This window comes from Barbatula barbatula, assembly GCF_947034865.1.
Source record: "Barbatula barbatula genome assembly, chromosome: 13".
In the NCBI taxonomy this organism is placed as follows: Eukaryota; Metazoa; Chordata; class Actinopteri; order Cypriniformes; family Nemacheilidae; genus Barbatula; species Barbatula barbatula.
The window spans coordinates 14,358,849-14,430,937 of NC_136776.1; the positions used below are offsets into that span (position 1 = coordinate 14,358,849).

The 72,089-nt window shown below is 38.9% G+C and overlaps 1 protein-coding gene across 9 annotated transcripts; it reads left to right on the forward strand.

Annotated features, from left to right (window-relative positions):
* The first annotated feature begins 8,969 nt into the window (after positions 1 to 8,969).
* On the forward strand, positions 8,970 to 38,927 carry abi3bpb (ABI family, member 3 (NESH) binding protein b). Of its 9 annotated transcripts, XM_079471479.1 has the most exons (22): positions 17,747 to 17,988; positions 23,151 to 23,330; positions 24,803 to 24,871; positions 25,136 to 25,268; positions 26,258 to 26,439; positions 26,533 to 26,585; positions 27,095 to 27,131; positions 27,264 to 27,335; positions 27,547 to 27,621; positions 29,189 to 29,386; positions 30,466 to 30,639; positions 31,386 to 31,451; positions 33,879 to 33,947; positions 34,119 to 34,232; positions 34,326 to 34,415; positions 34,503 to 34,712; positions 34,820 to 34,925; positions 35,491 to 35,570; positions 36,484 to 36,513; positions 37,087 to 37,245; positions 37,335 to 37,457; positions 37,609 to 38,923. In XM_079471479.1, the coding sequence occupies exons 1-22, from the start codon at positions 17,898 to 17,900 to the stop codon at positions 37,722 to 37,724; spliced, it is 2,427 nt and encodes an 808-aa protein (XP_079327605.1). In that variant the 5' UTR covers positions 17,747 to 17,897; the 3' UTR covers positions 37,725 to 38,923. The 9 variants fall into 9 exon arrangements, with proteins under 9 accessions (XP_079327607.1, XP_079327611.1, XP_079327612.1 ...); XM_079471481.1 differs by lacking the exons at positions 17,747 to 17,988; positions 31,386 to 31,451 and adding an exon at positions 8,970 to 9,053; XM_079471480.1 differs by lacking the exon at positions 31,386 to 31,451 and having other exon boundaries at positions 17,777 to 17,988.
* Positions 38,928 to 72,089: the final 33,162 nt, after the last annotated feature.

Genomic DNA, 72,089 nt, shown 5'->3' on the forward strand with positions numbered 1-72,089 from the left:
AGAGAACAACCTCCTCCCTGAGCAAATGTCTATTTCCATAGTGATAAACTTTCCATCACACTGTGTATGGAAATATAGTTTCAAAGAAAGCTTCAGCTGGATTGTATCAAAAGTGTGAAAACTTGATCTCATTCAAAAAGGAAACACGACTGCAGTTGCGGTTTCTAGCACGATTCCAATTTGTTTCAATTTTTTTATCACGCCTTTGTTTTGGTTTAGTTTCCTGATAAGAGGCAGCGCTCAGCAATCCTTCTATTGATGCGGAATATGACTGGAAAATTCTGTCCTGACTCATTTCTTTCTCTCAGACTTGACCATGTTTGGCCATCGGCTCTTGGTCAATCTATTACTTGTTAACAACTATAACTGAAACTTCTTTGTATTAATGAGCAGTGAATAATAATGAATAAAGGCTGTCTAAACAACAAGAGTTGCTGTGGTGTAAACAGTATGACAGGGTTAAGTGCGCCGATGGTGGCTGCCAAGGTTGTGAGCACGAAGAAAACGTTTCTGTGTGTATTAGCTGGAAGGCACACCAAAAGTGTTCTGCGTTTCCAGTGATGTAAGTTTGTCATGCACTTGGGATTCGTGTATATGGCTGAATCAGAAATCAGAAAACATGAATGATTTTCATGATGTTTGGTCGAGGCATACTACTAAAATACATGGACAGTATTTATTTATGCTTTGCTGTCCAGTAGATACAAAGCTGTCTGATCGAAATATGAATTATTTTAAGTCATGGTGCAAGGAATACTGTTTACGGGTCCAAGCCTCCACTCATTTCAAGTGAGGTGACTATTTAAACACTTTTATTTCATAGCACACATTTAAGAAAAACTCTTAAACTCTAAACACATGCTGTACACTACAGTCTCACAGAATCTCTGACATCAGTATTTTAATAAATTGTAAAAATTAACCGCTGCCCGGACAACTGGGATTTTGTTATCAAGATAAAGGTTAGGTTTTAGTGTTTTGATAGTTTTACAGCAAACCATCAGTGTATATCAGCTATTTTTGTTGTTGTTTGCCTATAGCATTTGATAGAGTGTTTGGACAAGGAAATGGGCATAAAAAAATCATAAATAATGAAGAAAATATATTTCATAAATACATGTAACAAATAAAATAAAATAGAAAACATAGTTTTTCTCTCCACTGGTCCTCTGTTTAGCTTGTGATGAACTTAAATATGTTAGAGATGGATGGATGGATGGATGGATGGTAGGTGGGCAGGTGGATAGATAGATAGGAATGAATGAATGAATATATAAAATAAATAAATAATAAATAATAAATAAACAATACATAAATAAGTAGAATTAATAAGGAACCAAAATTGTTGTCCATGAAAATAGGCACCCAAGAGTTTTGCTTTCTTCATAACATAAATGTTCAATTAGAAGCAACTTTGTCGCTATTCCTCTGAAACTTGTTTTTCTCTCCACTGGTCCTCTGTTTAGCCTGTGACGAACTTTGGCTCTATAAGGTCTCCACTGCAGCATCCAAAACATCCTACTTTAATTTCTCTTTCTCTTGAATGACGCACGTGAGCCCCAAATACGTGAACTTCAAACCCCTGTGGAAAGAGACATTTCAGAGTTCTCGTCTTCTTTCCAATTTCTTCTCCTGCAGTCTCACTTTCCTAACCATCCCACCTCTTTCCACGTGAGAAGACGTGTTTACGAACTGTTGTGACACTCACAGCTTTCTTGAATGACAGCCATGAACCCTCTGTGAAAAAGCTCGACACCTCACTGTGCAGAAAGCAAAGGGAAGAAAACATTGGACAAACTACGGACATCGAGGGCCGGGGGAGCAGATCTGTTATCTTTTTTCCTCAATAGATCAGCCAAAGCGCTACTAGCATCAAATTTAATCGGAGCCCATGAAGCGTTCAAGTATTCACTAACTACTGGCCAAACTGTGCTGACTTTTTAATGGTTCACATTTTGAGGAAATTCCTTTTTAAGGTTACGATCGCAGCGAGTGACTTTGTGCAGATAACATTTATACCTGGACGGGCGCCTGTGGAAAAGACAGTTTGCCGTGGCGACGAGGGCCTGCAAAAGCAATGTTCGCTCGACATGCTGTGAGGGCCACATGTTTGTTCTATGTTTCTTGGCCATTAGCCTCTCGTGAATTGGATGGTAGACGAAAGTTTAACGTCCGCCCAAACATTTTACCAAGATTTTGGCCTGGCAGCTTTATGAGGGCTATTTATCCATATCTGCCACATTCGCACCGATATATTGTTGCCGTTGTAAATGTCATAACCGAAATAACAGCTTTGTTCGGATGAGCCGTTCAGATGTTAAGGAGAAATTCACTTTGTTTTGTTAAATTATGTTATATGTTGCCGTTATGAGGTCACGCGTTCGTCCTTACATAAGATGACATTATCAACTGATTGATGCTCGAATTAAAACCAGATTATTCCCACAGTTCCAAGTAACAAGATAGTCAGGTGCTTCCGGACTCTCAGACGTCTGTGAAACGAGAAGCTCTTTTTGGAGAGGCCTTGGTACGGCGACCGGAGAGCTCTGGGGGGGCGATGTCTTATGTAACGTCGGATCCGGGACTGTGAATCAATGTTAACCTCATGGTGGGATGAGGAATGAGATACTTTTCACCCAGCGAAAGGTCCATCTGAGGTTGGTGAGAGACTTGAAAACACACGGGGAAGTCCGAAGGGATGGCTGGTAATATTTGTGGTATCCCAGCATGCTTTAGCTGTGAACTCACTTTGTACAGTATGTTGTTTGGCTTCAATGTTCCGTCACACCATTTGGAGGAAAGTTTGGGTTCGATACAAAAGTGAAACCAGTCTTTTGTACATTTTTCGAAAGATTGCCAGTACACACCAAAACAATAATCGTAACGCACAACATAAGTAAACTGTGATAAATAACCAACATTCAAATCAAAAATACTTTCCGTGGTCATCACATTACTGTCAAGTTTAATTTGCAATGAACTTTTTTATTATATGCCTCCACTTACACAACTGACCACTCTGGTCTACTGTACGTCTCAGAGACTGGAGATAGTATTTCATACACATCTGTTTAGGAGACGAAACACCATGGCAAGTCCAAAAAGAACTGAATTACATCATTGCGTAACAGCCTTTGATCGGCTCTGCGTTAGTGGGTCCTGGCCAATCTGGGTGGCTATAATGGCTCCTGCACTATAAACGTGAAGTCAGAGCTGCCAGGTTTCTGGAGCGCTACCCACTGACTATTACACCCAACAGAGTTGCAGCCCATTGGCCAGTCGATGATGGTAAGGTAAAAATGCAGACAGGATTTCTACTTTAGATGCCCAAGAAAATCTATCTATCAAGACTATACAAGTCAACCATTACACACCAGCCATGAGCCGCATGCTTTCTCGCAAGACTGATGTTTGTGGATTTCATCACTTTAGAGAGCTTGGATGCCAGGTCTATACTGACTGATACCCTTATAAATCAAATGTGAACATATCTCCAGAGAGACAGGTTTCTTGGCACTGATCTGCTGCTGGTGTTTTTTACGTTTTGGCTTTAAAGTAAACATAAAATCTAAATTGAGCTGTAGTTCATCCAAACATTCTAGTTCTTTGAAAGTCTGCCATTATATTTATTATTCGTGGTATGTTGAACAAGTATTAGTTTATTCCTTCTGTCAGAAAAGAAAAACAAACAAAAGAATGTTGTGTTGCTCTTATTATATTTAATAATGGTGAATGAATTAATCAAGTCACATAATTTAGATAAAATGTATTGTGATCAGGGATTCATGGTTGACTTTAACAAAGAGGGATCATAAGACTGATCTGTTGTACAGAGAACCTTTTACTGTGAGACCAGACCTTAAAGGTTCAGTGTATGAAACTTAGCGGCATCTAGTTGTGAGGTTGCGAATTGCGGCTCACTCCTCCGCTCACCCCTCCCTTTTGAAGCGCTACGGTTGCTGACACAGAACTATGATGTCGTCACGTTTTTGTGAAAAGCGCTTTGTAGAGCAGTTTGTCCGTTAAGGGCTACTGTAGAAACAACATGGTGAATTCCATGTAAGAGGACCTGCGGCGTATGTAGATAGAAATAGCTCATTTTGAATCTAGTAAAAACATCACACTTCATTATGTAAGGTCTTTATACACCTCTGAAGACATAGTTATGTGTATTATATTGCATTTCTGTCATTGGATTTTTAAGTAAGGCTTTCTGCTGCAGAACAACGAAAACTCAATGCTGCAATCCATAACCTTTGATACTAAGCAAATAGGAAGAGTGCTGTTCGGAACAAAACAAATCTAAACACGTCCACCTCTGCTGTCCTTCTCTCTGGTATCAATGAATGTTCTCAGAAGGAATGTTCTTCTATTTGATACCACCATATTCCCACTCGATCAAGTTTTTATTGGCATTTGCAATTTATAATGTTATGCTTTGTGGTTTCACATTTTGTCAGAAGGTTGTAATACGGTTTTGTCAGATTTCCATTCAAGAGGCTTACTGGTCTCACGTTAAGGATACAGCTGTCAATGGAGGAATTGTGGAACAATATAAATAAAGATTGTTTTGTGATGTCCAATTGTGTAAACAGAAGCATCTCATGTTCTAGAAAGCGTACACCTCACGTGAATATTATGATCACTTTAGCGTAGCCGTAGCAGTAACGTTCTACCCTAATCCCACATCAGGTTTTGCAAACGCAAACACCATTGAAATGTCAAAATAAGGCTTCATTATTTATTTCTTCATGCTGAAACAAGACAGTAAGTTCCAGATTTTTAAATGCTGCTGTGTCAGAAAAACAGATGTCAGATTGTGATTTGTTCAATCCTGTCATCCTGTTGCTGAAGATATATGGTTTTGATGACATGAGTAAAAACGTTCCTGTTCCTGGGGCGTTGTTAACAGTTTTACAGACTAAAGTAAGTAGTAATATGGACAGTTGATTTGTGATGTTTACGAACATAAACCCAGACAGAAATGTATAAAAGTGGGCTTGTGATATTGTTTTAGGAGAACATTTTATAAATATTGTTTCTTTTTATTATATAGATTTCTAAAGCAGTTCTCAGTTTTGGGGCACAACACAGAGGCACATGGGCACACCGCTTCTGTATAATAAACTGCGAATAAACTCTCGCTCGTGTTAAAATCATGAAACGCGCACCGTTCTCGTGATTTGGCAGATTAATCGTTGTTTCATTATTTGTGCAATGCCGCTCCAAATTCTTCTAAAGGCTGAGCTTCAGTTTAATATTCGAAGCGCAACTATGTGACATGCATAGAAAATAATGAATGCATCTTTAATGACACCTTCAACTCTATAAGACAGACATCAATTTTCAAAGGTTGGACATCCCTTTGCCTGCCATTAGCTTGAAGTCTTATATTTGTTGTTCTCCCTTTGGTTGGTTTCTCATCTGAAATCTGTGCATGCATATGGTCTGCAGACCGAATTCATCTATCTAACATAATGTGAGACGTTACAAGGGGGAGTAAAAGACTGCGTTGATTCCAAAGATCACATACAGTATGAGATAAACACCTTTTGTAGCTTGAACCTAAACATTGGGCCTCCTCAAAAGTTTGCCAATAGCTACATATGTCAAACAGACAGCCCCACTGTGGCTACCATTCTGTGTTACAGCAGAAGATTTAAAGTAAAAAGACCCTGGATGGAGCAGGTGCTGAACTTGGCTGTTTTCGTAGTGACAGTCTTTGGAAACTTTCTTGGATTGGCAGGTCTGTGGTGTGGAACAGCAGTAATAAGAGTGAAAAACAAGACCCTTCTCTACATCCTAAACATCCACAACCTGGAGGAAACTGGATTTGTGTTAGGATTCTGTCAGCAGGGAACTCCAACATCCTTACTTGGTACCATAACTAAATCTTCACCTAGCGAAGGGTTATGCTTCATATACGGAAACAATTTTATTGCTGTTAGATGCGTTGCTGGTACAAATAAGTAATAAAATCATTTTTATACAAATTACAGCACAGCAGAAAAAGGACATTAGGGCTTAGTATACTTTTACAATGAATGATTATAAAGTCACATGGTTTCCAGATGCTTTTTGATTTTAAAATAATTTGAACAGTCGAGTCAATAGACCAATTTCCAGATACATGCAACTCAAGCAGGTCAACTTTTTTTAACAAACAATTATGTTATTTGCCTCAATTATTTTTACATTTTTATTTTTCCAAAACGTATGTTGTTAGCTCAGTTTTCATGTCTTGTATGTCTTTGTTATCATTCACAAAACTGTTGGCAGAGATTCACCACTCATGTGAGACCGCCAGACTGAATCTACGGCACCATTTTTTCAGACTCACTAAATTCCCCTGAACACAATTTTTACCTCATTTTTTTATAATTATGTATTTAAATTAAAATATACATTTTTAAATAAAGTATCTCTCTATAGCCTGATGCCACACTTATGCTTCGTTCCAGACAACTGGGATTTCAGATATTATGTTATTATATATCTGACCTCAATGCATTCCAGACAATTAAGAGTCACCAAAAATATTAAAGAGCATCAAAACGATATTCATTATTAGAATTTGTGGCGAGAACTTCCAGCACAAACATTGTTTAATATCATTTTGTGTTGTGAAAATAATTTTTATATTGTCACATACAATATAAAATGCACTTATAAATGCACTAGCACTGATCTCACTCGAAGCATCTTGGAGCGTCACATCAAATGACTCGTCTTGCTGACTTAAGGGTTGATCGATCTGCCCCGAGTTCAGAAGTCAGATTATCGACTTGCGTCTACTTCCAGAAATGATGTTGGGAATACCCGAATGCAGCAATACACTGTTTTCCTTTCCACTCCACATCACATCGCGCCTACACTTCTCCAGAAAGCAAAAACAAGAAAGAGCCATGATATTATAAAACTCGTGCGGTATAAATACGTGGGGAATCTCAGAACCACACACTAAACAATCTCCTGATGAACAGTGCCCACTTATTGACGTAAACTTATGTAACATTCTGGGCACATTGTAAGGAAATCTATGATAGCTGAGCATATTCCAAGCCCTGATCACCATCTGCAAGTCAGCCTTCGGGAGCTGAGGGCCCGGACATAGGAAAAAACACATAATAGTGGTGAACCATCATTTCCTCAAAGGCACTCCAAGATAGCACAAGAGTTTTTTATCTAATGGGTTGATTTATGAGAGTGGAGTGATTTGCTTCTGTTTTCAAGGAGAGCCGTTTTCCAAAAATGACATCATCGTTTATTCCCTCTCATGTTGTTCCAAGTCCACGGGACTTTTTTCTGTAGAACACAAGTAAATTATGAATGCTCGTGCTGTAATAATGAAAGTGTTCACAGTGAAAGCAAAACTGACCATCTCACAAAACCACACATATAATTTTTTTAATCAATCAATTTGTTGAATCGGGTCTTGTAACTTGGTCACAATTAAGTTCAGCCAAGTTACGGTTCTTCTACTAACCCAAAATAATACTGGCTAGACATACTTTTAACCTGCTTGCTAATGTAATTTACTTGTTATTTATTTAGCTTGTTATCATAAATAATCTACAGGGACTTTGCAGGTGTGTACCAGATGTAAAGTTTAGACCACAAAAACATGCATGCTCAGTAATGTTTTTTAATGTTGTTGCTTCGAAACCTTCTACCATCTTTATTGGTAGAGTATTGGGTGCGATATTATTCTATAAGTATTCAAGATTAACATGAGATATGCGGAACCTGTCTGAGTTAGGGCCGCTTTAAAAATGCAAAAAAACGGGATATCAGGGAATTATTTTTCTTATATATAAACAATCATAGAATGACAAAACTATCACAGGAAATAAAGCAAACATTGACTTCATTGTAGCTGTTCTTAATATTTTATGATTCTTTCCTGTGGTAATATTTTCATCCTGAGCTGTGTTATAAACTTTAAACGTCATTACACTAAAACAAGGTTGCAGCATAGAAAATTCCGGAATTGAGAAATAAGTATGGGAGGAAAGACGCGTCTTTGTAATGCAAAACTATCATATGGCAGAAGACTAAGAGTTCTTCCATTTTAAAGATTTACATCATCAGTTTTCTTTCATGGAATGACATTTTTAATAAAGAAACTCAAACAACATGACAGTAAAGGAAACAGCCGGAGTTTCATTTTAGGTGAACTTTTCTCAACAACACACAGAATTTCCAGGCAAATAAAGTTATAAATATTTTGGCACTTTACACAACACTAAAATAAATCGGCTGTTGTTAATTGCACACAGAATCCTGTCATGCACTATGACACTGTACTCCAAGCACTGATATACAGGTGAGTGTCAACATACATGAGCCGAACAGCTAGACACATCTGTAGAGAGTGTTTTGAAACGACAATAGCATTAAACCAGTCTTCTTAGGCTTTTCCTCAAAACCACTCCAAGTTGACATGATTATTTCAAACGTCAACTAGAATAATGACAGTAAAGAGATTAAAAAATACATATTTTTTCGGAGACAGACCCTAGGGGAATATTACTGTGACCATTTACTCAACCTCATGTTGTTCCAACTTTAATGTTCAAGACAAAGGGGATTTTTAGAAAAATCACACTACACTTAAAGATGCCATAAAGCACTACAGTAAATATGGCCTCTAGTTCACCAGCATGTTAGCCTTAAGGCCATCTACATTTATGCATCTGGCAGATTATTTTATCGAAAGCAACTTACAGTGCACAGGTATACATTTTGTCAGTATATTCATTTTGGTATGCTAGAGTATTACTTAATGTTGACATAAATAAACAAAACAGATTTACAGGCTTTCATATGTGCAAAATATACGGAAATATTGATGACTGATCTTGCACAACTTTTTGTTTAAAATGCCCTCTAATGAAAATGTCATGGAGTGAAGGGACACATTCTATTGGCTACATTAAAAATAGGAGCTTATGCCCCGCCCCCACTTCCTGTTTCAACAGGAACTACCTTGACCCAAGGCAACCATGCTTCTCAAGGGAATTTGCAATGGCTTTGAAAATGATGTGCACCGGGTAAGTCAACCCGTTTTTTTGACTCATGTACCCTTGACAGCAAAGTTTATTCATTGCCTTTTCATTAATACATGTTTCATAGAAAAGCGATCACATTCGATCATAACTTGAAGCAAACAGTACTGCCAGTTTTCTCATGTGACCACATGTGCGTAGATAGTTGTTTGAGATGTATCTTGTGTGGAAATGTTAACTTTGAGAGCAGTTTGTCCTTGGCCCACTCTTTATTCATGCTATCAAAAGTAACTTATTATAAGAACTGCCCATTATAACATTTCATGTTTGTTTAGAAGTTAAACGGTACTTCAACTGAAAAATGTGGTGAATTGGTTACAACCAATTGTTGAATATACATGGAAACATGGAAACAACAGGCCACTGGGATAAGATTTTGTTCTGAGGGGCTGGTTAGCAAACGCTTAGTGGAATATAGTGTTGTTACCGCTGGCTTTAAATGAATCCAATAACGTTCGAAAGATGTGGATTCTACATTTTCTTGTCTGATCCAACACAAAAGAATTAGCATCTAAAAATATTTCAACCTCCGCCAGATTATAATAGCATTACGGCAATGCCTTTGCAATCTACTGTTAGATTGTCATATGGTAAAGAAAAGCCAGGAAGATTTTTGGATGTGCTTGAAGCCTAGATGTATCGTTTGATCATGATGGGAGATCAAAAAACTGCTTGGATTACATGTGTTTGGAAATGGATGAAAGTCTTGGAGAGCTTGCTTAAAGAGGGATTATTTGAGAAGAAATCTGTGTTGTGCACGGCCCATTTGTTTACTAGTCCTGCCTGACGAATTTGAAGAAATGTGTGTTTGGGAAAAATAATCGTAAACTTTTTCACAACAAAACATTTTTGAAATTGTCGTAGGCAGTAAAACCACAAAAATCCTATTCTGGCATGCTGAGGGAGATTTTTTTTCAACACTTTTATTGTTCACATCTTTATTGACTTCAAGCCAGTTTAATGAGCTTTTAAAAACGTTCCCAATTATGAATAGTAGCGTCTTGTCTTTTTCTTGCTGGTTGTTTCCCTTTCTCTGGCCCATCATATTGAGAAATAACTTCACGACTAAACAGTTTTTATGGAGGGTCAAGGGTGATAGTCAAGGTCAATCTAAAGAAACTCTTAAACCTTTAACAGAGAGAAGTTAAAGAGACAGTTTCCTATTAAAGAGGAAAATTGCTGCAGTGGCTTTGCCGATAGAACATGTTTATGGCTCTCAAAGATAGCTAATGTTTCCAGGAGATGAGGAGGTTTTGGCTGGGGATCACAGATATGAAATCTCCGGGTTGTTTTTTGTCCAATATACAGTGTGAGAAGCAGAGACATTGCTAGACATCTTTTACTGAGGTATTGTAACATGACAAAACTATCGATAATATTATTTTTACTCCATCACTATTGACCCCTGGATGGACATCAGAATTTGTTTGGTGACATGGTTAGGGAGGTAAGACTTCAAAAATAAACTGTACATCCCCAGTCAGTCAGGTCTCAGACATTAAAGTCTCAGGAAACCCTTTGTCCAGTCTGTAAAAACATTGATGCTTAGAAATACATTTGTGTTCTGAACTGTTCTGTACTTTCAGAAATGCAATTAACATTTAATTCGCTAGCTCAAGTTTAGGAAATTACATAAAAAGTTGGCAGCAACTATGGTTGAGGTAAAGTTTAATGTAGTACAGTGGAACCAACTTTGTTTGGATTTGGCTGTGAAACCAGAGAGTATCGTTTTTTTCTGATAAAATATGCTCTTTGTATCAGTTTGAGCCATAAAATGACTAATTTCTTGAAATATCGTAATCGTAAATTCGTGAAAATAAGAAATTATCGATTTTTATCATTGTGTTATGTATAATGTATGCAGATGTGGAAGAAAAATGCATCTCTGCTTTCATTATTTCCATACAGTGCATGCAACCATGTGAATAAAGTTCATGTTGAGTATGTTATAGATACTTCATATTTTTTTAAATGCATGTTTACCTTCCCCAGTATTGTTGCACTGTAGGAATAGTGCTTTAAGCAAAGGAAGTTTGTATGGTGCATTGTCTTGCACACTTCTTGCATCCAGCAGGCTTTCTGATCCATCTCCAAGTGACCCGACCACATCTGGACAGTTCTAAACACAGATGCAAATAAGGTCCAAAATATTTGTGGTGGGATCCACATTTCAAGGCATGCGAATATTACATTTGCTTTGTGACCGTCACTTGTCAATCATCCATTAAGCTAAAAAATGGTTCAAACTTTGCACGTTATGTGGGTGGAAAAGTGCACGTCTGCAAGGTTTTCTGTGTGCTCGATCTCAATATTATATGTAATCCATAGGCGTAATATGCAATGTAACTTTAATGTATAATATATCATGTGAATCAAGGATCCTGTCATGAAGGGTGTGGCTTAGTGATCAGAAGGGGTGGCAACCAAATTGCTGGTGAAATCATCAAGCCCACATGCTACGAAACTATCTTTCCAAAACATTATTTGATGGCCTGATGACTGCATTTTTAAATGCGTCTGTATAGTGTAGCAAGCATCTGGTGTTGTGCGTATTGCACGAGTGTCTGAATGTGGTGTGTTGCAGATTCAAGGCCTCTGATTAAATAAAAAGAAGCAAATTAATGCTGTGGTACTCTAGTTTGTAGCATAACCAATCTCAGCCTTCCATCAAAGTCTATCGAGCAAAGATTCACCACAAGAAAACCCAATATGTGTTTTGACTCCAGGCATTCACAAACGAGTTAACAGAAACAGATTTTACCAAATGGTTCGACGGTGTCCCATATGGGTAACATCTGCAAGTGTTTTTGAAGCGCACAAGATCTGCTGACCTAAAAGAGACGAAGTCTTATAAAGAATTGAGGTGTAGTGCTTGACCTCTGTTTTGTTAGTCTTTTGTTCTTTCGTTTTTTCACTGCTCTGTACAGTTCATTTTTTATTGCTACTTTTACAATTTCTTAAAGTTAATTTAGGAAAACAGATTTTTTTCAGACATTTAACTTCAAGTTGGCACTACATGAATAATTTGTGTGCCTTGACATAAAATTGTGGATTTCCATTTCCCAGCATGTCACTTGTTCACTAATCACTTGTTAGTGTTTAAAGCAGCACTTAAGAACTTTTGCTCATAGGTTCACCCATGTGGTTGATAAGTAATTGTCTGTTACCATTGTTCTAAATAATGTTGCTGTATAAGCTTCCCCGTGGGCAGCGCAATGCAAATCAATTTGTTTACTAAGCTGATGGAACCGGTGAATGCAGAAACATAGATTGGAAACCAGATCGCTCTCCTCCACAGCGGGGCTGTGTGTACCAACCCGAACACAGAGCTAACAGAGATTGCTTGTAGCGGCTAGGAGGATGCTCAGGTAGCTGCGGGAGTAGAATTCATCCATAAAGCGGCCATAACTCAGATAGTTTCTGCAAATCTCAAGTTAATCTTGAATACTTACAGAATAGTATCGTACCCTTCAAACCGTTGCAGGGCCGCTTTAAGAGTAAAATAATTTGAGACATTTTTTTAAAACCGAAAAACTACAAAAGGGTTTCTTAAATGTTCATTTATCTTTAGATTTAAAAGATATTTGTTTAGATTTTAGTTTCTTTATATTCTTGTTTAGAAGAGTAGTGCCTTTGCTTAAGATGTGGGAGGTTACATTTATAAACATGATTTTTGCTAATATCTTTTGAAATATTTGATTTTAGCACTTCAATCAAAAAATGAAATTTGTACACATAAAAATCATGCATTTTTAACAAAACAATTTTGCCAATTTGAACTGAAAAAACATTACTAACTTAATTATGTGCTGCTGATGTACATATGTCAATCCATTCTTCAGTGTTTTACTCTGCAAAACCCTTGAATGACGAATGATGCTGTTTGTTAAAGCTGCTTTAACCAGTTTAAATGGATGTATTTCAAAATGTCCTAAAATGTCTTTCCTGACAACTATCATTCAAAAATTACAACTAACTCTGTAACAGGCTAGACAAATCAACAAAAAACAGGAAAGAGAAGGGCTGGAACTGGTACTTTTGTCTGTCACGAAAGTATTTGTTTTCGCTTTGTTTCCTGATGGTCACTGTTTGTTGAGTAAGCAAGATCTAGTTAACCCCCAATGGTCAATGTCAAAATTGCACCATCTGTCCACAAAAAACCATCATGTTATCGTATTTGCCTGGCCTCCTTTCACACATATCTCTAGTGATTTGTTTGCATAAATAGTCCAGCTACAGTTAGTGAAATGCTGTTTAATGGTTTTAGAAAAAATCACACATGTAAAGCTGACTAACGCCATGAGTGACATCTCATGTTAACTGCCCACATGTGTTTTTACTGACCACACTCCTGATGATGCCGGTAAGCGAAAGGTAAAGAGGGCCCCTCAAGTGGGAGACAGTAAAATCTGATTCGGTGCGGCCCCCTTCCTCGTTGAACATGTGGAACATGTAACTTCCCCAGATTTATGCACAAGATGTCCAGATCATTAACAGGCATTGAATCTCATCTGGGTCTCCAGCACATAGCGCGTAGACATTCTGTCCTACATTTACCCAATGATCTACTTTTCCCAAAGACATGCAAATAAATCGCTGGAAAATGCAGATCCAGCTCGCTGTTCCTACGAAGAGGATCAGGACGTTTCTTTTCAGCCAGATGTGCATCTGCAAACAAGGGGGGCCAGGCCCTTAGCTTTCTTTTCAGCGAAACAAAACAAACACTTGCCAAGGCCAGCATCTACTTTCGCAAAGTAGTTGATAAACGTCAGCAAAAGGACACAACGGGATGTACGTTCTGTTCTTGTACTTCCAAGACCGATCGCCCTTGGTCGCCCAGGGTGATCTGAAAGGTAGCAGCGGGGTTACATGTTTTGTGGATCCACCTGACAGATATGAGCCGTGTGCCGTGGGTTATACGACAAAGAATAATGGTGATAGAATGGAGGTTAATGATCTTGAGCACATGCTGATGCTCTCTGAGGTCAGTGTGTGTCTTCTGGGTCAGAGAAGGAAACACGGTACTAAAGGGTAGAAATGGAGATGATGAATGGATGTCAGAAAGCAGGTGTGTTTTCCTCAGAGGATGATGGCTAAAAATTACAGCTGACTCAGCAGGGAATTTCAGAAGGCTTCTCTGTTTTGAAGTACACAAATGTTGAAAACAGCATAAATTTCCCATGTTTCATCATCAATCGTCATTGATATTTTTTCCTACTCTACCATAACCTTTTCCTAATGAAAAGTCTGTCATCATTTACTCGCCCTCAGATTGTTCCAAACCTGTATAAAAGGATTTTTTTGACGAACACAAAGGAAGATTACCGAAGTTACCAAACAGATTTCATCCCCATTGACTCCCATAGTAGCTTTCCCTATATGGCTACTGACACTCTTCCAAATATCTTCCTTGTGTTCAGCAGAACAAATAAATGTAAACAAGTTTGTAACTACCCGAGTTTGAGTCAATGATGACAAACTTTCCCTTTAAAACCAGCAAACAAGCGGCTGGAAAACCAGCAGACCACCTTAGACCAATTTAAGCCTGGAAAAAACGTTTTTTTCAAAATGTAGCCAGAGAATAAAGCTAACATCTCTGAATACACAGTAGGCAACATCTGCCAACTTTAGAGTAAGACCTAAATTGCTTGTCTTTGTAGTATATTTAGCATTTAAACACAGTCCTGCTTTTTGCTGAACGTATCTCTTGGTAAATCAAGCGTCTGGAGTTTGATGAAAGTCGGCAAGGAGTGTTGTTGAAGGTTTGCCGGAGTAATTCGGTGCCGCTTTGAGCTTGGGTTAATCACTGTGAAATGTCTCACAGATGGAACTAACTGTTCTTCTATACAGTACGCACACATCTATATATCATATCAGTCTCGAGAATCCTATGGATTGCTTGGTGCGTGCAAACTTAAAACCATTCTCAGAGTCAGAATGAAACATTTGAATCAGAAATTTGCCATAAACCTCTGACATTTTCATCTGCGTCTACAGTATCAGATTGAAACCAGCTTTAAAAGAATAGTTTACCCAAAAATGAAAATTCATCACTTGCTCACTCTCATGTTGGTCCAAACCACTAGGGTTTTCTTTCTCCATGGACCATAGCAAATTAGATGTTAGACAGCACGTCGCTCTTTTCTTTTAGTCATTATGACTATAGGGGGCAAGAACCAGGATAGTGTAGACAATGTTTAATTTTAGGTAAAATAGTTTTTAATTTTAGGTAACATTAAATGCAACAAAACCCAAATGTGAGATGCCTTAATTCAGCACAATGTCTCATTCTTATAATCCATTTTATACCTGTTTGTGTACTGTATGTGAAAAAGAAGGGTTGCAGGTGGGAAGGCTTTAAATGGTTGTTTCAAATTCATAGATTCATGTCACACTTTTCCAACTGATGCCTTTTTCAATGAGCTTATGGTAAAGCAAAGAATGAATTTTCCCTTCTAAGAAGCTCAATTTTGCCGGCCAAGCATGGTGAAACTGTTATATAAGCTGCGACTTCTTTGACACACACACCATACCGCCATATCTTGTGTGTAGTTCTTCTTGATATGTAGCAGTGGCAGTTGAAAATCTATGTCTGTCTGTCTCTTATGTGACGTGGAGAATATTGTCCATGCCTTCTTGTTCTTTCAGGTTCATTTTAATGCCTAAAAGTTAGAAGATACCTCCATCTTGGCCTTGGCACCGTTAGACTTGACTTTTATGACATATTTTCGGCTTTTATGATCATGCAATTCTTATGTGATTTGCCAGTTTTCAATAAATTTAACGTTTCTTTTGAAAAGACCAGGACCAGTTGCAAGAAACCCCTTAGTTTTCATTAAGGTTTATTTTAGCAAATGGCTTTAGGATTTGCAGGTCCCCGACATATGCTGTGGTTCGTATGTTTATTCCCTGTCACAGAATTTTCGGCTCTGAAAAAAAGTTTTCCACCAAGTTTACCGGCATCAACACTAAACTTCTTTTTTCCTTTTCTCACCCCATGATAATGTCATTCCAAACCTTTATGACTTTCTGTCAAAAGAAAGAAAAGAGGATATTTTGAAGAATGAAGGTAACTAAACAACATTGGCCCTTATCGATTTCTATTATGTAAACACAAAACATTTCTCAATGTGTCTTCTTTTGTGTTCCACAAAAGAAAGAATCATGTACAGGATTTAAACAGCACAAGGGTGAATAAATAATGACATAAGATTTAGGGTGAACTTTCCTCTCGACCAGCAACTAACTTGAACGAAGATGCTTGTCTAAACTGGTATTTTCAGGAGTGCTAGATTCAAAAACAAACTTGGGAAAATCCTCAGCAGACAGCAAATATCCAGCTGTCTCTCTTCTGACACTAAGTTTAAACTTAACTGAGATAAGTGAAGGATAACCTACAAATCTATAACCTGGAGAGGTGTCGGCATACCACTGTTCCCATTGTATCATTGTAAATTGTGTTGTTCGGTTGAAAGGTCAACCACTTGACCTCAGGGCACCGGTTAGGCAGTTAAAGGGCAACATAACTATTTGAGGCATGCCCCTTAAAGGTTAAAGGTTGACATGTTTCCAGGTATGAAACACGAAGCTGTAATTACTTGATTCTGGTGTACAAGTCATCCCTAATTTGTCCAAGTCCAGTTCTGTCTTTTGAAGTAAGTCATTAAGAGTTTACAAGGCAGTCACAGAAATGCACATAGTGGTACCAGCTGTAGAAACCACATTTATATATGCAGCAGAGAAGACAAACATATTGTAGATTTACAGCACGAGCCAAAAACACGAGAACTATTGCTGGAAAGCAAGAAGCTCCAGACATGATAATAGCTTCGACCACCTTACAAGTGACATGTTTTTTGAGTCATAATGGGCACAAGTTTCCAAATCCTGTGCGTTTTTGACTTTTTCTCTTGCTTGTAATTTTTTCTAAAATAAACTTTTTGGAGAACGGGACATTGCAGAGTGTGATGGCTTGTTTTATGATCCGATGCTGATGATGTAGTGGGAGACACATGCTAGGTTGTAGCTGCATAATTTCTGGCTGCAACGGATGGGCGGTGTCATTCATGAATGTTTCTTTGTTCAAGTCCTGTGGGTCAGAGAAGAATTACCCTTCTCACGGCGCATGCGGTGGCACGTGCTGGAAGTACTTGTCCGTGAAATCACAACCCACATCCCCACCCCAATTTCTGTCTCTGTCACAGAAGGTGAGGTTTTTTGGCAGGGTGTGTATGGCTGGATACCCTTCTAGACAAGACGTAATGTGAAATGGACAAGGGCTTCTGTTTGAGTGTGATGACATGAATAGTAGTCTCCCAAAAAATCGAATCGCTGGGGTAACCTGGCAGATGTCATCTGCATATCCATCTTGATACCCTTTGGCTAGATTTGGAACCCAAACTCCCTCCATAATGTTAGTCCCGGTGTGGGTGCCCCCTGTTCACTTATGAGTCCAAACTACTTTTGGAAAAAAACAGAAACACACATGCACACCCACAAAAATAAAAAAAATCAGTGATGGGAGAAAAAAGTGAGAGAGTGTGTCTGAGAGAAAGAGAGACCAGTAAATGAAAGCCATGCTCACCCCCCATGAGTGTGTGTGTGTGTGTGTGTATGGAGATCGGTGAGGGTGGGTGTGATTGAAGCTCGCATCAGCAATCTCCTCCCTCCCCAGTCACTATACATCCAGGAGACTCCTCACACAGACCATCACTCAGCAGCTGCACACGGCCGGCTGAAGACGTCCTGAGCTGACACCAGCAGAAGAACCAGAAGCAAGAGTCTTAGAAAAATTCAGCAGCATCCCTCCTCGACCGGAGTCAGAGCACTATGGCAGGCAGCACCGTCCTCCGCTTGAGCCTCTTACTGACGCTCGCAGGAATTCTTCTCCTCGCATCCAGCTCTGCACAGCGGGTCAGAGGCAAGTGCCACATGCTTCCATTGTGATGACCTGCAGCATTTTATTACTGCTTTTTGTTTTTGTATTGGAATGGCATGCATTTCTGCATTGTGCACTATCCTGATCGTGGGTTGTGCAAACAAAGATTTTAAAGTCAGTGGAGTTGCAGGTATTGAGAACTAAGATATGATTTTAGAGTTTTCTAGTGTGTTGTATGAGTTGCATTAAAGGGATAGTTCACCCAAAAAAATGTATCACCCTCACGTTGTTCAAATCCTGTATATGACTGTTTCTATAAAAAAAGTTTTATAGTTTGTGTCCATGCAATGAAAGTCAATGGGTCCAATGCTGCTTGGTTACCAACATTCTTCAAAATATCTTCTTTGTGTTCTGCAGAACAAATTTTGTCATGCAGGGTTGGAATGACAAGAGGGTGAATTAGTTATAAAAAAAATCGGGGGATAAACTATCCCTTTAACTTGTTGCATTTGCATTGCGAGGTGTTCTGAATACACATGCACTAATTCCATTCCTTCATTTTTACGAAAAAAGAGGTCATGCAGTTTTTGCAGGTGCACTTGCTGCTTTTATAGCATTAGGGAAACGGTATGCAGCCAACAGTGCCTTGCTCTCTTGACTATAAGTAAAGTTAATCTTAACTATAGAAAAAGATTTGGATGGCTGAAAGATGCTCGAAAAATATGATGCTCAGAATATGTAGTTGGTCACGTTAACTTTAGAAACCACACTGCTGAAAGTAAAACAAAAGCAGTTTTTTGAGGTGTAGGATGGTCGTCCAGCCTGACCAAGCTGTTGTTGGTGGTCTCCAGTTTTAAAAGAGTCCACAATCTGCTACGTAATTGATCAAATATGACATCCAGGGACCTTGAATTATCATTTTCTAGTTATGCAAAACTGCACACAGTATTTAATTTTGATGGACTGCAATTCAAAGCCCAACCTTAAAACAATACAGTAATAATTGTTACCTCATGCCGCATGCAGCTGGCCAAAATCAACGTTTCTCTTGTGCAATTGTGCATGTGTGTAACGTGTTACCATGTGTATTTAGAATACTCTGTAACATTCATGACGGAGCTTGACTTCATGTGTGCTGTGTTGCTCCCTTAAACGACAAAGTGCATTTGTGTGTGTGCGCGCACATTTCAACACACTCTAAATCCGTGCCAGAGGTGTGTGTGCATGTACAGCGTCTGCAAGATCTCATGCTCGCAGCGTCCATGTGTGCTCATATTAGCTACGGCATTAGTAATACAAGCTCGGAGTTCGCTATCAGCACTCATTCATCAGCTATTAAAAACTACCTCCATCTCCAGAGGGAAGATTGTCTGCGCTGGCTCTGTGCCTGGTCTCATGTAACCGAGCGTCATTCAGCACAGTTAGTCAATCAAACTCAATAGAGCTCTGTGTTTATGTGCTGTTGGCCGAGTGCGGTTTCTTTATAAAAGTTTCCAGGACAAAACACAAAGAGTTGGAGTTAACAAGCACGGCTGTGTTCAACAACAACGAAAAAAAAGTGCGCTAAAAAGAGGCGTCTCGAGACACGTCGAAGAGGAATAGTCTCGTGAATTTGATATGATAATTGACCCCATAAACATTCAACTAAGCTGTCTGCTTATACACCCGCCTCAGACTATAAGCTTCTGCTTGTTACTGTACTGTTTTACTTGCCGTGGGCAAAATATGGCTTAACAACACATGTGCAGGCAGCTGGTCTGTAAATGGAAGTGCTGGAGGTTGAAAATGCACCCCAGATGATCGAAGCCAAAACCTGCATGAAAAACAAAAGATTGAATGTAGTTTCAGGAAAAGGGCTCTATGAGGTTTTCTACCAGAGGTTTTATGAGACAAAGAATGAATGAGGGTTAATACATTGTATTGTGCCATCTCAAGCTGCATTCATAAAAATGATTATGTTGGGATATTCTGAATTCATGATGATGGGGAATTTGACAGCAGCTTTTGCTCCCATCGTTCGCAACATATGTCAATAACACTTTTTTTCTAGAAATAAGCTAAGAAATAATGACATTTCTTTCTTACTAGTTATGCAGAGTAGATATGTTCTGTTAAAAACAACAAATCATGACTGTTCTTACAAAAAGTAAAAAAAATGTGATTAAAGTGTAGTAACCATGTTTTTTTAATGCATTGATTACTATTGGCATGGTTTTACTACAGTTACTGTACTAAAACTTAAGTCATGGTTAATTTTCGTATAGGAAATGAAAGTAGACCTTGGCAACTCAAATGATGTCACTTTTCATTCAAATAACAGTTTATTATTTCTTTAGGATTTATGAATAGTGTAACTAAGAAAAAGTTGAGCTTTTGCACTTCCCTAAATTTGTGGACGTTGAGGACAAAACTTTGTACAGTAGATGAAAGGATTGGGAAGGGAAGAAGAGAGCAGCTGTTGAGTGTAGAGATCAGTGCTGTTGTAAATGTGACTAGAAGATGAATGATTCTCTCAAGTCTGGGAAAGTGGTAGATTTACGCTCCCTCCGGGCCCTCGGGTGGTTAACTCCTTCTGAAGTTTAGTGCCATTTTTAAATCATCCCCCTGAATATCTGGGTCATGTTTGTCCTGCATGTTGAGCAAACGAGCCTTTAGATTTTCCATGGAAAGTGCTTATTTGTATGCTTGGGTGACTGTTCACTGCAAATGAAAAATCACTTCTAATTTCCCCAAATTTGTTTATTTCAAGTCTTGAGACTTCTGAAGAAAAAACAAAGTGAGAATAGAACACATGGAACCATTTTTGAAAGAAATCCCTTTTTGATAAAGCGAACGAATGCAGAATGTAGATTTGGCATGTAGCGTGGCTTTCGTCCAAGAAGAAATGCTGCGAATCAAACGGCCTTTACAAAAATCAGCGTGTTTGTAAATTACGTGGAACAAATGCCAGACGTCCCTCGGTCCAATAAAAAATTGGACCGAATTCATGCAACAACTGAGAAAGAACCGTATCTGACAGAATGCAGCTTGGGGCAGGGCTTTGGATATGGGCTGATCAGCTTGGGTCTGGAACTCATTCAAACTTCAGTGCCAGGAAAAAGCATGCATGATTATGCTCGTCACTCGTGTTCGAATAAGATATACCTCCCCCTTTTATTTCACCTCATATTTGTGCTATTGGCCCACCCTTTGTGGTTCTCGCCTTTTGGGAGTACCATGTCAAATCTCTGTATTCACAAAAACAGAAAAGATTAATTGTTGTATGAATGAAGTTTATTTTTTATAGGAGCCTAATATTGTCAGATGGCTTTTGGTGGGAAAATACAATAAACCACTCACATTAAAACAAGTTGACACCAGTTATTTAATTGACTTTGCCAAGAAAGTGCAACACGACTGTCCACTTAAAGTCTATTAATTGCTTCAGGGATAAGAAATGTTTTGTGCTCTCAAAGTAGTAATGTGATCCAGTTTTGGCTTGTTGATTTGTACAAAAACAATGATTAGGCCTTTAGAACATATTCTAAAACATAATTTGTAAAACACTAATGATGAATGTTGAAAATAATCTCTTCCTTTATACCACAGTCCCACATATGGAATAATGCCACAGACTAATTTAATTATTTGTGTCCAAGACTTGAGGAGTGCAAGACGTTAACTGGCAATATTTAACATTACAACACAAAACCACCTGATTCATTTTTCCATTGCTTTTAAAATAGCAATGATTTCACAAAATCTTTTCCTCAACCACCAAGGTCAATCCCTTGTCCAGCCCTTCTCCACTGTTGTGGTAAAAAATCCAAATGGACATTTCAATTACCCTTGACAGATCTAAAACTATATAAAGCTTCAGGGAGCGGAAAATATCTCAACCGCAACTCTTAAAAGGTCTTTGTTGACAAGCTGGTGAGAACAGGTAAACCAATAATAATAACACCACTCAACCGCAAGTGTCATGCCCGTCCGTGACTAAGAGCATCGACCGCAGCCTAAAGGTACATTGACACACTTCAGAAATCAAAACAGTCATTGAAGAATAAACACAGGAACAAGACTGCGCCTGCCTTTTAATTACAGTCAATCAGAGTGATACAGTACATTTCTTGTGGATTGTCGGGGAAGAACTTCAATAGGGTTCACTTTAACCTGCTGGATCTTTGTATTCACTCCACCGAGGAGTTTATTTTACAATGATCCCAATGACTTGAAAGAATGCGTTTTCCCCACGCGCAAATCCGACGGCTTTCCTGACCACACACACTTCCTCTCTGCTGTTTGTTTAACTGATTCTGAAGATTAAGACACTCTAAAGAAAAAGAGTTACTGAATTAGCCTGTAGATTTTCCAACTCCCATATGGCCGTCTGAAAAGCATCTACTTAATGAGTCTGATTAACGGGCGTTTTGGTTAGAATGATGCTTTATGGTAACTTTAAATGATGGGGACGTCGAGGAAGACCCGCAATTGTAATTTTTTGTAAATGTAAAATACAGGTTCATGCATCTTTTTCCAAAAGTGAAGTCCAAGATACTCTAAATCTGGTTAAGGAAGACGTCTAGTGCTTCTGAACCAGTGTAATCGTTAAATGCTTGTGATGGATGGGAAAAAGGTAGAAACGGAAAGATCTCCACTTATTGGATTTAAAAGGGTTCTGAAACTGACTTGAGACATTTCCCATCCTGCAAATGATTCAACCAAACGGGGCGAAATAAGATGCTGGTGTAAAGGTGGTCATATGTAATTAATAGCTTTATGCAGGTGCTGAGAGATGATGATGAGCAGAATGTTGCACTCAAATGCTTATTTCTTGGAATATAATTGGAGGTCCGCATGCTACTTAGCTTGGAGTGAAGTGATGAGGAGTTCAACTGCGAAAACGATTGTCCTTGATTTACCTCCACAATGATTTTCATGGCACACACCACCTCCTCAAAAGTGCTCCCTTCCATTCCCCTTGGGCCCCGTAAATCTATAAACCCTATAAATTCACAAACTCCATCCAACACATGGGAAGCATAAAGTTATACCACTTTTACTACATGAGAAATTAATCATTTATTCATTGCAGTGTTCTGAAAATCACCTTCTTCTCTGTTTGCTAAATTCCTTTTTACTGACATGGATTGTCAAATGTAGAAATGCTCTGATGTCATGAAAACAATTAACAAAAATCGAATATTATTTCTCTTTCTTCACAGTAAGAAGACAGAATATGAAGGTTCGCATCAATGCCACCGGTGATACCATCGTTTTGAAGTTTGTTCGGCCCAACCCTGATATTAAACTCGAAGGCTACATCCTTGGCTATGGTTCCAGCATGTTCTCAAAGCAGTTCATCCAGCTTCCAGAGAACGGAGAACCCTATGAGACTGAGATTGGTAAATCCAACCACAGACATCCATTTTTGATTTTGAGACTAAATTGTTTGAATAATGTGAAAGAAAAGCCACAAAATTGCGCTAGTGATTGTTTCGTGGGTTAGCGAAGGAACGGAGTACTAACCATAAAAGGTTCATTCCTTGACCCATCAAAACCACCACGCAGAGTTTGCCAAGTGTGCTATTATTTGAAAATTGAACTGCAATTGAACCCCAAATGAATGCTATTTGTTACGGCTTTCGTAACCACAGTATTTACAGTAACCTCAAAAAATGAAGAAGGCCCTATGACACTTCTTTCAAGCCACAGGAGATCAATTTTGACAAGGTGAAAAGGTTGCACATTACCGCCGGTAACATCAGACATGTTTATTGTTCCCTGTAAAATAATTTCCTGTAGTCCATTTATCTTCATTAACCTCCGTTTTCCCAGGAGCGCCAATTCCGGAGTTCAGTCAAAAGAGGTTATCGTTAGGTCAAACACCCTATACCCTTAAGCTAATGTTAGTTTAGGGATAATGGGCCCATATCAGGTGGTTCAGTTAGTTTCTAAAGCATTTTAATCCGCCTAGGTTTTGAAATTGCAATCTAGAGCCACTGGAGATGGCACGCAATTCTCATTTTCTTTAGTATAGCTATGCCCTGTTTGGTTCGGTCAATGCACTAGTCTTGTTCCACAATCACAGGAGGGCTTGTTCGAGCCTGTAATTGGACAATGTCTCAAATGCTAGTCTCCAAGTCAAGTGCTTTGAAGATTTGTGCAATGGAAAGAACCGGCGCAGGTATAAATAATTGCTCGAAAATGCTTATTCAGAAGCTGCAAAACAAAGCAATGCCTGGTCCAAAAGGAAGTGCCTCTGAGTTTTGGCAAAGCTTTATTTTTTTTCCTTCACTATTTAGGTCGCAAATACACAGTCACATCATTATTCAATATTGGCTGGTGCCTAGAGGATCATCATTTCAAAATTTACAGTGTGTGGTTCGATTTGAATATAATACACATGCACACCAGATGGTCGAAACACGAAAGCGGTTAATGACGTTTTCCCAGCCTGACAAGGCACACATATAAAACAAATCTTTGTTGTGTTTGACACCTTTTTTGTTTGACTGGTGATTTTCACTGGCGATATCACTAATGGGTCGAAATAATTTTTTCCATCGTCAAAAGAATAAAGACATAAATAATAAGGTTTATATAAAAAAAAATTCGGGATTGCAATGGAAAAATGTATGTTTAGCAAACATGAAATATCTGTAAACTGTGAAAAGCGTCACATTAAGCCATGCATGACTTTTTACTAAACAAAAGTCCCCAAGAAAAGCATGCTGTGGCCAGGCTCTCTCTTGTTTGGTTACTTGCATGTTTATCTGATTCTTTTTGGCCAAATAATGATATAAATTATAGCAACAATAGAACTATCATTTTATATGTTTTGATTCAACCCTCAAATAATATGATGTCTTTACAGATGCAGAGCCTAAGTACCTAGTGGCTGTTCAACCGATCCCAACCAATGATGTGAAGAAGCATTGTACAGGTGCGAAATGCTTTCAGAACTCCGGTGGTCATAGTATATTAGCAAAACAAGTCTTTTTCCAAACAAATACAGTACAACAGTTATTGAGAATGAGTTTAAAAAACAAAGTACAAAAGTAATTTAGTACACTTAGTTTATTTAGTACACAATATGCTACAATAGGCTTTTAAGCTTGAAGTTGGGTTAAAATGTCCACGAAGCATTAGGTAGAACACATTTCACTGTTAACTTATACACCAAATAATACATTTGGGTGTGAAACAGGTAAGGTGAATCTGGACAAACCTCTTCATTTGGTGATCGACTCTGTCACACCAACGTCAGTGCTCTTATCCTGGGGAACCTACTTGAAGACGCCATACGAAGGAAACATCATGAACGACTGCTTGGAGGATGGGTGAGTTACCACATCTGGATTTCACTTTTTCCTTCATCAAACTGTTTCACGTGAGTGCCTCAAATCCCAGAGGAAGACTTCATTCACTTCACTTAATATTTAGGGACCATTTAACCTAAAAAACACGGAGAAACAAGATAATGAAATAACACGGCACCAGTCTCTAGTATTTAGGGGTCCGATCTGCAGAAGAATTGCAGTTTATGTAAAAGCTACTAGATCTCTACTGACAAGAGACGAGATTTATATCACCCAAACGCTCAATAGAGACCCATTCGATGATTGATTTTCTACTGCAAGAAATAAGAAACGTGGGATATGGATCCCCGCCACTTGTTTAAATGCTTTTCGAGGATACAATCACAGTTGAGACGCACCAACACGCTTTCCATTTCCCTCATATGATCTGGAATTCATATACAGAAGTATGGATACCCTTTTTTTTCTTTAGGCGAAACTTCTGGAAAGGCCACTGGAAATGTTGACGTAGGCCAAAGTTTTGCAGCAGTGCTGCTCATAACAAACCGGCCGTGTTTCGGTGTATTTAATGCCTGACCGCTGATATAGAGATGGAAAACCATTTACACTGAGACCTCACCTGTACAACTTGTATCATCACTGGTTGCCAGTATATTTTTTTGTTTGGATGGATGGGTGTAGTCCTTGTGTGCTAGTGTCTTAAAAAGCCTCCAGTTATTGTTTTATTTTCAGTTTTATTATAGTTTTAGTTTTAACTTCATAATTGTATTTATTTGTTGTTTATTTTTTGGTTTCTATTAAAAACACATTTCAGTTTACGCGTAGTTTAGATTTATTTTTTATAATGAATAACTTTGCCGTCTTTACTTGTACTCATTTCAGTTTATTGCTGAGGCAACATTTCTCATTTTCCACTTAATTTTAACATCAAAACAAGAAAGTAAAAGTGACATTAGAATGTATTTGCATTACATACTAACAAGTCATTGTATAATTTGTCTTTGAAACAGGCATTACACAATCCGCTACCGGGAAAGAAACACGAAGTGGATCTATCAGACCTGTCCTACCACCGATACTGTGATTGACAACCTCAAACCCAACACACCCTACGAGTTCGGCGTCAGACCCAACAAAGACGACCGCAGTGGAGTGTGGAGTAAACCAGTGATCCACAACACCAACATGGGAGGTATAGATATCTGACAAATCAATTTAAAGGCTTTTTGGAGATGAAAATCTGAATGCGGATCAAATGTAAATCCCTTTGCTTTTTCTGTTTCAGAGAAAAACATGATGACATCCAAAGTTAACCGACCTCCCTTTGCCAAGCCTATGGTATGTAGTGTTTCTGCGTGTTATCATGGTGTATAGAATATTGGTTATCAAGGCACCACTTTTTCTATAGACAGAAAAAAAACCATGCTCGCAAAAAACATCTAAAACTACCAATACAGAACAGACTGAAAAGTTTGGCCATGCTATGAGATCATAAATCAACTTAATGCTGATTTAAGCTGTTTTTCTCAGCATGGTTCCCATGCTTTATCTGATCGTATTGTCCATTCTGCTTTGGATAAGCTTTGTCATGGAAACCATGAATTTTCTCACATATTCTAAATCCCCGGAGTCTGAAAACCCGTTGTTCCCATGTTTATATAAGAGACTCAGATTTTCTGTGGAATCTGGAATTGATGCATTCCTGTAATATCGGGAACACTTTAGACACGGTGGTGATACCCTGATTATCACATTCTTTCACATATTATGAAGACAGAAGTTAGATTTTTGGCTCAATAGGTTTTTATCAATGAGTGAAGATAAATATGTATAACTCTATTTTACAGGTAGGAACCCATGGCAGTCTCTTCCCACCTCGACATGGTAAGATCATCAACTACTACTGTACGTTACTACCATGCGTGTGTAAGATGGGAAAAACTGAGCATTCAATGCTGTTCATATCTTTGATCGTTTCAAAGAGTTTGCTTTTTTCCATCGCAATCTTCTTTCCAGCTTTCCACAACAAAACCCATCAAGGACTGTTCAAAAACCCAGGCTTTGTAGGAACTACCAAGACATCTATTGGTAATTTTTCTTTCTTTCTTTTTTTTGCACTTCTTTCACCCAGGGTTCAGTTTTATTCCATTCATTGGCTTTAAACTGGCACTTGACAAAACAATTATAGACAATGAATACTTTCTCCTTCTTAATAGCCTTTTTGAGGATGCCTGCTCATTTTCTTTCTTTCTTTACTCCATTTTTTCCTTTTTATGAACCGCTGCATTATTTCCCACAGCGCCACCAATGGGCCAGCAAGGAACCGTTGCTGCTCCAAGAGCCAATGAGCAGAAATGGCTTCAGCCCCCATTGGGTAATCGAGAGAAGTTCTGTTTTAAATCTCGCAGCTTATGTGCAGTCAGTTGGTAATCGCTTTGCTGGGTATGGGTGGGGAATTAAGACATCCGCTGTTATGATTGGCTGCATGCTGGCATGCCTTGTAAGAGCACTGAGTTAGAAAGTCCAAATCCCGTCGTGATGAGGATTCCTGACCTGTCGCCTCCACACCTAGGAGTAAATGTGAGTGTAAGTTATCACAGGGTGCTATGCAGCGAAAGCCCCTCTGTGGTCACGCATGGTCACGCGTTTGCTCAGTCTCGTGCTGCTCACACTCAACTCATCATCACAAGTCATCTCTCTCTGTCATGATATTTTCTGCCCATTCAGTCCCCTATCATTTCATCACCTGTCAATCACATTTTAACTGGTATAAATGTTTGGGTTCTTTAGTCCCATCTGTTCAGAACTGTGTCAGTAAAAGTCCCCACTTCTTTCTCTCTCTATCTCTCTCTCTCCATCCATCTGAATACAGAGTTTGCCCACAGTATATTATTATCGTTCTTTGAATGTAACCTCAAGTGGTCGTAATATAAAAATATATAAATAAATGTAAACACCTTCATACATGCTAATAGCAAATTTACTGTAGCCTTAAAACCATGGTATACTAAAGTATGAACTCCCTTGGAGTACCATTTACACTTATATGCGTATTGCTGCTATGGTACATAACTGTATCAACACTAGTTTTTTTTTATAAATGAGTAAAATTACTTTTTTATACATTCAACTTGGGTTTTTCTCATTTTACTTGTTTTCAAAGCTACTTATTCTTACTTTCTGAACTCACATCATCCATCCCTTTATTCATTCAAGTATTCTCCATTGATTTTTTGCATCTTGAGTCGCTGGCCTTTGTTCAGTCTGCATGAAGTCACTGCACGCTAGCAGAATCAGTCACGTGTTTTCAGTTCTAGCAGAGAAAGGCAGAACTCCGGGAGTCCAACCTCCTTTCATGTCTTCCTGTGTCTTTGAACTCTTGATAAGATAACTGTTCAACTCTCCTTGTATTTTTCCACTTGGAGCCAAATTGATTATGAGACCAAGCTCAACAAGGTCATTCTTAATCTCTTTGAGAAAAGTAAAATGTCTTACAAAATTGAACAGGGTGGAGATAAAGGCAAAAAGACACAAACTGATTAAATTAATTCAAATATCGGTGCCATTTTAGTCATCGTTAATCAAGTATAAAGGAAGATTTCTGCTATGAATGTAAAAGAACATCAAAAAACACAATCCACCCCTTTCTGAGTCTTATGGTCTTCATAATCAGCTCTACTGGAAATTCCAGCTAAAACTGGCTTAAGGTGGTACAAACTGGTAAATAGTCCGTCCAAGTTTTCCTGGATGGCTGATCAGATCAGACTACCAGATATTGGTGCCAAGGGTCAGCATAGTTTGATCAAGTAGACAAAGTTAGCAAAACTGACCAGGTTGGGCTGCAGGACATCTTAAACTAGCTGACCAACTCGTCCACCTTATGCTGGTGTACCCTGGTTTTTACAGAAGGGAGGGCTCATCTGCTACTTTCTCTTAAACAGATTCAGACAGCCATGTTAGAAATGATTCCTCTCAGCTGGTGGAGATCCCTCCCGTCCTCCCCCAACTTCTACCCACTAAACCCTCCCGTCCTCCAGTCACCCCTACCCCCTATTCCTTACCCAACGGTGCCCGGACACAGCACGGACACCCCAAAACCAAGGCACCTAGTGTCACTCAGCAGCCACATAGTTCTACTGGTAATTCTGAAGTTTTGTTCTTATTTTTCAACTTATATTTCCAAAATACTACTTTTAGGATCTGATGGTTGACAGGTAATAAGGCAATAACATTTACTCTGTGGTTCACTACCACACAAATAGTGTGTTGTTTTATTTTGGCACAAGCTTGTTTTACATTTAACCTCTGGCTATGCATTCTTTCACAGCAATTAAAACAAAACCCCAAAATATCAGACTTCAAAGCATTATTTCCTTCATTTGACTGTATTTCGGTGCGGTTTGGATGATAGTGATACGTAGACATTGGAAATTAATGGTGTACAAACCGCGTTTCAATCAAATGCAGTCATTTTGTAATTTCAGCCTCAAACAGACAGATATCATTTCATGCTGCATCAAGGAAATACAGGACGAGCTGTCTCAAGATTGTGTAAATAAGACAGCCAATGAAAACAGTAAGAGGCGTTTTCAAATCGGTTCCCACAATACTTGCAGTGTCAGACATGCTATCACAACTGTCCCATCTCTGTAGAGTATATCATGTCTCCGTTATTGTTCGAAGTCACAACTTTATTGTTTCCACCATTACAATTGTTTTGTCTTCACAGGAATGCACTTCTGCACTTTACCAACCCACGAACACATCAGATTCGCCTTCACTGTAGCCAAACTATCCACTCTTAAATTAATCATTCATAAGTTTTGTAGACATTAGAGTTTCACTTTGAAAAAAATTTGCTCTTTTCTAAAACCTTGTGAGATGCAAATTAGATAACGCTGACATCTATTACAGTTATAAAAAAATTCTGCATTATTTAACCCAATGGCTGGGTTTGTCTGTTTTTTGACCCAACACTAGTTAAAAAGAACTTGAACTTTATTATCTAGCATACCATTAGAATTAAATTCTTATACAGTATAGAGATTAATGTAAATGCAAGTAGATATAGTAAATCTTTAAACTGAAAAAATAAACATTGTGAAATCTCTCAGCAGAATTTTTTTTGTCACATAGCAGACCTCACAACCTTTTCCCTTTCTAGTCCTAGAGCCGACAAGGCATAACCAAAGCTGCTGTTGTTTTCTTTTTCATTTAGGTAAGACCATCCACAAAGATCCAGAATCTTCACTTCCACCCAAACCCAACGATTCAATCCTAGCAGTGAAAACCAGAAACCAGACATCAACGGGCAGACAACATTTACCTCCTTTCTCTAATGGCAGGATACATTCCCCCCCCAGGGTTGGTGACTCCTCCCGGAGATATGGGGGTAAAAGAAACTGTTCATACCCCTCCCTTGTTGGAAACTTCACCAAGAGCTGATATTTGGAGTTTGGTGGCTGGTTTTTAGCTGGTCCAAGATGGTTGTTAGTTCATTAACTGGCCCATGCTTGTAGACCAGCTACCCTTATTAATTGAAGCTGGATTTTGGAACATGGTGGCTGGTGGACCAGTGAAAGACCATAAACCAGTAACTGTGTACCAAATCCCAGCTATCAGCTCCATCTGAATATTTCAGCAGTTTTCAGCTCTTTGTTCTTTCTTTCGCTTTTTAATTATCTTTCTTCATTAAGCTCTTTGTAAAGCTCTGTTGAGGCGGTTGCACTTTCTTCTAGAAGTAGAGAATGTACAGCAAATTGATGTCAAAGTTCTCCACAGTCCAGTTTTCTCGGTGCAGCAATAATTTCGCAAACCAGATCCCTCTTCAGAGCAAAAGTTTCTTTGCAACATGTGTGCACAAACTGACCGTCATACTGTGTCACTTCTGACAGTTTTACTGTCAGTGAAGTATGTGTGATTTAGCCCAATGGGCATGCAGACTGTCGGCATGTCCAAAAATCTAATCTTAAAGGGCCTCTCTTCCCCTCAGGTAGTTGAGCAGCCACCTATGACTCCACTTAACATCCATTAGAGGTTACATATAAACCACAGTTTTGTTTAGCTGCTCTGGGATAAAAATTATGCTGCTTTAGTCTTTCCTTTTCTCCATAACATCCACTCTTTTCCCCCCAACAGCTAATGGTGAGCACCATAAGGGACTCTCGCAACCTAAACCAGTCATGTGGTCCAGAGCAAGAATGGGTAAAAAGAGCCAATTCGTCCTTCATGTGTGCTAGCCGTAATTAACCCGCAAAATATCCATTTGTGACGCAGCCCATGTTGATGTCTTTACCATCCATTATCTCCTGTAAACTAGGACTTGCACAACTACTCAGTTTTACTAATGGAACAATCATGAAATAATAGTACTCAATGTTTCACCATGTCCAAGGCATGGTGTGCCTTTATTTTTTGTGTAAATGTAAAGTATATTTGCTTCTAAATATATTTATCCAGTTTGTAGAAGGAATCTTTTTCCACCTTCTGTCATTGTACAAAGCAAAAATCAACCTACAGTCAAGATAGACCTACATCTTCATTTGTGAACTAGTTGAGTAGTTGCTGCAACCCCTACCGTAAACTCATCTTTGTCTATTCATCCGTCCACTCATTCACCAGTCAATTAATTTGCTCGCAAATTTATGTTGTCTTCGACGTTTGTTGTCTTTTGCAAGCTTCTGCAGAACCCATGCTGCCGCGAGCTTTGTGGTGTTATTGTCAAAGCTTTTTTCCAGATTTTCGTTGGCCGAGATTTTCCTTTCATTTGCAAACCCTCATCAGAAATATGGTAGTGTTAAAACACTACTAGGCATTTGTTTTGAAGAAAGAAAACATTCATTCTGGTCTTTTGGAGAACACAGAAACCCACCGCAATGTGCTAAACTGTTTTGTAACATCCTGTGGCTTTTTTATTTGTGAATTTTAGCAGTAATGTTTGATACTGCCGTCTGCAGAGGAGAGCTGCTGCTACTGTTTAAAGTTTGCATGACTTTTTGCATGCTTTATTGTAGTGATGTGCTTCCATGTGGGATGGGGTCCCTTTCAAGCTGCTATGGAATTTTCATGTCTTCAAGTTTCCTAAGTGTACATTCAAACTGTTTTAAAGATAAAAATCGTCTTATTTCAACAAATATAACCAAACTTTTGGGATAAATGTGTTGACCTCGAGTGTTTGTATAGCAATAGAGTGCCATATCTTGTTTCCAAGCTTGTGCAAAACAGTGGAATGCAACAAAATGGCACATACGAAATCTTAACATTATTTATAACATTATCTATAAATTGTTCATTAAAAGCCAGAATAATCTGAGGGGCTACCCCCCTTGACTAGTACCACCACCTGTATAAAACCAAAACAATTTAAAATTTACCGCCAGGGAAAACCTCTGCTAGCTCTTTGGAAATGACTTTCCCTTTTCAAAAGTATGACATCTGTTGGTCTTTAGGTTTATTTTCGGCGAATGGTTTGTTCACCACCCAGCTTTGCAATTCTTACTCGTACCACAGGATTTAGGGAGCTGAGCTCAGTTTGATTACCCTGTGATGAACTAAGGGCTTCAACTGGTGCTTCGGATGTAAATTTAATCAGTTTTCCTGGGAAAGGTCCACATGCTCCAGCCTGTTTGCGTTTGGCTGTTCTGCATGCTGGCATTGAGAACTGAAAGCTTGAAAGAAGTTGAAGTGCCAATGTTTAGACTTTATCCTTGCAATCAGACAGAAAACAGTCAAGGGAATTTTCTTTCATTTACAATTAAATTCAAGAGTGAGTTTGACCTCTTTTTTTGCTACCTTTAAAGAGAAAAACACCTAAAAGTTAGAAAATTAAAAAGCTTTATATCCGAGTATACAAGTGAAAACATCACTTATTTATTTAGAATCATTCTTGTAGTAGTGTTTATATATATATATATTATGAATACATCTTTGGTTAAATATCATTTTTAGATATTTGGCATCACATTTACGGTTAATTTACAACTGGTGTTCATTTTAGGGAGACAAATGTTAGAATTTGCATTACATTTAAATACTGTTTAAACATATGATTTTTAAATGTATGTATGCAGAGTAATCTGACTTTATGACTGTGCTTTGCCTTTGTATAAAGGGTGACGGATTGAATACTAACACTATCCCCTTTGATGCTCTTCTTCTGCTTATTGATTTAGAGGTTTTATTTTATTGATTTTTGAAAAGCTGAAAAAAGCTCATATTTAAAAATCAATCACGGAGAGCTCAAACTCATTTAACCCACTCTACTTTGCAGATAGCAGTTCCAGATCTGCACACTTAAGGGTGGTAGTGATGTGTTCCACTGTTTTTCATGAGAAACAACCATTGAAGACATTTGATTCCAGTTTAAGTTTCTTACTCCGAACACCAAAGGAGACTTTTTGAAAACAGCTGAATTTATACAGTTTAGAAAAAAGATATTTCATTAGAATATTAGGAGGATGACTGTTCCTTGGTCGGGATTTACGGGAAGGGCTACTTACCACAGCGTTGATTTTTTTTTAGGTGCCATTTACTAATGCATCCCCATATTCATCCATTCATTCAGGGTGACAGGTGGGCTATTGATTCCAGCCTGAAGAACTTGTAATTTCAACTTTCATTTCATCATTGCAGGTTCATCAGTTGTACGTGGCCATATTCCAGAAAAAAAGCCTAATCTTGTGGGCAATCCTGGAGGATCGGGTGGGTTAAAACAAATCTTAGCAAATCTAAAAAGACAAGTAAAACTAACTCTTTAATAAAGTTGGTATAGGGCACATACCTTTGTGATTCAGACTGCAAAAAGTCTATCAAAATATCACTGTCAAGAAATTGTTTAAAACTGTGAATATATTGGCTTGTTTGTGTACACAGGAGAAAAGATAAAAGTACGGAACCAAGACAAAAACTCTATCTTGAACCATAACCTGCCACCTGTGACAGCAAAACCATCCAAACCAAAAACAACTTCTGCTCCATCAGTGACAGGTAAGTGTACAAGTCTCTATTTATTTCAAATTTTCATATACATTTCTTAAATGTAACGGTTCTTGACTTTTTCCTCTACCTTTGATGTCCTAGCCCCTCGATTTGAAACTTGGGAGAACTCTTCAGTATTCAGCTCAGTTCCTGCTTCTAAAATTGATGCCATGGGCAAAGAACGCTTTATCGGTAATGCCACTTCTCTTTCTTCACTAGCTGTGAATGCAATGGGGCCCAAAAAAAGCATATTTAAAGCAACATTTTTGTTTTCTCTAGCTTCACACGTGGTGTACAAGACTGACAAGAAACCAGAAGAACCGTGCTCCATCACTACCTCTTTGAGTTACTTCCCCGAAGAGGAAGGTGGAGAACAAAACGTCACCAACCCTCCAAGAACAGCTCCATCCAACCTCACTGTTGTAACCGTGGAAGGATGTCCTTCCTTCATTATTCTTGATTGGCAGAAGACAGATAATGAGACCAAAGGTAAGACTGAAAGATTAAAGGAACACCTTTGCCTAAAGTCCTGGTTAGGGCTCAATTGAACTGAAGTCTGGCAACTTTAACCTAAAGCCATTCATTTTTTTAAACAGAATACGAAGTTATCTCAACTACGAAAGGCCCTGATGGTGAACAGGTTTCCATTCTGGTTACCAACCAGACTCATACGGCCGTGGAGAACCTTAAACCAGAAAGCAGGTATACTTTCCATTACATTTTTTCCAAATTCTCCTTATAGGGCTTGATAGATGTATTTTGGTTCCCGTGGGTGTCAAATACCATGGCTGTTAGGACTTCCATTGATTCCGGGGTCTGGACAAAGTGTTGGACGTGTGCTCTGGCTGTAGGGGAGCTGCTACACTCACTGGCTTTTAATGAGGCTGAATATAGACTCACAATCTAGTGACAATATAAACCAGGGGTTCCTATGGACTGTGTCTTGAGGCACGTGGGCCTTAGTAATGTCTCTACATCGCACATGGAGTATCCATTAAGGGGTGGCCACAGAATCTGAGTCCTCAGACTCTGCAGAATAAATATATCAAGTGTCAGGGCTCCTAAGACGGGGAAATGAGAACCTCATTTTGCTCGGAATTTGACAACAACCCACCAGCTTTTCAATACAGACAGTGTCCGTTTTAATCATTCTGGTATAAACAGCCTTCCTGCTCTGTCAGAAGCATAACTTTTGATCTGAAATGAATATATGTGATGATTTAATGCAATGCAATGTAATGCCACATGACCTGTCCTTGTCTTGCAGTTATGAATTCAAGGTGAAGCCTAAGAATGAGCTCGGTGAAGGGCCGCCGAGTGAGCCGGTGTCTTTCAACACAGAATCTGGTAATGCTTTCAAACTTGAGCACATTTGCAAACGGTTATGATAGTCCTATGACACATTTATTACTCATTTGTAAATGTGTAGTTATGCAGTTATAAAGGTTTAAAGTTTCTCTGTTGTGGACATCTTTTCAACATGTGCCATAAGAGATGTCCCGGGGCTACCAACATGTTTGTTTTAGCCATGGTTTGATCATGAGTCATTGTATCCAAACCAAATCTGTGTATTAACATGAAATATGTTTTTAAAGTGGCATAAAATGCAAAAAATATCCCCAGGGGAAAGCAGCAGATTACTTTGCCATGGCTTTACATGTGGAACTGCATTTTTGCGATTTTCTTTATCTCATAGTGATATACATAATGAGTCATTTGTTGTTAACATAATGACTCCAGCATGTCTCCGTACTGTTATAACTTTTGGCCCGATCATAGTCTGCAGATGCACCACTGGAGTCCTGTCACAAGGCCAGATTTTTCTTGTTTTACACGCTCACTAACAACATATCATAAATACAGAACAAAAAAAAAGCACCCCATAATTTACATGTTTTATAGTAGGGGGCTTTAGTTTTAATCCTCGTCTGGCATGCAGAAAACAAGTCGAGAATGGAAATGGGCGAGGAAGAAAAGAGAATCCATATGTGCGATAGGAATAGAGAAAAGCGGACTGATGAGATTTTACCGCCAAAGTTCCTAAAGCTCGTCTCTCCTATAGCTTTGGCAGACACTGCACGTTACTTCATGCCAGCCGTGCTCTCTCACTCAATGAGGGGATTCAAATCTGTTGGAAAACAGTATTTCTGCATGTTGGAATTTATTGTATCATTGTTTCTTGCACATGGATCATGTGTGTCAGTAACTCTTATACAAAGGCATTTTTTCTAATTAATTATTTGATTGTTTTCTCTTGCAGCTGATCCGCGGGTGAGCGAGAACGTCTCAGGTATGTGTTTTTTTTTTCTGTGCGCTCTGTATCTCTCGAGTAAATGGATAATGTAATAAGCAGTCCTAGAGGTAGAAAGAGAAAAGAGCCAGGCTAAAGTGGTGGAGACGTCCTATGAGTTCACTTCTTCCACACAAAGTTCTTAGCCAGATAAAACATTTACCCAAGAGTGGCAAATGGATAACACCACCCTCCTCCATTCAGCCAACACACTCTCGAACAAAGGCCTCTGTTACCTTCTTGTACTGATTGAGTTGCTTTGAACGGGCCAGTCTGATATCCATCTTCTTCCTGTGTACAGTCTATTCTGACCTAAATTGTCAGAGTAATGGAACATATAACTAAGCCAATAGTAAGAAGAGGGTGTGACAGGAGCCAATGGAAACAGATGAATGGAACAGCCCCTTAGCTATTTCAACGTCCAGCAGGCCATTGCTAACACATGTATAAACAAAAAAGGGGTCTGCACTCTAATAAGCTTTTGAAAAGGCCACATTAAGAAACATCGTCTCCGTGCCAGCACATAATATCTGGCCCCATCGATTCATGAAAAAACATCTTGGGGTTTTTCAGGTAAAGATGCTATCTGGACCCAGTTCCCCTTCAAAACAGACTCCTATTCCGAGTGCAATGGGAAGCAGTACATAAAGAGGACGTGGTACCGTAAATTTGTTGGCATCCAACTCTGCAACTCTCTACGGTACAAGATCTACCTGAGTGACTCTCTCAACGGTGAGTCTTACAGAAACAAATTCATCCATTTTAGTGTTCCACATTTAACAGTGGGTTGGCCTTAACTCTTGTTTTCTCTTTCATTTCAGGTAAATTTTACAACATTGGAGACCAGACGGGCCATGGCGAGGACCACTGCCAGTTTGTAGACTCATTCCTGGATGGAAGAACAGGAACTCAACTTCCTGCAGACCAGCTGTCTTCCAGGCCAGGTATCATCAGATAAACTACAAAGAAACACAAATATGTGATGTTTTAGTTCGTGTATGGACAAGGACATTCAAATATAACTTTAACCTCAAATTATTTCAGCTAATGTTCTAAACAGATTCCAGGTTTAATGCATTTTGGGATGTTTTTCAGGGTTCTACAGAGCAATGAGACAAGAGCCGGTCCACTTTGGCCAGATAGGAGGAAACACCCATGTTACCTATGTTGCATGGTATGAGTGTGGTACACCAATTCCAGGAAAGTGGTAGAGGATGAGGAAGTGTCCGCATAGAAGCCTGAAGAACAACTCTCATTGGTTATGGGTTGGTGCCTGCTGAGAGCGAGTTCAGTCAATCCTCAGCCTACATCCCAAGTTCGTACCATGTATAGTAAGTGTACAGGATCAAAGAGTCAGGGAATTCTTTTGAGTGCATTTTGTGATACCTAATAGCAAAACAATGCCTCATCGATTTATTTATCGTACGGTAACTAGAGCAAACTAAATAGTTATGAGGAAAAAACTACTTCAAATACATTGAAGTGATGAATGACAAAGTTAGGAAAAATACTTTTTAAATATTGGGAAGCTGGCTCCCTGAAACTATTTTGATATTTTGTATAATTTTATTTATCAAAGTTTGTGGTGCCATGTTTCTTGTAATGGCTTTCCAGTACGAAAGGGCGGGGCTTTAAGCGCTTTAGCAATGAAGACGGCCCTGGGCTTTTGCCTACCGCCGGAGGCAGCTGTATTAGTTTGGTACTGATATTGTAGGTCTCTGATATGTCAGATGTAAAGTTAAACTTGTATGACTTGTATGTATAGCTGGGACTCTTTGCGATGTTGCTTTTCCCGACACGACGTACTAGTAAGAGGCTCGAATCAGGTTACCCACACTAGCAAAGAAAGCATGGACACTATGTTTACAAGTTGGTATGAAAATTATGTACGCTCACACACACACACACACACACACAGTACATAGAAAAACATGCTCATTTACATCCAGTTGCTTTATATATCACGGCTATAGTATTCCAGTGTATGCCCTGATATATGATATACTATGGTTTTAGATTGTAAGGAAGACCTTACACTTGCAATTTGCACATCAATGTATTTATATGTATATGGAGAAAGTATTTTTTCAGGAAACCTATACAAGAATAAAAAATCTTCCCCTCAAGCTTGTGAAACACAACTTCACCTCTCATGTTGTTTTCAAAGCCCCCTTTTCTCTATGTTTTTAACCACAGTAATTGTTCAAGGAATCTTGAAGGACAGTTTGTCTGGTACCATATTTTGTACAGTGTTGTCCATGCCAGTCCTCTTGGCAGAGTATATCTGGCTTATCCGTATTTTTATGGAATTAGTTTGTAAGATGAAACTGTGTTATTTGTTGTTGTTTTGGACACATTCTTTATTTCTGTATGTATTTTACAATAATAAAACTTTTTTAAGAAAACCGTCATGCGTCCCATTTTACCTCGTTTGTACATTAGTAGCACCGCCTCAAGAAGTATTTTGGCGCTCAGAGGTTCTTTTCTCATAGTCAAGGATACCTGGGTGATAAATGTTATTGAAGTATCAACATTGGGATAGAAAACTGACATAAATCCTTTAGAAGAAATAAAATGGACTAATAAATGGCTTACAAAGTAAGAGTAAACGGCTATAAAAATATGAATGGCAATGAATAAATGACAAGATAATAATATCTACTTTGTTAGACATTCTGAAACACTACAAGGCTTGAATTTACTTCTCCGGAGAAAAATGAGAAGCAAGAGACTACTTTAGGAATAGTACCTTTTTCATTTCTTTTTGCTTTCTAAAATTTAGAAAAATCTCTCTTACACGGCAAGATATTTTTATGGCTAAATGTGATCGAAGCCAGTCTCTCTGCATAGCCTGACACAGGTGGGTTTTCTGTTAAGGAAATGAATGTTAACACTTGACCAGGTGTTTGTTTTCCAGACATCTGACCACCACTAAACCATTCTCAGCTTGCTTCATCTCCCCACCAACTCCAATTAGAAAAATAAACATTGATACATGCTTTACTGCATTACTATACTTTTCCAGAGCTTGAAAAAAAAAGACATTTGCCCTGCCAAACCCAATACAGGGACATTCTCCGAAAACCACAAAGCTAGAGAGGGGAAAAAAGCGGGACTATAAAAAATTCAAAGTCTCTCAGTGACTTTTATTAGGTTTCCACCCCAAAGAAAGAAACAAACATTAGTTTTGGTTGATGACAGAAGTATAGAGGCAAATAGGATCTGGTCCAAGTCAGCAGACGATGTATGACCACAAAATCTGTTCGGTCACTTACCATCACAGTTCACAGTTTTCCACAACTTTATTTACATAGAGAGAAACCTAAATATTATGCAACTAAAAGATTTAAGCCATAACAATGACGTATGTACAAACAAAAAACCTAGAACACTAGATGGAATGACTTAAACTGGGGTGACTATGTCCCTGCACACTTTCATTGTTGTCAGCCCAACAAAAGCAAGAAAGGTCAATGAAATAAAAGGTGCAGATTACGAGAAGTTCACTTTTGAAAGCTTACCGATGAAACTCAAGAGCATCTATAAGCCAGGCCACCCTCACTAACTTTACTCGGCTGTTTTCGCCAGCAAAGCATTCACACACATCAACAGCTCTCTCCCAGGAGACTTCACAGCTAGCTTTCATACGGCACTCGATTCGCACAGCTGTGATCGTGGCCATGAATCAAAGTAGCCACTGTGTAGTTGACGCTTGGCGTGCCAGCAAAAATGCAGCCAGGACGAATTAAGCCTCTGGTGGCAAATCGGTGGCAGGTCCAGTGTGCAATTTAGGTCCCAACACGTGCTGGGAGGACCTCAGGAAATTTCCTAAATCCAGGTTGATTTTTTTATTAAAAGCAATTTCAGATTACGGCTAAAATGTGTGCAACATACTCTTAAAACGTAGATGTGCATGCGCTGGTTTCCACAATTTAAGCCCAATTGGATAGACTGTTAAAATCAATCAATTAGAATATTTACGGAAAAAAATAAAATAGGATACACCAACTAAACAAAAAGCAATATACTGTTTGTTATATTTCAATATTATTTGATTGCAAGGCCTGATTTTGAAATCTTAACCAAAACCAGACATACAGAGAGTTTTAGCAAATTTGTAACATTAGAATCCTCCAAACGCAACACAATTCGGCCACTGCGCGAGACCACACACCTGCCCATTTTAGGAACGATTTCACAGATCTCACAGCAACTTTGTGTGACTTGGCTGCCATGTTTTAGCTTGTGGGGTGCAAATAAATGGATCCCAAAACCAGGGAAATCTTCAAAGGTCTTGCCAGCCTAAGCTTAAAGGGATACTTAGAATAGAGAAAGTTGGTAACCGAACAACGGCATATGAATGGGTACCGCCAGTGTTCGGTAATGACAAGAGGGTAAGTAAATGATGACTGTCCCTTTAACACTGGCCTTTAGCCCAGATCAATCCATTTTAAAATAAAGTATGTCCTTCTGTAAAGTATTGAATTCCTGAATGCCATCTGCGATACTTTTTATACACTTTTGCTGTATGCACGCTTGCAGACTGACGCCTTTGGTCATTACAACGTGTCAAGAGGATATGGAACTTGACTCCATACAGCTGTTTTTGAACGCAAGCATTCTGTGTAAACAGTGTCTGGAAGGCGGTACATGAAGTCTGAATTTGAACAAAAGGGTGAAGGCTTGATTGATTGTGTTAATTTATCATGCTGTTTCTTTTATAATCACGCTAAATAAACACATTAAATTAAACAACTAAACAAACACTGGAAGGAGTTAAAATGTGCTTGGCAAGAGTCTAAACGTTTAAAAAGAAGTTACAAATAAAACAGTGTGGGTGTTATCTGTATATGTTTACACAAGCCAAATAGTTTATTGGGAAAAAAATGAACAGGGAAAAGGAATGGATCTTCGGACTATAAAACCGAACCAAAAACAAAGCCCACAGGAAGCACAAGAACATGCTGCGGTCATTTTTACGGCTCCCTGGCGCACTGTGGAATTACTCTCGTTTTATATACAAGTCACAAAATGTCCTTGATCAGTTGTGGCGAGAGGGATATATATATAAATACAGTATATATATCCACTTGGCCACCACTGGTTCGGCACCCCCTTATCTTCACTCACTAATACAGACTTATGTACCCGCCATATCCCTATGCTCTGCAAACGATCGACGTCTTGAAGTGCCATCACAAAAAGGTACAAAAATCACTCTCACTTATCTTCGCTGGATCGGTTCCACATTTGTGGAATGATATAAATGAACTACAAGATCAGCAGATTCTGTAGCCATCTTTAAGAATCGGCTGATAAATATCTCTTCCGTCAACACCTGATCAATTAGTTCTGACTTCTATCTCTTTTCTACTCTTTCTATTAAAAAAACCACTTAGCTTTGAATACAGTGATAGGCAATATGAGACCAGTTCTCATGCTTTTTGTTGTCCTTATGTTGTTCCAATTGCTTCCACGCATTTGTAAGTCGCTTTGGATAAAAGCGTCTGCTAAATGACTAAATGGAAATGGAAATATATATATATGTGTGTGTGTGTGGTTGCTGGAAGGGCTAGATCCTGGAAGTCAAATTCTTTCACCCTACGTGGATGAAACTTTACTGGAGACTTTCTGACTTATTAGACAGACAACCGCACAGACATGTGCACATCCACACAAAAACCTATTCAGCATATTCTTCAGCATATTATTGCGATCTAGGACACACACAGAGCCAGAGAACTTGTTGTTGCTCTGAGCAAGCACGTGCTGGGAAGCGCATACGCCCAGGCTAAGAGAGAATATGGCCGTAATCCAGTTTAAAAGTAGAGCACTGGAGAACTGAGATTTAGCTAGGTTGATTTAAGAATACAGTACTCACCACAGCAAGCCAACTATAAACAAACCACCAGAAAAGCATCAAAGAAACTTAGCCCAGATGATCAACAAGGAAATCATTTCTATAAGGAGTAAAGGTTTCTCATGGGCTGGACACAATATAAATGGGAGAAATCTCATCATTAGCATTACAGTTGTGTAGCCAGACTTTTAACTTCAGGTGTGAAGTCTGGTCCACTTTGCAGCTTATTCTAGCCCATAATTGCTTACCGGAACAAGAAAGCTGTATGACCCATTTTGGCAATTCATTGCAATGTTTTTGTAAAAAAAAGCATTTAATTGTGTAATAATAAGTAACAGGGGCTAAGAAAACATTGTAAATTGCCTATATGGAATTTATAGCTGATGTATAACTTACACTCTTAAAAGTACTGGGTTGTTTTTCACACATGCTGGGGAAATATTGGACACTGCTGGGTTAAAAATTACCCAATGCTGGGTTATTCCCAACCATGGGTGAAAACAACCCAGCAATTTAGTTAAAATAACCCAGCATTGGGTAATTTTTAACCCAACAGTGTGTTCTGTTCAATATTTGCCCAGCATGGGTCAAAACAATCAAGCACTTTTTAGAGTCTTGTACCCATGAGATGCCCAAACATGGCAGATTTTAAACTGTGTACTTCCAAAGGGTGATGGACCACCCTTGCAAAAATAGTTAAAAGTTATTTATTTAAGTAAATAAATAAAAAAAAGAGTTTGTCACCCAACAGAAAAGTATGTTATTAACCACCCAGCCAAATAAATAAAATAAGTTATCTTGAAAAAATAAGCAGGACTCTCTGCTCTCAAATGCTGGGGTCGTGTAGGCTGTTGGCACTGAAGCCACGCCCATTTGCGTCACTCGAGTCTCCCAGTAGTCTATATGTGAAGATTAGTAAGGCAGGATTTGAATTCCAACGTGCTAGTAAATGTGCGTGATATTCATGAATAGACAATCACTGAATTGCATCGCAATTACGCGTGATCCTCGCATTATTCCCCTCCTTCCATTCGCTTCTGCATTACCGTTTGCTTGTTATTTGGCGTGAGGTTTGTTTAGTTTGGCAGAGTCAGAGCACGAGAGAGCCTGAAAGCGTGTGCGTGAGAGCTTGCAACCCTGAACTTGTGATTGAGCAGACGCCTGATGCTAGGCACTCTATTGATAGGGGAGGGGATCCAAGCATGCTCGGATGCCCCATTGCGTGATCGATCCACCATTTTAGACACGCCCACAAAAAATAGAACAGAGAATTGGTGCAAAACTGTTTAACTCCACAATTCAGTACCAGATATTCCTTAGTCTTTGCAATGTGTTTCATCAATACATTTCTAACATTTATAATGTGTTTAGAAACAATTCTCAGAATTCTCCTTACCCGCACTTTAAAGTACATTTGCGTACCCAACAAGTTTACAACTATGTTCTTAATTTGCGCTGAAACTGTACTAATATAAAGTAGTGGTGTCCCAAAATGTCTGTATTACCAATAACCCTGAAATTAAAACCACGACTATCAATATCATGTTAATTAATGGTGCCATAGAATGGTATCAAGTTATCAAGTCAGGCATTTTTTTCATCTGTACAGTGCAAGCTTCTCAGTTATAAACTCATGCGTGTCTTTATACAACGCAGGCTGCACAGACACGCGTCTTCCTTATACAGTGCGAGCTGCACAGTTAAAAAGTCAGAAGCGTCTGATCTGTATCATGCAGGTTTATATGCCCCTTTAGTAGAGGTCTTCACGGGTCCACTTAGATCTGAAAACCCGAGGTCCTGTCGAGACCCGAGCGGGTTCGGGTCTAAAAGATTCACGGGAGCTTCGGACACGGGTCGGGTATATTATTAGTGTCTTCGGTTCTCCAACCCTCAGCCGATCGGTTGAAAGCCACGTAAATCTTCCGAAAGTCGCGGTGATCTGAAATCACCTTAGAATTGAAATCCCGAAGTTTCCTACGCTGCAGGGGTTTGCACTCGATGTAGTTACCATCGTATTCAGGAAAAACATACTTCCACCAGGCGACCAGAAGTAGATATTAAAAGACGCGCACATTTCAGTACTACGGGTTTGGAACACATTGTTGAGACAGAATGTCCGCGCGAGTGGTTGCCATGTCATCATACCTACTTATTTAGATTTGATTCAGCTTAAACTGGCACAACCCATTTAGCCTCAGTTTGCGCAATTTGCCAGAGCAAAACAAGAGGATCAACGTGTTCATTGCCATATCAATTTCATTAATAAATGTTGGTTTACATTCAGGTCTAGTCGGGTTTAAAAAATATATACGATGGGTCGGACTCGGGTCTAACGTTATCGGGTCTGTCTCGGGTCGGGCTTTAAAATAAAAACGTTATCGGGTCTGTCTCGGGTTCGGGGAAAAAGTGATTCGGGTCATTTCAGGTCGGGTAAAGATCTTTGGACCCGAGAAGACCTCTACCCTTTAGCCTAAAGTAAATTAAAGATGAATTTGACTGATAACATCAAGGGAGCGAACCAGAACTGCTTTCTACAAAGATCCTTACAAGTTCGTCAGTAGCATCTTTAACAAGGAGAAACTGGGACCCTTAAAGTAACTATAACAGATATTGAGGAACACCTACGGAAAATGTATTCCGACAATCAGTGGCATTAGCCAAACTCCATTCCAGAGGAAGTGTCACCAATTCAGCTACCGGAACACCAGAGGGACACAAGGCCCCATAAATGGAGCGAAGTTGAGAGTGCAGTAAAACAGCAAGATCAGCAGCTGTACAGTATACCATACAGGCTCTTAAAGAAAGTCCCTGGAGTGTTGTGGTACCTTTGGAGATTAATGGCAGTGGCATGGTAAAAGCAGGTGATACCAAAGGTCTGAAGAAGGGCAGGAGGCATACTGATCCCCAAGGAGAAAAGCTCCTCATTTATTGACTCATTTATTTTTCGCAAATTAGCCTCTTGAATGTGGAAGGTAAGATTTTCTCCAGCATTGTGGCCAATAGACTCTCAGCATTTCTGAAGATTAACAACGTCATTGACACTTCAGTGCAGAAGGCAGGCATAGGGGGTTTCTCTGGATGTTTGGAACATGCTAAAATCATCTGGCACCAGTTGCAAATGGCAAAAAAAGAGAAGAAAGACCTAAATGTGCTTTGTCTAGATCTTGCCAACACCTTTGGATCAATGCCATCAGACAAATCTGATTAAGGCATATTTTCAGGATTAGCTCCAGGAGAAAATTAGTTGGGCACAAATGCAGATCAAACCCAGCAAATCTGCAACATTTCTATTGTCAAGAGACGGCCTACCAACAAAAGATTCTCAAAGGGGTGAGCCCATACCAACGGTCATGGAAAAGCCCATCAAAAGCCTTGGAAGGTGGTACACAGCAGACCTTAAAGACGCCCAACAGGTGTAACAACTCAGGCAAGAGACAACCAGTGGAATCAAGAAAATCAATGCTATAGCTCTTCCTGGGATCTGAAACTCCGGCGCGTCCAATTTGGCTTTCAATGTATGAGCTCACTGTGTCTCACGCCAAGAACCTGGAGAGATTGATGAGTAAACAAGTGAGGAAATGGTTTAGCCAACGGGTTGGCACGTATGGTTGCGTTGATTTTGGTAATGTGTTGCCATACAGGACCGAGAGGGCACTGAGCATGTATTAACAGTGCCTGTGGGGCTGGTACGGCCTTAGCACACGGGTTGGCGCGTTTGTTTGCGTTGAGGTGTGATGCAACCAAGCTACCAGCAAAGCAAGTGTTGTTGATGGCAGCCTAATCTGGATGAGCTAATTGATACAGGAAGTGGGGTTCAGAGGACAGGTCCAGTGGAGGATAATCAAGAACTGGCCAGTGGTGCGGAAAGAAGAAGCCATGGTTGAGGTGGATGGACATAGCAGGGGCTGCCAGATGACCTTGTAACAATGCAACACATACCCAGGTCTGATCAACCTGCGGTGGTCCTCCCTTGGCCGAGTGTGTCTGGTGATAAAGGGCCGAAACACCCAATGAGGCCGAGGTGCACAACAGACGATATGTCGCATTGAGGGGAACCATACAAAGGGCATTCTCAGCAGCACCTCACCAATAGGCATCTTACACCCAGGATAATGGGTGTGATGAAAGTGGGATCGGACACACAACTCCCTGAGATGTCTCACTGAAAATATCAAGGAAAGGTATAAATATGCTATGCATTTCTATAATCATGTATCCCCCAAACACAGAGGATGCCCACCCGATGAAACCCAATGAAACCTCCTTTCCTCTATTCATATTCTTGACTGCTCCTCCTGTTCTGCATAATATGTCCGAAATTTCATTTAATGGGCAATTAGGCTGTGCTGAAATAGCGGGATTATAACAGACAGTAATATTAAGCAAATATGATGTATGAAAAAGAAAACGCTTTAGTTATCAATATAATATCATTACTGTGAATTGAAATCTGAAATTGTGCCAGCCCTAATTGTAGGTATACTTGTAGTGAACTTTATATCACCCTTATAATTGACTATAATATTGTGGCACTTCCCATTAAGGTATTAATATGTAAGATACAGACAAAAGTATATTGCACCTTTAACTAGATTTTAAAGAAATTCCCGATCAGATTTTGTTGTTATGTGTTGTTATGATATGTTTTATTTACTCTAACACTGTCTACACCGGAGTTGTGCAACACAGCAAAATACAACCCACTTGAGTTGAACAGAAAATTCGATCAAAGGTGTCATCCCCGAAGCTAAATATAATTTCCAAAGCCAGCCAATCACATCAATGCTTGTTGTTTTGGTCTGCTGCGCATGCTGTGTGAACACAAAAGAGATCTTAAAGGCTTCAGTCTGCAAAAACAAAACTATCTGTCTAAACCTCTGTGGAGTTTATTTGATCCTGTTTTGAAATTTGTCTTCAGGCTAGACGGTGAAGTGCCAGTGGGAGTGTTCTTTATAAGCACTTCAAACATTACAATAACCAATTTTTTTGCTCATAAGCACTGACAATTTGCTGTTTATCCAGCTTGGAATTCATCTGAAAACATTCATTGAGCAAGGTTTAAAGTCAAAGGTGGTGAGAAGCTGCATAATGTTGCATTTGATGATTAATTGTATAACAAACTTCTTTTAATTCTGAAATTACATAATTTCCTTTTATATGTGTAAACCTAGTCTTTTGAAATAAACAAGACAAGTTGAGACGGTTCAGAGACAAAAATATTATCTCACACAGGCACACACTTAAGAAATGGCTCCATTTTAATTACAAAGATTAATTTGAACTGAATTAGCCACGCTCACAAAATTGGACGCTGATTCCTGCGGTCCTCTGGAAATTCTGAAATACACCACAGTACTCAACTTTTACTGGTTTTTAATGGATATTTAATTTTCCAGTTAAAATCCAGAACTGCTTTATTTCCTGACTGTTTTATCACTTTGTGTACATACAGTATTTGTACACAAGGTGGACGGCAGGAAAGCAGATACAAAAAAAATGGTCTTAGGCCTACCGTTACCACAATTATGAACCAATCTTCTTTTTTTCTTAAACACCGTATTCAAAAGTGAGTCAGGGATCACCAAAAGTTTTTAAAATCTGCCTTATATTATTGTGGGGGAAATTGATTCAAAGAAACGAATGAAAGTATTTGATGTAAATGAGTGACAACACCTTATTAAAAATCTTGTTCATACCCTCAATAATTTTCACACTTTAATATTTTTTTAGAAACCAGGCACCTTCTCCAAGCTTTCTATCATTCAGGGAATCCCGTCAAGGAGAGAACCGGGGTATTTCCTTCACTATGCTTTATGCTATTTGTCAATTCTAAACTCAGTGGGAAAGGCATGTCAACAGAAAGAAAAAACGTCAGGATTTCCAAAACACGATCTGATTCTTGTGCAATCAAACCCAGGACTTTCACATCCAACAACGCAATGGTACTTTCACATAAGCAAATACTGTAAACATGCACAGTTTCAAATCAAAACCCATTTCCATAGATTCAATCTGAGCATGTAATCTGTTTAAACCAAGGCTCAAATACCACTTTCATTATGTGAAAGAGACTGTCTTTCTCACTGTCACATTCAGATTTGTCATCATTTATTCACCCCCATGTCATTCCAAACCTGTATGACTTTCTTTCTCCTGCAGAACACAAAATAATATTGTGGCAAGCAGGGCGGGACGAGAGCCCGTGAGGGAACACTGGTCTCGCATCTCTCACGGAGGAGCTCCGGACGCATAAGAGAGGAGCGACAACAGGGAAAGGCGACAGGACCAGGCCTGGACTTTATGGTGTGTTTTAGTGCGTTTGTATGGCATTTTACTTTCGGTTTGTTGTTTATTTGTTTTATTAAAAGTCTGTTTTACGTTCACTGGTTCCCGCCTCCTTCCTCCTAGGTTTCGGCACCAATGTAACACAGTTTAATAAAAGGAAGGAAGGAGGCGGGAATTTTGAAGAATGCTGCTAACCAAATGACACTGAACCCCATCGACTTCCACTGTTTGAACAAAACCACTGAGACATTTCTCAAAATATCTTCTTTTGTGTTCCACAGAAGAAAGTCATGCAGATTTTGAATGACATTAGGGTGCAATAAATGATTACAGAAGTTTTATTTTGTATCGTATTCATAAGCCTCAGAATAACTACTCTTTAAAATTGTTGTTTAATTTACATACTCTATGTTAAGGTAGATGTGTTGGTTAATTTTAATCCATAAAACATTTTCCTTCAGTCTGTTCCATATATTTGAAAATGTGTCCAAAGTGCTGGACCACAATGTACCACAGAAATCAACCATGTAATCAATCACAAACTTGAAATGAGGCCACTTTTTGACACACTTGTCGTTACTGAGTTTCAATCTGTGTACTTTTTTTTACTTAAATAAAACAGCCAAGTCACGCTATTTTTGCCCTTTCCAAGAACACAGATTCTCCGTGTTCATCCTTTGTCAATACCACCCTGAACACAGAGAGACAAGAAACTTCAGACCTGTCATAACAACTCTATACTGTAGCTTAACACATAACAGAACCTGAGCAAATGACATAGCACACAGAAACAACCAGGCATCCTAAATACAAAGATTCTGGTTAAACCAATTGAATTAAATTATCATGTAAATTAAAAATAAGACAAAAACTGTGACTTGAAGCCGTGTAAAGAGTTTAATAAAATAAATACCATTTAACTTCTGCGTCAGATCTGAAACACTAAATGTTTTCTCACAGAAAAACAAACTTCATCTTAGTCTGTTAGATGGACTCTCGTGGACTCTTTTAAGGGGTCCATTTATTAGGCCAAGCTGGTCATAAGTTGACAAGCCACCATGGTTCAAAACAACAAGGTCTACCAGCTTGGACCAACTTCCATGTTCCGTGTTTACAAAACTGGATTTTCCAGCTAGGCAATTCAAGGAACAACCAACAAACAAACAAAAACCACAGAAACTTCAAGGCAGTTCTGACTTTAAGAAAAGGCCACACATGCTTGAAAATAAGATCAAATATCCATCAAGCCACTCTGTCACTCTTTCTTCCTGACAGAGGAAAAGCATGGTTAAAAAGATCATTCTGTGTCCTGAAACATGACCAAACAAACTGTCTTCTGACCATCTTTCTACCAGACGTGAATAATCTGTTATTAAATTCCTTCAGCACAGACGTATTTGCAAAAAGTGGCCTCAGTGAACTTATCACCGAAAGGAAGACCTCCATGAAATCTCCTACTTTTCAGAATTTATGCCTAGTATTTTTTTCTACACATCAAATGTAATTAAAGATAAATGTGTAGACAAAGTGTGTGTTGAGATACATAATCTTGTAGCAGTCCAATACATCCCAATAGCAGTTTCTGGCACATGCAATTTAAAATTTGCTATCTTGAAAATCTGGCAGTCAGGCTTTGTGACTATTGGCGGGAAAATTAAATAACAATGACGATGGACTGATGGCACTGCAAGAACACACACAGTCCCAATGCCATCACAAGGAACTATCCTGAGCTGTGACATGAAAGGCAGCTAATATGTATAAACGTCAATATCCTGTCTTTAACAGCAGTCCTGTAAAACAAATGCCTTTCATGAAAAGCCAATGATCGTGAAGATCCAGAGGAGCCAGAGCCATAATGATACTGTCCCTTAAAGACAACAATCAGGTACAATTCCATTTGGCCTCTTTTGAAAGGTAGGTATGAGACGTCATCTCTTGAAAGCGAATGAGGGAATTTCAGAGATATCCAGTAATTTCAGGTAGACTGGTCTGTAGTTACCCATCTTGACTCCATCCAATGGAATGTAAGAACACTACACACTTTCTAATGTATTTGAACACCTGCGATTTAAAATTACATTTGAGGGACTGAATAGTTTCCATATTGTGCTTCAACAAGAACATACGCAGTCAATTATCATCATGTGGGTTCATATCGTCTGAAAACCTGGAGAGGCCTTCAGTAACAGAAAAGTAAGGTCGTATAAAAATGTCCTGTTAAATGAGTTGAGCTACTTGGTAATAAAGGGCAATGAGTTTCTCATGTTAAAAACCAATCACAAAAAAGGTTGGAGAAAAAAACAGTGTGAGGAAGGGAAAAAAAAGTATCAATCGGTTTGAAGAGCAGGCTTTGTGTCAAGCGTTTTGTTCTGAATAGGAATTTCCTGAAAGACTCCATCTTCATCCTGTGCCTGTACTGACCCAGGCCCCTCCTTAACCTCAAAGCAAAGCACGGCTCTGTGCTCCACATGGCCCGGTTTTGAATACACAGATCTTAAGCAAAAGAAAGGCTGTTGGGAAAGCTCCCCCACCTGTTCTCTGGCCTGGTCTGAAGGCCAGAGACGGACAGCAGTTCTTTGCAGAAAACCTCTGAATGAAAGTGCACAACTGCTATAAAATAGGTCGCAAAAAGGAGTGGGATGAGAAAGAGAATAATGAATTTGTATACGCCAGATCCAAATACATATGTTTTGCTTATAAATGTTACTGAATCCATTTTTCTGTAAGAGAATGTTTTGTAGTGGCTTACGTAAATTGGGTTTTATTGTCGTGTCCATATATTCTAGAATGTTTATTTAATTCTCCAATATTCATCATGTTATGAGTCATTTTCCAGGCATATGTAAATTGAGCAGCGAATGAATTATTATTTATATCATTTGGCTTGTGCAACCTCAAGTCCAACTGAATTATTCTGACTCTTCCTGATCTATAAAAGTTAAAACATCTCCGATGTAGAAATCCTAAATAATTTCTGACACAATTATTGGACCAGCAATGGACACAGATGAGCTGGACCGCGATCCTGTGAGGCTGCAACGAGAAGGAAAAACACTAAAATATTTGGAAGCCGTCGGAAGATCGGCAGTCCGTGATGTGCCCTCAGAGGCTTTGAGGGAAAAATGTGTCACCTCGATCTCTCTCTCTTTCCTTTATCTTCCTTTCACTCCTGCCTACCGGCCATCTGCTCTCATGGAGATTTTCCTTGGAGTCTTAAACAAAAGAAATAACTAAACCGGCACAGGCTCCAAAAGACATCACTTAATCATGGCTGGAGCGGGATCTTACGCCAGGGACATGGAGGGTACGCGGTTCCAACTCGCTGTCATGTCGAGCCCTTAATTGTTCAAACAGACAAAAGAAAAGGAGAACAAATCTCTTCACCTGATGAGCTCTGCAGTTGTGGACCACGGTTGTACCCGCCAATCTGGCTGTCATACAAAGAGGCAACGAGTCCTCTAAATGATTGTAATCTTGACTCTTGGCGCAAATGGTTGATTTATGCTCAAAACTATTCAACACTGGCCGTAGGTAAATGGTTGTTGCAGAAAGGCCTTGGACATGGCTTCATAGTTTGTTTTGATTCACAGGCTTGTCTGTTCTTATATTCTTTTCTGTGTGTTCCACTTAAGATATGCTTAATCGTGGTACATTGATCCTGTGCAATTGTGCATCAACAGAGAAGGTAAAGTCTGACTTTTAACTTGAGATGGATGTCTGCAGATACAATTACACTGTGGGGAAAAATATTTTGCAAAAGGTAAGCCACAGAGAAATCAAAGAAAGAAGGGATTCTCTTACATTGTACTGAGGATTAAAGCGATCCAGTTTGAAGACCATGTAGGAGTGAATTCTGCCCCGAAATAGGAAAATGCCGGCCTTGGCTTCACTGACGTCTTGTGTTCATGACCCACTCATGTGCTGAACCTAATGTTTATGGTTGCATGACATGGCGCGTATGGTTGCTATTTGTAGAGTGGAAAAATTACCGATGGTTACATAACCAAGAGAACCCTTGAGACTTATGCAATTTAATATTTTCGAAAGATATGATTTTGATCTGGTTCTGTTCTTGTGGTTGACAGCAACAGCCTATATTACGTCAAAACGTCTTTACATACAAGTATGACAATTGAAAGCGTCTGCAACATGCTTGCGTTGCATTGGAGACCATATGCGAACCTTGACGCCATCCTCTATTTAAGCACTTTTGAACCGTGCTTCAAAGACCACCAGGGTAAGAATGCTAGTGAGAGGTATAGACCATCAAGGAATAAGTTTGGCAACATGCACCGACGAACAAACTCTCAAACTGTTCAATGAAGTATCCAATTTCAGACGTTGCGTAGTCATCTTGACTACTGGCAAGCAAAGAGCCATGTGCGCAACTTCAAAGTCTCAATTTATGAGGCCGGTAGCAGTGAAGTGTGAAAAGAAAATGGTGTGTTGATGTTTCTGGCCAATCTAAGTCATTTAACCCTTCCCTAGTACCCCTAGTGCTCTAGTGGGAGAGAAGCGTTAAATTGAAGGCGAAGGGTAAAGTCCGTTGCTACATGAAGAGGGGGTTTTGTTTCAGCGTCAACTGTGAACGTCTTTCTGCTCATCTTTCCTCTCAAGGGATTTTGGTATTTCACAGATGTCTGCTTCTGCAACAGTCATAGAGGACTCCTTTAACGGGACAACTGACATAGTTGGCTAACTCTGCTGTCAACCAGTAAGAAAGTCTGAGCAAATTATCATTCTATTCATAAAAGGCATTCTCCTTAGCACAAGAAAATGCATGTAATTCCAGAAAGGGGTTAGGAGTTAATTGGATACATGTTAGCTTAAATATGTCGTATCATCTGGACACATTGTGATGGCCACTTAAAGGTCCAAGTTGAGATTTTAGCAGCATCTAGCGGTGAGGTTGCGAATTGCAACCAATGGCTCGCTCCAGATATCTCCCTCCCTTTTGAAGCACTACGGCTGATCTAACAGGACAAGGACGTTGTTGCGTTTGCCCTTCTTTGAAGAAGAAGATAATGTATTAATGAAATGCGTTATGTAAAGCAGTTTATCCGTTAAGGGCTACTGTAGAAGCAACATGGTGAATTACTTGCAAGGGGACCTTATGTATGAAGATAGAAACAGCTCATTCTAAGGTAATACAAAACTAAACGTTTCATTATGTAAGGTCTTTATGTACCTCTGAAGACAGTAGTTATGTATATAATATTGCATTTCTGTCAATAGATTCAGAAAAAACTTGCATACTCAACCATTAAGTAGCCATTACAAAAAACAGTTTACAAGCAATATATACAGTGGCTTCTATTGGCCGATGCTGATATTGTTAAAACAATGTGTATGCTTGTGTGATATGAGACCAGAACTAAAGTAATTATAGCAATTGACAGACATTGAAATCTTTTTCCAGTACTACTTTCCTAATAACAATCCAAACTTGTATATTTCTATCTCAAACTGTGTCAAGAAATTAAACTAGGATTAAGTTGCCTTTTATTTCCCTTGACTGCTTTCTTTTTGGTTCCCTTTACACATTCTATTCTACTATCTGTTCATACGTGTCTATTCCCATCTGTTCGTATTTAGAATTAAACGATTACATGAGATGACGTTTAACTAATATGACCCATTCCACATGCCAAACCGGTTCCCTTTCTCTCTGACAAGAAGCCCAAACATTTTTATCAGTAAGCTCTAATAAAGTACACCAAAGCTTGGAACAATGGGAGAGTATCTTTTTCTCTGCATGAACCATCTGTGTAACTCACATAGACACATTTTCCTCCATCTTCTGGCTTCAGTTCCTGAGTCCAACCACAGCTTTGACACCTGACTAAGTTGAGTCGTACAATCCCACATTTGCTCAAGCTATGAGATTGCACTATGAGGTTGTTGGTACGATACACATACCGATGAAAAATGTACACAACATATGTACTGGAAATTGTATGCGTTTAAGAAGAAAGCTGTTTTTCCAGAGGAGATCTGATCTTGTCCGTCACACTTCAACAGCCGGTTGTTCTCTCAACACGGAGTGTCATAATGAACAGACCAGATATAGTCAACAGACATCAAACTCAATGAACAAACCTTCAACAGGACACATCTCTCAGGAACGGCAGAGAACCATCTGTAGACAACACAGATCCTACAGCAACACCTAAGGGAAATCTTTCCAGCAGAAACCTTCACGTTGCACCTGTGAAGGCCTCTTACCGTCCAAACCTATGAGAGATATAGATCTATTGTTCCTATAGAAACATGCAGCTTTGTGTCTGTTTAACATAATCGGTCTTTAGTTACAGAAAACATATGTTTCTTCATTCTTTCCAAAGTACTGCAGCTGAACAGAAACTGTTTTCTTGTCCCTCCTCCATTCTCATGACAGGTGCCAAAGAAAAGAAGAAAAAACTCAGGTTGCTTTTAAGAAATGGATTAAGCGGATGGTAAATCCGTGTCCTTAATTACGGGATGTTTTTGTAGTTGATAAATGTACATGTGCTGTTCTCCCTGTTGGCCATCAACATTTCTAAACCGAGCCATTTTGTCAATCATATGCTAAATAAATCTGCATTAAAGTCAAATTCGTTGACTGCATAGGTGGCAGTACAGTGAGGAAATTAATGATCTTTACAGATGACTGCACAAATACACAACTTACAAAAAGAAACACTCTGAAATATTTTTTTTATTGAAATGAATTGAAGGACTGACACCTCAAAAAAAAAATTCTGATAAAAGGATTGCAAAACCACAATGCAGTATGTTGCAATAAACAGCTATACTCATAGTTGTCTCTGCACATTTAAAAAGAAAAGGAGAAAGAATTTCAACTACAAAAAAAACCCACATCACCTTTTTCCTTTAACGGCACGGTGAACATGTTCTCAATTAAAATACTGGAAGGATCATGGAATTTAGTTCTTACAGTTTCATTGCAACATGTCACTGGGAAACCAATGGAAAATGAACTGGATGGAAAAAGTCTTGCAACTGGCAACAACACGGATGCCTCTTGAGAACAATATCATTTTATATTTTAAAGCAGAATGTATTTAATTATTTTAGCTATTTGGAAGACAGTTTGTAACCAAAATGACTGTAATAAGAAATATCTGTCCCACAGCGAATATACAGATTCATTAAATAGTGCAACGCTGCTTCAAATCTGCTATTAGAATCCAGTAGTCAATTAAATCAGTTAAAATTTGGTGCTATACAATAAAAAAAATACTGTACGACTATTAACCAATTTATACATATAAATAATTTAACCAAAATAAATGTATAATCATTTATATATTGATTATGATATCATCATAATGATGTCAAATTTAAGATGAAAGAAAAGCAGACACAGCCCAAAATAATTAATACCCAAAAACTTCTGTCATATGTCAAAGAGGACAGATCATGTTTCATCCACCTACATCAAAACAAGCTGTGAACGTAATGTACAGCATGTATTATGTCACAAGAACTATCCAAGCTAAATTTAATAGAAACCTTCATTTGACTAGAGATGACAAGAAGCAAATGAAAGTTCACATTCTTGAAATAACTGAAGCCGAAAGAAGGGACACGTCCATGACCCTGGACCACAAACCCAGTCTGAAAAAATAAGCTCTCCATTAATGTATGGTTTGTATCATCCAATCTTCTGAAAAGGTGATCGGCTGCAATTTGCCATCACTTCAGGACCTGTATCCTTCTAGGACTCTGAGGTTGGCAGTTAAGATCGTGGCTGATCCCTCTCACCCCGGCCACAAACTTTGTGTAACTCCCCTCCTGCAGGCGGCTGAGGACAATCAGGACTAGACCTTCACGCCACAAAAACTGTTTCTAGCAATCTGCAATTGGACTCATAAACAATTCACACTTTTGACCACAGTCCATCAGTATTACATCCTCACCCCTATGGACTGTACACACAAAGCACATAACTTTAAACTGCACCTAATCTTTCAATTCACTGTTGCACACCCTGCACAAATTGTACAAAATGTCTATGCCGTTTTCTTAAATTGTTATATTGATATAGTTTAACTTAGGTTCTATATATTTATATATTTTTACAGTCTAGCTGTTATGCACCAGCCTACCAATGCAAATTCCTCGTACATGTTAACTCATTGTACATTGCATTAAAAGAGTGTTAGGATACGACAAAATTATATATTTTTTTATTTTCAATAGAACAAAATATCTTCAAGGAACATGATCTTTACTAAATATCCTAATGTTGCATAAAGAAAAATCAATACTTTTGACCCATACAGTGTATTTTTGGTAATTGCTATAAATTAGCCGTGCTACTTATGAATGGTGGTCAAGGCTCACATATGTTCTGCTCAAACGTCTTATTTCAAAAAGGACATTTAAAATAAGAAAAAGTTTCATAAAGAACTAATTCCTTCTTAAAGTACTACATCACAAAAAGCTTCAAAACTGTTAGGCCTGCTACCGATATCCAAGTAATGGCAAAGATAGCCATACCCTGTACATGCCCCTGATGCTTCAGTCCAAGCCCCAGATGTTACAAATTCCTAGAAATGTCCCCGTCCATAACAATAAAATAATAATAAATACAGGTTTTAAGGGACTCTGCAAGTATTCAAGTTTTCGGCGCTGTGAAAAATTGAAAACAGTAGTGATGAAAGATGAAAGCAATTATAATCAGAATGGAATGAACCTTGGGGAGGGGAACAGTTGAAAAGAGAAAGAAAAAGCCCAATTGCAAGCTTTCCTTGGCTTAGGATAGAAAACCTCGTGGATTACCCTCTCCAGAAAGTCACCAAAAAGGTGAATTGTAGAAGTTACATCATAACAGGTATTAAATCCTCAAGGTGTATTTACAAAACCTTGACAGTTTATTTATACCCATAAGACCCTTTCCAGGTCGTTTCAATACCGTAAAAGATCATCTGGCGCGAGAGCCCTTGCCATGTCCTCCCTTTTTCTTGGTTTACTTCATATGTTTATACCTGTCAGAGTAGGTCTACCACAGAAACCACATTGGCTTTACTCCTACTACTTAAAGTTCCCCACACCAACACTCAAGCCCATCAGGGTGCTTAGGGAGCATTAAAACGGACAAGAAAAACTGGAGGAGCAGAACCACAGTGTCAATTCTGGATCGTCTATGTTTTTTGAGGATGAAATGAACTCTGTTCCCACATATTTCTAACATTTCATGAAGATTGCCGGGGTGGATTTCCATTTGTGGATCAGGTACCAATCTTCTAAATTTGTAGATTAAAACAAATATACTGAGTCTTGATGTTGCGGTCTAGGGTCTAGGTTTCATTATTCAGTGTCTTGGTCTGGATCTGGGTCTTGTGGTCTCAGACAAGGCCACAATCTGTTCCCAGCATACTAAAGGTGGTTATTACCTCAACCACCAGTCAGCAGGGTGTCTTCACTACGCTGTGCTGAATACACAGCTAACACAGAATTAAACTGCAAAACTATATTTGATTTTTAATAAAAATGTTAAATTAAATGTGTATTGCAAATGAGCTCCTTGAGTACAGCATTTCTACCGTTTTATAGTATTGGTGGCATGAAATGGAATCTTGGGCAAGAAGCAAGTCAAAAGTTGATATATCTAAAATCAATATAAAAATATGCTATTTCATTAAAAACAGTTCGGGGCTCAGTTGCAAGAAGGTCCTGACATAAGAAAACCTTTAAAGTTTTTTTTTTTTTAAATTTAGCAGCATCTAGTAGTGAAGTTACAAAACGGCTCAGTCCACCGCTACCCCCGCCTTTCGAAGCACTACGGTAGCTGACACAGGACAAAGGTGTCGTCACGTTTTTGCTTCTTTGCCAAAGGAGATAACGTATTTACGAAACGCGTTCTGTATAGCAGTTTGTCCATTTAGGGCCACTGTAGAAACAACATGGTGAATTCCATGTAAAGGGACCCGCGGTGTATGTAGATAGAAATAGCTCATTCTAAGATAATAAATACAAATATATATAATGATGTAAGGTCTTTATACACATCTGAAGACATTAAGTGGTTAAGTATATTATAATTTATTTCTGTCAATAGATCCTCCTTAATATCTCACATTGCACCTTTAATTTTAATAAGAAAACAATATGTTTTATACTTACATTTTACATTTACATTTACTTAATACTATTAAGGAGTTTCTCGCAACCATCTCCTGGAATTGTCTCGATCTCTCTTTAGTAAACAAATCAATGAGAGCATTAACGGATGTGTTATCACGCTGGTCTGCAGGAAAGTTATACTCTAGAGTCTAGACAAGCACTTACAAAAAACAAATGCAAATATTGAAGCAAATACGTGGAATTATTAAGTGAGCTTAAAGCAGAGAGTTTGGTTGGCATGGTAAGATAGAAGATCTGATCGGCGTCAGACTGTTTTTTGTTCTTCAGGTTTCCTTAACGATGACAAACACACCCTGGGGGATGAATAAAGAGAGCGAAGGAGGACACGGTCTGGGCAATAGTCGAGTGAAATAACACCTTTTCCTGTTTGCGGAGATAAATGGCCTGTTGACAGAAAGCACTCTTGAGAAGAATGTTGTGCTTCACTTCCCTAAAGCAATAGGCCGAATATATTTCTTTAGATGCTTAAAGTGCCCTCATAAATAATCCAATCAGATTTGCCATCTTTAAGGGTATGTGATAAGAAATGTATATCATAATATTAAAATAAACTGTAATAGATAGGGACAGATAATGATCAGGGTACAAATGTAAACACTGAAAATCGGATAATCTTATTTTCCATTAAAACAGTTTTGTCGTAAAATATGGATTTCTAGGTACTAATCAACACTTTAGTACAAGTAAAATAGAGCTATTTGGACAGTTCTCAGATCATTCTCGGTAGAATGAAACATCCAGTTTTAAACAAATTTTGGGCTCAAGTCTGTTCAGACATTAAAGCAAAAGGGAAACATACTGAATTAGAGCTGTGTCGACGTCATTGATTACGTACGTGAAATGGGTCGACGCGTCACGTGATTTACGTTATTTGGAGTAATGGCGGATTCTGCTCCTGGGCATAGTGCAAATGACAAGATAACATGATCGTGGGCTGGTTTTATTTAATATGTTTAAGTGTGGGAAAACTTCAAATAGAGTTTTGATAAAACGGTGATTTGTTCACTCTGTAACAAAATAATGGTATACCATTGCAGCACGACTCCGATGCAAGAGCACCTCGAGAGATAACATCCTGTGACTCTACGACGAGCTTTTGTTACGGTCAATGACTCATAATAGACGTCACCCTAGAGCTGAGGCTATCGGCTAGCACATACGGTAATAATATGGTGGCGCTAGGAAACCCGTCCGCTCGGTCCATTGATTCGCGCAGATACATGTCAGTGCGGCGCAAGCTCTGTTAAACCCTGCTGTCTCGTCCCACTTTTGGATTGTTTGGCTTCCCATATAATAATGCTAATGTTAACCGCTAATGGTGCTAATGTAAGTTACCTACGGTGGCAGTAAACTTCAACATTAGTCAGATGTAAATCTTACATCCACGGAAATTGATAACAGATAGTAAACAACACGTTTCCTAGATAGACCTTCACTGTATACATTTTGTCATTCTTTCTCGGTTCATACATTTCATAATAAAAAACATAAATACGTTACCCTTTCTAAAATACTATTATTGTTGTCATGCACTACCCCTTTTGAAATGTAACTAGAACTTTGTGAAGTTACTTAAAATTAGTGACACAGTCCCCCAATATTTTTGTGCACTGTTCTTGTTGGGCATTATTTATGTTTGATTTTACTTGAAACTACATGTTGCCTCTCAGGATATTTTGCAGTGTATTAGGCAGGATATATATTTGAAGTAACGCCTTTAAACTATATGTTGCCTTTAGGGAACTTTTTGCACTGCATTACTGCGTGTTCACACCGAGCGCGAATGAGGCGTCAAGCGCGAGTGATTTACATGTTAAGTCAATGCAAAGACGCGTTAGACGCACTTGCGGCGCGAATGAGGCGAAAATTCGCGCCACGTTAACCAATCAGGAGCCTGCTCTAGTAGTGACGTAGACGACGTAGCGAGCGGAGACAGAAATACAAAACGGAGGACAAGATAATAATCTCTGTTTGTGGACACCCGGAGCTTTACGGTACTTGTTCCTACTTTTATAAAAACAGGAATAAAAAGGATCTTGCTTGGAAGAAAGTGAGTGAAGAGGTCGGAGAATCTGGTAAATTGTAAAAACACTCTTAACTCAATTTGAGTTATATATACATATTGAAACTACAAGGTAGCTAAAGACGGTAGATTGAGTTTATTTGCCTTATTTGACAACTATGTTCCCGCTAAAGCCCCTCCCATGACGCGAATGGCGCGAATGACGCGAATTTCACGCGCGAATGAAGCGAGTAAACACAAAATGTTCAAGCGTCCAACTACTCGCGAATAGCGCGTTTTTTACGCCTCATTCGCGCTCGGTCTGAACACACAGTTAGGCAGTATCTATGTTTGAATAAACTGAATTAAATTGAAGTATGTTTTTTTTAGAAAATGATTTAATAACATTTTTAAAGTTTAAAATACTAACGGTAGAAGCTGTACTTATTATTTTACTGGAAAGTTTAAAAATAATTAATATGGTAAAACAACAACAAGTCGACTAATCGGGAAAAAAATTCTACCGATTAATCGACAATATAAATAATCGTACGTTGCAGCCCTATACTGAATACGAAAAATAAAATGATACCATTCCATAAATATCCACCAGATTATCATTTCAACCGCTAAACTGCATAGACTAAAAAAATGTGGTTGTGGCCCAGTGGAGAAAAGATACGTGAAGATATCAGTAGCTACATCTAATATCTCCCAAATGTTTTACAGACAGCTAGTCTCAAAGATTTACAGACAGCTTGTCTCAAAGTCAAATGAACGTTTGAGCTTCGTAACTGCAAATAACTTGCCCTGACATATCTTAAAATATGTCAGTGTCATTGTTTTGTCTCAAAATGCATACTAGTAAGGTTTTAAGGCATTTTAATAAAAGCAACTTGTTTATGGTGCCCGTCTACCTTAAGCCAAACAACGCATGCGTCTTTTGCTATACCAGCCAGCGATCAGCATTGTCTAATGAGGCATACTGAATGAGTATTTTATTACCAGGACATTTGAGACAGAAAAAGTACAATGGCCCTTAACCACAGCAGTAGGCCTGAGAGACTAATGTGGGCCAGGGTAACTGGAGAAAACCTTCAGCCTGAGACTCTCCTGACCCTCACGGTTTTATGACAACATTACTCTTTTGGCCTCAGAGCCCATTCAAAACTTAATATACGAACAAACTGCTGCTATAACTCCATATGACTCTAATACCACAAAAAGAAAAACTCGGCCTGGTTTTGTCATCTAAATGAACTCATAGTCTCTTAAGGGTAGGTCAGTTCAACGGGTGGCCAGCTCGATAACACCTCTAGACAGCAGTTTTGTATGTCGGTAATAAGTTCAAACAGAGAACTTGCCATTTGGTTGTATGGATTACATTTCAATAACATATTTTGAATCTGCAATAAAATCCGACAACAATAGCATCAATTTAGCCAAAAATACGTATTTGAGCTCGTCGTTTAGCTGTGGTGACACATATATGGGACCAGGAAATGAAAAAACATTGCTGAGTGAAGCTTTTGAGTATTTAACTCTCATTATGGACTCTAAGCACTCAATAAAAAGCTGGCTTACAGGATTCAAAACCAAAGCAGAACTTAAACAAGGGTGTAATTTAAAATTTGGTCACACTTCAGTATAGGGGGCAATTTTCGCTATTAACAAACCTTTAACCTTTAATAAACTCTTAGTTTGTTGCTTTTTTATAGTCAGTAAGGCAGTTGTTAAATTGAGGTATTGAGTAGGATTAGGGACTTAGAGTATAGTCATGCAAAATATGTGCTTTATAAGTACTAATAAACAGCCAATATGCCAATGCTATAACAACTAGTTAGTAGTGAGAGTTACCCCTTATCCTAAAGTGTTACCAACATTTGGAGCAGTTGAGTATGATTTCTCAGAAAATGTCGTGCATTTTTAACGCACGTAAAGATAAGTACGTACTGTAAAGTAACCGGGAACTGTATGCTTTAAACAGAGGGATATTGACTAGCATGAAAAAATGACACAAAAGATGATATTTTGAAAAATGTAGTCTATGGTCTATCAAGAACTGTTTGGTTACAAGCATTCTTCCACATATCTTTCTCTAAGACATTTATACAGACTTGGAACAACTCGAGGGTGAGCAAATGAAGACTTAATTTTTCTTTTTGGGGAACTCTCCCTTTAACTGAGGGCAAAATGTGGACTGAAACAAATCTGATGATATCGGAATCCATGTAATTTTTTCCTGCCTTTAAGTTTGTTGGTCATATCCGATCTGTGTCACATCGGAGGAAAAAAATCTGAATTGGGTCACATGTAGTGTACATGCGGCATAAATCATACTTTTATTGAAAAATAACCTTTGAGATCGCTAAAAGTGACTCTGAGCTATGAATAATTTACTGTTTAAACCTCGCCAGTCACAACAGTTCAGTGTCAGAAATCAGAGATAGCGACAGTATTGTAAATTTATTTTTGTAACCAGAAAGCAAAGTTTCCAAATGCATATTTACTTGCTAAGAAATTCGTTAATTTCCGCACTTCTGGCAGTGTTCATAGGGGTCAAGTTTGAATGTCGTGTTCACAAACAGTTACAGAAAATCCTACACCTTTAAAATTAATTGAGGTGTATTTTCAGTAAGTAAAAGATCCTTAGGGTTATTACCCGCCACAGCCAAGACCTACTTGGAACCTAAAGGAACCATTTGCAAGAAAATGTATCAAACACTGAGCAGAACCTAATATTAAAGCTCAATCTGCAAAGCCCGTGTGAGGGATTCATGATCGGTGATGAGTGATGGCATATCCCTGAAACACCAAAACAACAGCACTGCAGAAACAGCTGTGTGCAATTACCCCAAATTGCACTGTATCTGAACTAAAGATTCCTAAAATCAGCGCTCCAAGGTCTCAGGCGCTACAAGAAAACAACTCCATACTTTTTAACAAACGTTGCAGCGCTTCAATCTTTGCCTTACCCCATTCCGATATTACAGTATATGCACAGATCAGAAGAAAAATGTTTGTAGTTCAAGAAAACAGAGCAAGTTTACATTGGTTTCCAAAAAGGAAAAACTGAGAGGGAGATTTAGCATTAAGCTGAGCTAAGGAAACCTTCAGAGAGAAAAACTATTGCTGTGCTATGCTGATGGAGGAAGCAGAAAAGCTGGCTGTAGGACAGGGCTGTGTGGTCTCCACTTCTGAGGAGCGAGGGTGGCGCTGCATTACATCACATCTATAGGGACCTCGATCATATGACATCATAAAGACAATCACCGCACTTTGAAATGAAGAAGATGAGCCATGTGTGACAACATTGTCTCCTGTGACTCCTGTAAAATGAACCTTTGGCCATCTAATACTCAAGGTGACCATGCATAGTTTATTCTGTCTATGTGGGACATTTATGGTGGTGTTTATACTTGTGCGTTATAAACCAAAAGCTATCCTTGCTTATACTGCCGTTTCCAAGTGTGTTTTAAAACAAAAATATCTGTCTATAGTACACTACCGAAAATACAGGTCACATGACCATTCAGGCATTCTGGACATTTGTGTGCATATCAATACAAGTTGCTTGTTCATGCCACAGTGGTTACTAGTCTCAGATCGGCAAGTTCTACAAGCATGATGTCAACGAGACGGATGACATCGCAGGCGGCTCTCCTTGCGGTGCTCCAAGATTACCGGGTCGAATAAGTCTACTTGTTGTTTACACAGCCGTTGTGAGGCTGGTCATTGTAGTCTTCCGGTAGCGTAATGACTAATATGACAGGGGCTTGACGAATCAAAAAAGGGTACTCGATCCAGAAAGACCCAATCACAGAGCGAATGTGGGCAGCCAGAAAATGTTCAATTTCGTCCATTTACACAGAAATGCAACCCCAGGGTTTTCAAACTAAAAGGGGGTCTGCAGTGTTTCCAAAATAAAAGGCGGTCTGCATTGTTTCCAAAAGTCTATTTTCAGGGGTCGAAAACTTTGGAGTAGGGTGAACGCCAGGCGTAATCTCATTTCTGTTCGGATGAAAAGTGGACAAAACATAGCTATAAGGACCTGTTAACACTGCAACAATTGACAAACACGTTTATAAAACATGGTAAATCGAGGCTTGAGCAGGTACCGGTGTCACATGGGATTGAACGCTTCCACCTGATGCAAATCTTGCACAAAACAAACAAATAAAAAAGACAAGTTTGGCTCCGTCGAGATTGTATATAAAACTGTGTGGCTTCCAAAAATTGGCTTGTTAGTTTATCATTAGGAGATGATTTTTGAAGGTTATTCAAGGACATGGAGTTCTCAAAAGCATCTCCTTTGATTACGAATTGGACATTGTTGTTTTAGCTAGCAGCTGAAGCGTTCCCAAGAGGAGACCATCGCATGACATCCATCCATGTTCACAACGAACATCCACAACTTTTCCAGATGAACACCATCTGCGAATTACGACAGTAGTGCAGAGATCCACCAAGATCTTCAGTCACACAGACAGCATCCAGTTACACAGCATGTTCACAACATGTCTGTGAATGTGTCATCCGGAGCACACGCCAAATAAAGTCTTAAGAGCCGTCGAGGAAAATGTTTCACACTGCGAACCAAAGGTCTTCTCTGCGAGCAGCTACCTCACATGTAGCAACAACGTGACCTTTGTATTCTCTATTTATGGATAATAAATCCATATGGTGTTTCCCCATCGCGCTGGCATAAATATTCACCAAACTTTTTTATCAACGTAAAAAAAAAATTTTGACCGCACAAATTGAAAAGTCATGCGTCGACTTTACAGCTGAATAAATGCACTGCTGAAGAGTTGTCAATTTTAGACATGAATCAGGTTCATGTTAAGATGCATGTTTCATATTATCAGAATACAGGCCAGCTGGAGTCTTTTGAAGGAAAACAAACTATTAAACACGTGCATTTGAAATAATGTGCAGAACATGGTGAGAAAACTGCAGTGTAAGCTGGAAATAAAACAGGTGAAAAACAGATCGTTATGTAATTTAACTGGAAAAGACTAAGAAATAACATCACGTAACAATACTGTGCCACTTACAAGACCAGATCTCGCCTCAAAACTATTTTCAAAACTACTCGATAATAATGAATTCTTTTTTACAAATGGGAATACGCACGTTCATTACCAATGAACTACCGATAAAGTAACTTAATTGGTACCCAACCCTAAATATGTCCAATTTCTTTTGATCATAAATTATATTTTTGGCGGCTCAGAGCATGCCCGTCTACTACGCAACACAGCCCATATAGCCAAAATGTAAAAATCCCCATTGCATAACATCTCTGCGAAGATTCGACTGTGAGATTGGTAGTCGAATCAGACTCCTCCTGTCGAAGCTTTGAATCTTCGACTATTCGGCTTACCCCTAGTACTTTGCATCTTGAAGATGTTACAACCAGTTAGAAGGTAATGCAGGGTCCTTTTTAAGTCATTCCGCTTTATCTAGCAAAAAAAAACACATTTGGATGCAAAAACATGTTTTATGTAAACGTCCTCTAAGAAATGCATCCATACAGAGTCAAGCAAACACAAAACCATCCTAACTATACAAGGCTTCCCTAAAACTGATCAGCTGACATGTGGTTCAGGCAACTCACCAATTGGCCGATTCTGAAAATATGTTTTGCAAATCCCTTGCTTAAAGGCTTTAGGAGATGTTCAACATTATATTGAGAGCTGTAACCTTAAATGGCTCAAACTCTGGGAGACCCTGCTCATCTCAGGATTAATGTCCAGCGACATGGACAAAATCCAGATGTAGGCCTCTATACAACAAACATATGCTGAAGGCCGCTTGTGTCTTTCTCCGCTTGGCCATCCATCTATGTTTTTAATGTAATATGCGGCTCTCCGCTGATGAATGACATACAAGCGTAAATATAACATCTGTTTTTGTGACTGCATCTATGAGCATGGCTTCAACAGATAATGCTCTGAAAATCCACGAAGGCCGCAGGATGACAGGAAAAGTCGTCTGCGTTTTATCAAGGTCAGTATTCTAATCCGCTCTTGATACATCATTTAAGTAGGGCAACATGAAATCCTCAGAGTTCTCATTGCTGCTGAATGGTGATGGTTCGATCACAAACCAATTTTTGAACTTTGCAAGACTGTCTATGGAAGGAGTAAATAAAATATAATTTTCTGGTAACACTTTACAATAAGGTGCTATTAGTTTACATTAGTAAATGCATTAGCTAACAATGAATGATTTACTTTTTCAAACTGATATGCTCCTACGTGCTGACAATATTCAGAAAAAGCACCAGCGCTCAAAAAAATCTAGAAATTCCATGACATCACGCTACACTTCAGCCTCTCGTTAAAGTTCTCATCCAATCAAATCCGCTTTAGAATCCGAAAAGAGTCCCGCCCCCTTCAATACCAGAGCTGCTGAAGTCTCGCCTCATATTAGCCACGTATTCACACAGTTTTTATGTCCTACATGGTGAATGACCATAATGCATTAGATGGGAGATAGGGGATGATCCAGACAGTGTTAACAGTAACATTACTATACACTGACATTAAACATTACACTGGGGCTTTATTTCAATGAACTTCATTTAAGTTGCATTAAAGGGATTCCTCACGGAAAAATAAAAACAGTTCTGTCATCATTTACTCAGCCTCTTGTTATTACAAACCTGTACAAAAAATATTAGGAAAAATTTAAGTAATCGAATAACTGCTGTACCCATTGACTGTCATTGTTTGGGTATATATAATAGAAGTAAAAAATTTTTTTATTTTTTTTAATTGTTCTGTTCTGAAGAAAACACATGAAAGCTGCCTATGTAGACAGTAATCAGCTCACTAAGGGTCTGGAAGAGCTAAATTGTTGTAGGTTTCAGCCTTGATTGTTAAAGACAACTCATTCGTATCATACATTTCATCATTTACGACAATAATAATCCAGCAATGTTTGAGCGCGGACTCTTGTAAGGAATGCACGGTCAGTTTGATGTTTTTGTGTCTGTCTGACCTCCCAGTTCACAGAGTGGTAATTGAGTGTCGATGATGTAGCTGATACAAGCAGACATCCATCATCTGTGAGGTCATCGCGACTCGACGGATCATCCAACTTTTCATAGACGCCAAAGAGAGAGTAAAAATAATGCTGCGAGGTACCTCATCTATCCTTGTGACGACAATTAGATAAAAAAAATAAAGGTAAACAATACCTGCCAAGAACAACTTAAGTGTCTGCAATTTTCCTTTCAACCACATTGAGAGAACGCTTTAATGGTCCTTATTTATCCCCTTACTGTCAAAAACACAGAATATCATTATTCATTGCAGGCTTACATCTTACTCAGCAGATGTAATAAAAGCTTTAATATATGATTGCAGGAAAACAATGGTAATTTTACACGTGGAGTAACTGTAAGTGCTGACCTACTTCTCATGTAAATACCACATGATGTATCAAGAGAAGTTGTGAAGGCCGAAGTGGGTGTAAGCATCACAGTTTGCTATCTATACAATATCCTAATTTATAATAATAATGTATTCATTACATTTATTCAGTCTTTTCAAGGAAACCTCAATAATGTTTTTCCTTAACTCTATTTCGCGCGCAAGATGAATGTGTACATATATGACGTTGGGGACGCAAAACACAGCGTTAGCAAGCATACGATAGACCTGATAGGTGCAAAGCTAGCCTATCCTGTGTCAGTTTGAATCTCAACTCCTCTATATTATTTGAGATGTTTTCATCAAATTTTGTATTCACACCAATGCGCAAATATTCTGGAAATGTTTGGAAAAATAAATTATGGAAAAAAGGGATTTTAATAGTGAAATTAGGTAGGCTGGAATGCATGTCACGGACCACCGGTTGAAAACCCCTGCAGTATAGTGTCCCCGTCACTATACTGGGGCAGCACCCCCTGCTGACCTCACTAACACCTCTTTCAGCAGCCATCTAGTATTCCCTAGAGGTTTTCCCAAGGTCGGCAGATTTCTGCTATCTGGGAGATTCTACGCAAGTAAAGAGAAAAGCAGAAAAAGCACCAGAAGTTGGTTTGCCAACCTCCATTAAACTTCAAAAGAAGAAGAAAAGCGGTAGACGTCATTCAAAACAGCATGTGGATAAACTCTGTTATCAAGTCTCGGAAAAAAGCGAAAAGCTGATAAACATCAGGATTTTATCTGTCCAGTTTTTTCACTAAGCTACCTACTGTAGCTCAATAAACTCCCCACTGCAAGGTTTCAGGACAAGCACGGCGGATACAACTCGAGCCACTTTTTGAGTTTTTATTTAGAACACATACACAGCTAGCTATGTGTGACGTTTAGCTAGTCATTTTACTAAATGAAAGATCGCTAGGTTGTAAACCTGCAATAAAACCACAAACAATACATCAAAATGAACTAATGAAATTACACAATCTGGAAATATTAACTTTCGATCCAAATTACTAGCAATGCCAGATTACAGATACTCACCGGCAAGCGCACCAGTCCTGATCAACAACAGAATTAAAAATGAAACTAAAGGCGGCGCCTGCGCACTCACCAACCACACACATACAAATACACAATCTGGTAACTAGGAACAACAATAAACATATCTGCGACCTAGTAAGATTATAACATTAATGTGCACACAATTAGAATGAGAATAAATGTACACTTATTTCCTCAAACAAGAAAAAATAACATCCATCAATCCTAATATACACCCGCAAACAGTAGTGACACCCGCTTGAAAGTTCTACATTATCACAAAGTAATTTGATCATGAAATTGTAAGTTATTTGTGATTTATTAGGCCGCCATACTTCATTTCATTCTGTTAACTTACAGTCCAAGAAGCAGGAGCCCTAAACAAGTCTCTACTTGCTCTCCACATAACCTCTGCGCTCTCTAGGAAAAACAACCAAAATGTTACAAAGGTTTTTTTTCCCAAATTGTACTTACTCCCAATCCAGCATCTTACTACCCACCACGAATGCACACACACGCTCAATTTTCATCGCATTTATTTTCACATTTCATCACTATTCCAACACAACTCAAGGAAGAAGAGGCCATTAATTCACACTACAGTAATGAAGCTTCTGGCTTTTCGACCCTTTCCAGGATGCAATACAGTGACCAGCCAAGAACCCCTTCACCTCATACAATTTAATACACCAAAGCCCAAAATAAATTAAATACAAACACACGAAAATAAACCTAAGCTTTAACCACTAAAGATGAGCTCAAGCAGGTGCACGAAGTATCTGTGGCGACGCATATCTTTTCACATAAACTAGCTTCTCGAATGACCATGCCGCATTGAATAATGGAATATATTTTAAGTGACACAACATTTTTAGTGAGCCAGAAGCTTTTCTTTCACTGTGCCGCACATACCATACTGAGTCCCGGAGGCCTTGACATCAAATCAAGGGGCGAAATATACATTTACATTTATGCATTTGGCAGACGCTTTTATCCAAAGCGACTTGCATAGCATTATCCTATACATTTGATTCTAAGTATGTGCAATCCCCTGGGATCGGACCCACGGCCTTGGCATTGTTAGCGCCACGCTATTACCATAGAAGAGCTTACAGAAGGTTTATTTATGAATATGGGAAGCAGTCCTGATCAGAACACTTGTTCACCTCTGTCTCCTTATGAGGCACCATGAACTGGATCTCTGTTTGAGAGGGAGATTATCCTTTGCTTAAACAGACCATGTTGAGGCAAGACTAGAGGAGAGTCCATATTGGGAGATTTTCAGTAAAGTCATTTCAGTTTCTGAACATTATAAAGAACGCCACCGACAGAGATTGGAGCCTAATCTTGCAGTAACATCATCTCTCAATCATCACGTCTTACAACAACCAAGAAGACTCAATAAACATTCCTGTTTTGGCATTCTGACTCAAAATGCAGCTTGAAAACCCAAACAATGGACAGTTATGTGGTAAATGTCAATCCACACTAGGCTAGAAATGCTTCAAGGTTTTTCCTCTCACTCTCTCCATTCTTCAGCAACCAGCCATGAAATGCCATTCATCAGCCCGTGCCTCAAGCGGAGGTCCACAGGGACAGAAGCTCCAAACAAACTAAACGTATCACTAACTGGGATGAAGCAGGAGGACGTGTCAATCACGAGGACGCCAATGGGGAGTGGGCATGTCCTCGGCAACAGCATCCAATAATAACAAGTGTAACACTTCATCATCTCCATTATTTTTAACGTTTTATGTTGATGTGTAGAACAGCTGGAGGAAAACACGGCTAGTTCAGGGAGGTCTGATTTCGAGGAATGCAAAAATTAAACTGGATCTGAATGCGCTCACCAGCACTTCTGAAAACGTTTTGTTTAGTTGCTGGTTCTCATCATGGATGCTTTGATGTCCAGGCGAAGACCATACTGGTTTCTGGTGAGCAGTAAACCTATCTATGCTGGTCCACCTGTTTTACCAACATAACCAGAATTACAAACTGGTCCAAAAACGTTAAAGTTCAATTTCTCACCCTTATGTCATTCCAAACTGCAGAACACAAAATAATATATTTTTAATAATGTTAGTAACCATTGACCTCTATTGACTTCCACTGTATGGACACAGAACCACAGACACATTTCTCAAAATATATTCTGTTGCGTTCTGCAAAAGAGAGATTCAAATGAAGTTGTTAAGACCAGTTTTACTGATGCACACACAGAGTCTCTTTTCTGGCTATGCTATTGGTTGTAATACACTTATAGAGTAGTCAGCAAATGTGGTTTGGTACCAATAAAGTTGTTTACGCTTAAACACAAACACATAAGCAAGTATGTTCTTGCAAGCATTCCAGGCCAAACCACAGTCCAAGCTTTAATTTCACAAATATCATATCACATCACACTCTCTGGTTCTCCCTCTGCGCCCCGACAGAGGCGTGGTGGTCTCTCTAAGGCACACACACGTTTTGTCTCCTACGAGCCCACGTGAGGTCATCTTCCCTCCACGTGCCACCAATCGCTTACAAACCTGTGACTACAGAACGCTCTTCTGGGTCAAACCTGATTCCTTGGAAAATAAATATCGTCTGTTTTCTTTTTCTATTTTACCACTCTTGTTCTAATATTAGCCAAGATGCTGGGTCTGTAATCGCGAGCAGAGAAAGGCATTAAAATCACATCACGTCAAAACTTTTCCCAATGACATCTTATCACACAAAACGATTTCATGTTTGGATGCTGAGATCAAACACCTTTTGCTCGGATGTCATGAACAAAGTTGTTGGATGGGGAAAACTG

Excerpts from the sequence above, each read along its gene's own strand:
- abi3bpb (XM_079471479.1), top strand. The coding sequence starts at position 17,898 with ATGGCAGGCAGCACCGTCCTCCGCTTGAGCCTCTTACTGACGCTCGCA. Across the intron at positions 27,132-27,263 it reads TCTCTTCCCACCTCGACATG|CTTTCCACAACAAAACCCAT; the intron begins GTAAGATCATCA and ends TCTTCTTTCCAG. Across the intron at positions 34,416-34,502 it reads GGGCAAAGAACGCTTTATCG|CTTCACACGTGGTGTACAAG; the intron begins GTAATGCCACTT and ends TGTTTTCTCTAG.